Source organism: Ctenocephalides felis, unplaced genomic scaffold (assembly GCF_003426905.1).
Source record: "Ctenocephalides felis isolate EL2017-DRISC unplaced genomic scaffold, ASM342690v1 CF-g0.4_SCAFFOLD_01886, whole genome shotgun sequence".
Taxonomy (NCBI): Eukaryota; Metazoa; Arthropoda; class Insecta; order Siphonaptera; family Pulicidae; genus Ctenocephalides; species Ctenocephalides felis.
Window position 1 is genome coordinate 128394665 of NW_020538040.1, and position 70731 is coordinate 128465395.

The 70731-nt window shown below is 29.5% G+C and overlaps 1 protein-coding gene across 2 annotated transcripts; it reads right to left on the reverse strand.

Annotated features, from left to right (window-relative positions):
• Window positions 1-41749: 41749 nt before the first annotated feature.
• On the reverse strand, window positions 41750-54029 carry LOC113377444 (putative uncharacterized protein DDB_G0291812). 2 transcript variants are annotated; one of them, XM_026617767.1, is made up of 7 exons: window positions 53881-54029; window positions 53039-53791; window positions 52416-52522; window positions 52046-52207; window positions 48478-48664; window positions 44288-44518; window positions 41750-44140 (listed from the first exon to the last, which is right to left on the reverse strand). In XM_026617767.1, the coding sequence occupies exons 2-7, from the start codon at window positions 53771-53773 to the stop codon at window positions 41750-41752; spliced, it is 3813 nt and encodes a 1270-aa protein (XP_026473552.1). In that variant the 5' UTR covers window positions 53774-53791; window positions 53881-54029. The 2 variants fall into 2 exon arrangements, with proteins under 2 accessions (XP_026473552.1, XP_026473551.1); XM_026617766.1 differs by having other exon boundaries at window positions 53039-54007.
• Window positions 54030-70731: the final 16702 nt, after the last annotated feature.

The following is a 70731-nucleotide window of genomic DNA, read 5'->3' on the forward strand; positions in this document are numbered from 1 at the left end:
ACACATATTATATGTATGTTTGAAAAATATCAATTCTAAATTAAGTAATTAAGTAAAAAAATTATCTTTTAAAAATCTATATCTAAATCTGCAGGCAAAATGCCACTTACTCCTGGTCGTAAATTATATCATGTAAAAATTTTGATATAATTTGGTATGTCACTACAAAATTATATATGATTAATTTACCAATAGTACTCACAAATTCATATTTCTCCGATTGTTTCGGTGGAGATGATTTGTGCAAATGGGAATTTGGCCTATTGGATTAATTATTTGGCACCAACGTGTATATCGTTTAAAATAAAATAATATCGTTATCGTAAGCTAGTTTGTCGTTTCCAAATAGTATTTATAATAACAATGTCAACTTCTGAAAGCATTATTTTCTCTTCTTTTTCCTTGGCCAGAAAAAGCTTTTTTTCTTCTCATTTAGCCACATACAACATTATTTTATATCCTCTTCTATTCATTATTTTACATTATTTTAATTTTGCGAATTCTTCTTTCTTGTAAATCCAGCTTCTTCTTTATTCCACCTACTTCTAATTCTTCTTCCATATTTAAATACTATATTTTTAATGTATTTAATTACAAATACATTATCATATACAAAATCGTCATTACAATTCAATAATTTTTACAATATGCCAGAAATATCCTTAAAACATAAAAATATTTTAAAATATTCGGATTAATTAATCGGTAATGACTAAGAACATAAAAGATAAAAATTCTTGGTACAAACGTACAAATATTTTTAAGCCTTCACTTATACCGTTTTATTTACGACGGTAAAGAAAAAGAAAGTACATGATTACAAACAATTTATTCTGATATCAAATCAACCTACGCCGTTTTATGCACGAGATGGAGTTCTAAATTTGAATGAAAATAGTTTGCAAAATTAGTTGGAAATTTCCTATTGCAGTCTCCTGCTCAAAGGCGCACTGCACATTGGCAACCTGTGCCCACTTTGCCTCTGCCATGCCATTGTAATGGCAACATGTGATGTCATCATACTGAAGTCTAAATATGACATTGATAAATAATTTTTGTTACAAAATCTCATCAAGATTAAGAAAGAAGTCTAATTTAAACGTAAATAATCGGATTTCTTTAGCACAATGGAGCGGAGAAGTATACCGTTCCGTACCAATATCCACATCCACAGCATATCCACATAGTCAATATTTACACATTTACAATGTAATCTCAATAAATCGGCCTCAATACAAACGACGATCATACATTTCATACGTGTGCCCCGATCTATACATACAGTTTTAAGTGCATTCGAAGGCTTCCTATGCAGCGAACGATGCAGCGGTACTTCGCTCAATTGTCTAATATACAGAAATTGATACACACACATGATAATATATATATATATATATATATATATATGTGTGTGTGTGTGTGTGTATTTTTGTATGAAGTTCGTATCACCATATATGTTTGCGATACACCACTACTGAACGGATTTTGATAAAGAAAAATTAACCAACTAATATGGGCTCGCCCGTAAGTAAGGGGGAATTGATTTAGAGGTCCCGGGTTCGAAACCCACTTCGAGCAGCCTGTCGTCAGGCAATATCCCAATTAGAACGACGACCAAGGGGTTGCTTTCTAATAGCGTTCAGTATAAAAATAAATCGTAGATAGAGTAAGGACAATCAACGGATTGTCTACCATCAACAAAATCGTCTTAAGCAATATGTTTCCAAGTGAAAATAGCCCTTGCCCGGCATTGCTGCACCAATAAAATGTCAGCCCTGTTAGATTAATTCTAATAACAAAATCATCAAATATGGATGGATGAACCATTGGGTTACCATCTAAAATAAATACAAAGTAAGGAGAAGTTTCAGCCCAACTGCTCATAGGACGTAAGGTTCTGATCGCTGTTCAAAAAAAAATATATAAAAAAAAAATCGTCTTAGTAATAAGCAGTGTTCAGTACAGCTTATAAAACATATAATAGTTATGATTGCAACAACTACGTGTATAAAAAAATCTATAATATGAATCCAGCGGTGACGTAATTAGTTCGGACGTGGGCTAGCACAAACTCTTGTCCTGGGTTCGCTAGATTGATTCTCGCCACAATCCGACATCATGCAGCTTTGATGTCAAATTTTATTATAGACCTCAAATATAATCTCAAGTAAAAATCGCCTTTCGTGAGTATAATATAATACTATGAAAAGTCAACAAACTTCGAGCATAGTTAATAAGTCATAACTGAATTGGACAACTATTGGGTTGCCGTCCATTCGAAAAGCCATATATTGACGTCAAAACAATGACTGGACGTCCGAGTATGACAGATTGTAATTAAAATTATAACAAAAAAATCTATAATATGGTGCGATCTACAAAAATGAATAGGTATTATCTTAATTATTGATCTCAATATTTATTATTTCAAATAAAATGTTTATTATACATGTTCGCCTTGGATTACGAGAATATAAAAGTCGTGACATTTCGACATTTACAATCAAAATATTTTGAATACATTTAAAACATATATACAATAGTTTAATTTTAACAGATTCATTTACTAAATTGGTGACCTCAAACGTAAACTAGGAAGACGATATTAACACTAGAATGACGGAGCGAGTCAATTTGGCTCATTTGCACTCTTACTGTCATATACATAACAATGTTAAGTTATTTTTTTACTCCTTTACTTCCAATAACTCATATGTATAATAAAACTATTATACCTATTTTGCTGGATACGAATCAAATTGACCCACCGTTTTAGACTGACGAAACTAATTCTCGAGAGTTATAGTTTGTTCACTCAATGCAATATAAAATTATTTGTTTTAAACTATATCTTTCATTTTGACTTATGACACCGAAGAAACCTGGCAAAAACATAACAGTCGATAAACAATTGTTCTCAAGTAAAGCCAGGTGTCCATTTACTCAGCATGTTGCCAAATAAACCAAGTAAATTTGAAATCAATTTTTGGCTAGCCGTAGATATAAAAAACAACCGTTTAGAAGCACCTTCTAAATTATAAGAACCATTCGGGCAAGAATGAAGCCACCGGATCAAATATTCCCTGGAGCGTAAACTGGCTGAGCCATATTTAGATTGTAGACCATAAAAGTAAAGTCAATAAAAAAAATATTATTGAGCTCAAATTATCGCAATGTAGAAATTTGCAAAAAAACAAAAAACGTGTCCCGGAAACTATATCTATTTATAATAATACTAAGTATAGAGTCGATACACTGGATCAGATGGCGCGAAAATATAGTACCAAAGCAGGTTCCCGAATTCCAAATAGTACCAAAGGCTGTTCACGTGTTCTACAACATTTTAAATTTGGTAGCAATCAATGCTTGGGTCATATATAAAGATGTAACCATTTGGCAACTGGCGAAAGAATTAGGCGGCATCTACGAAAATGAAGACGAAAGTACTTCGACAATATACTGAAAGCCATTCATTCCCATTCGTCATTCTGGTGTTAAAGAACAAAGAAAATGCAGATATTTTGCACATGTAATCACATTCGTAAACTATCAACATCGAAACTTAAAAGGCGCTGATCAAATCATGGCTATAACTATTGATGCAATGCAATGCAATGGTTGGAACGGTTGGAACGATAACATAAGAGTCGAGACATCTCGACATTTGTAATCGAACATATTTTGAATACATTATATATATATATATATATATATATATATAATTTTTTTTTAAGTTAAATAATTAAAATTTATTAATTTAATGCGGTATAACTTACAAATAATGCAACGATTTCAAAATAAAATACTCAGACAAGCAATATCCGCGCCAAGGTATGTACCGACATGGCTAATTCACCAAGGCACGGATACACCGACAATCAGTGAAGAAATTAAAAAGAGTGCCCATAATTTCAAGACTAAAATTGACCACCATCCAAACGAACTGATTGCAAGTCTTTACAACACCACACATAATATAAGATTAAAAAGAATACAATTAATAGATCTAACATATTAATCAGTAATAAGTTGTTCTACCATATTATTTAAAATAGGTGTGTGTATGCTTGTGTATATGTATGTAGTAATGTACTTTGTTTATAATTGTATGTATATTTGAGTTTCTTTTTTTTCTTCATTATACCAAAATTATAATATATAAAAAAGGTGAACCACTGGGTTCTTCTTTTAAAATTTAATATGTTATTTGTCAAACTAATTACTCAATGTCTTTCTATTTAGACAGATTGTAGTTTATAAGAAAAGAAAAATTTAATGCTGTATCAGTTGCGATAGATATATGATTTTCGATCATATTCTCAACTCTGTTAGCTATAACAATTTTCCGTTAATCAATTTCGTAAATAAAATTTGTATACATTTTTATACTTTATATACATTTTATAATTATACTTTGAGAAATGAACTAATTGAGAAATGTATCTTCTCCATATTTAATAATAATACGGACACACGCTTCTTTTTTTTAACAATAAGATATGCCAAAATGCTCAGAAATCTTCCAAACATTAAATGGATATATAAAAATTTTCATTCTCGATTTTTTGCAATTACTATAACACCCTGCGCGAAGTTAAAAATAGTCAGACATTTGACATACTAAGAGTCAGAATCTACAGAACTTTATCCATATCGGTCCCAGAGATGGTATGAATATCAATTTATCATCGGTAAATTATATTATTAGTGATTCAAAATGTATTTCATATTCATATTTGACATTCACAAATTAGAAAAAAAAATACTGTGAAATCAATCCGTATCAAAAATCAGATACTTCTGGAAATTCGTAAAGGCAATATTGAAGAATATTGCAAATGCCCATTGGAATCTGACCAATAGAACTATTCCTAAATATCTCATCATAAAACATGTCAAAATGTTACCAAGAAAAAAAGAACATAATACCACGGAAGAATAGAAAACCATTACCAGGTTGCCAAATAGGGTAACACATTTATAAGTAAAAAAATCACATTGTTATTTATAATAAATTTTGTAAGCTGATTGATGCAAAACTTAAACATTTTGATCGATAATATTGATCAGATTAAAATTTCAATCCGATGGACTATAATAAAATCCACAGCAAAGCGGGGCCGGGTATGCTAGAATATATATATATATATAATATATGTATATATTCTAGCATACCCGGCATTCTAGCATATATATGTGTGTGTGTCAGTTAAATTATGTCTTGTCTCTCTTTTCAGGTGGTACAAAGATCAAAAGTTTTCTGATCATCAATAAAACAGATAGATAATAGTATATTACCTTCATTTTAGTTGAACAGCAGATTGTTTGAAAAATACTTGTACTTGACTATTGCACTATATAATATTCGATCACATCAAAAGTCACTGCACAAATGACCAAAGGAATATAAATTTTCAACATATAAATATATAAATAGAATTAAAAATTTGCCTATCTTGAACATATAATTATCAGTAATTATATATTGATGAGTTTACTTGAAATTATGTGCATATATTCACGGTAATATTTTGTTATTTTTTTATTTTTACGTATTTAGTTCTCGACTTATTTTGCAAAACTGCAGTAAACAATATTGTTTATTGAACATGTTGACTGCCACAAACATTATTTTAAATAACCCGATCGAAAATTACTTGTAATAAAATTGCCAACACTTTGACATTTGGTGTCTTGTGCAGTAAATTGGCATTATCGTGCTGCCAAATTGAAAATCGATCATACATCTATATGTAATTGTATTATTACAATTGATTGTTAATTTCAAACCAAGAATTTTTCAACTAAGATTTTGCTCTACAGCACCTTACAAAATTGGGTTTACTCGTCTGAGAGTTTGTTGAAAATATTATAAGCTTATGAGAAGTATTTTATAGTTTAACTATAATCATTAAATAAATAAGGTTTAGAATATTTTGCATGTTTGAATTCCGGCAGCTAAGTTTTGCAAACTACTTCTCAGATGGCTATAATATTTTGAGGTTTCGTTTCCCCTATCAACTCCGTAGATTTTCTAGATAAAGAAAAACTTAAATGAGAAAATCGCTGACTCAAAAATCACTTCAGAGCTATGTTTTTTGGCAAAGTTTATTGTAATGATCCCTAGTATCTAAATTTGTTGGGAATCGTTGGAGACTTGTATATCTTCAAAAAAACTTGCAAAGTAAAAAATGGTTAATGAACAAGGGACTGAAGAGAAATAAATAAAAGCAGTGCTCTCACACCACAGTACATGCGTTCTGGTATAACACCAATAATAAAAGTTATAATATATTACATTGTAACAATATTGCAATAGAGGCTTACATCTAAAATCTGAAACCTTTTATATTTAATAAATTAATATTACCACAAAAATATTTTTAGTACAAAATCTTTTTCAAATCAATGACGCTGTTGTAGCAATCAGGCATAATATTTGATTCCAAATTAAACAGGTTGTAATTATTTTCTGTAAAAGATAGTATCATTAGGAGAAAAATCCAAGAAATGTTAAGATGTTCCATTCATCAAAAAGGGTAAAAAATCTAGTAAAGGATAGAAAGAAAATAGTTCTAATTACTCGTAATTTAAAAACATATTCGGGGAAAGGTAAAAAAGCACAAAATGTATTGCCATATAAATAATAAATCGTAAAACTCTTTTTTGTTTACTTTTAATGTATAATAAAATATAATGTATAATTTGACTAAAGACAACTCCGTGGAACTACTGCTATATTTTTACCAATTCGGCATATCTTATTTATATCTGCTAATTTTCTAATGTATATACTAAAAATTAATAATGCAAAGTTTGCCGCAGAAGTTTATGATTCAATTATCTAGACCACTTTTACATATATCATATATACTTATACTTTTTATTATTTTATTTATAAGTGATTCTCATACATTACTAATGCAATAATTTCATCTAGAGTCTAGATTCTAGACTGTGTAGTGGTACAATGGTTTAATTGCACACGTACTTTTTCGCCAAATTGGACATCGATACTGCTATTATGAGCTAATTATATATTATTTTCGTAAAAAGTGGCACCAGCCACCTTACTATGGAGCTAGTTATGCAATTTCAACTGCGAAATGTTCGAGTTCGGCGTCTTTTCGCTTACGATGCGCCCTCGCACACTGACCACAGGCAATTTACGTCACCGCGAAATACATTTTCATATCTTTCGACGTATAAACAAAATTATCGAGACATAATTTATTAATTTATTCCTCAAGTTTCCATGCCGGGTGTCGGTAATTGCAAGTTCGTTCTAAATCCATTTACGTATTCAATTTATATATATATATATATATATATATATATATATATATATAGTTTTATCTATAATATAAAATATTGATAATTATATAAACAATTTGAAGTAATAAATGATATACGATTTAAATACATTCAGAAAGATTTATCAAAACCCGAATTTGTGTAAGAGGAGTATATTTACATACATCATCACAGAAGAATTTTATATATGATATATATATATATATATATATATATATAAATAAATATATATATAAATAAATATATATATATATATATATACTATCTGACCCGACAATCGTTGTTTTGTTAATTGTAAGTGAAGGAGTTTCTAAACAATTAAGTGTGTAAGGTTGTGTTGTTCGAATGAGGTAATATAGAAACAAAAAAACCCCAGAGTCTACTTGTTCAATATTCAATATTATATCATTTATATCAATAAAATTTGTTTGTCTATATTTTGTTAACACAATACTGTTAATACTGATATCTTACTTCATAAATTTTGCTTAATACTGAAATTTTACATCATTATTTTTTTCTATAAAACTAGATCATACTTGAATTATTACTTAGTATGATTTTAAATAATTTCATTGTTTTTTTATTTTATTAAATTTTCTGTATTTGTCTTTGCTAAATTATAATTTCCCTTTATAGATTAATAGCAAATTCCATATGAAGTCAAATATATCGTGCAATGAAATTCGTTTTTGTTGGAAAGATCCGATTATTAAATTAAACCAACAATATTTGTTTTATAAATTTTACTAATCGGATTATATACATATGAGCCAATTATTTTGAAACCGTATATTTACACATTCCTCTATTAAGCCTTTCTATATGATGTTATAATATATTTATGTTTGTATGTTATTTACGTGACTAATTTTTTTTTCAAATGTCGGATGAATTAAGATAAATAACTTGAAGAAAATAGATTTGTTATAGATTTTCATACATTAGTTGGTAAAAGAAATTAATAGCTGGTTATATCTCTTTTTCTCTCTACTTTCAAATATTATTGTTAAAAAAAATCCTAACTTTTTTATATATTGATGGTGGATCTTTTTACACGCGGTCCTTTAAGCCCCGTTTTACCGTATATTAAATTAATGTTTAAAGCAATACTATTTAAAATTTATTTAAGAAAGATCTATAATTAGTAGATTATATTTTATAAATTAAAGTCGATACAAAATGATTTTGACAGTACAAAACATTTAATTTTATCCTTCGATATAAAAATAATTTTTAGCTAACAAAGGCCAGATTAAACAATAATAATAATCGCTTTAGAAAAAATCATATATCAAAAATCATATAAAAAAATCATGCTTCACATGATCATTTACTATTTCTTTCCATTAATACAATTTGTATAATTCGATCCTCCGCTTTGATGAAGATAAACTTCAATAATATCTTCATTCTTTAATTGTAGCGATTGTGGTGTGTCATCTTTATCAACAAGTTTTCCATCGAACATGAACCTGAATTATATATTGAAATTAATCCACTATTAGTAATAAGTAGTAATATTCTATGTAATTTTGACTGCAATCAGAAGTTAATGAGTTTCATGAGCTATTGTGCTGAATTCTCAAACGGCGTGGATTTTTAAATAGCCACCATAGACCTTATAAATGCATATGGACTGCTAGTCCTCAATTGTTTACCCTGTTAAAAAGTGTGAAAAAATAGAAGGCGATAATGACGTCACCGGGTGAACGAGCGTTGCCGAGAACCGTCGAATACTCTCGATGGCTTAAATTTCATAACTGTTACGGGACGCGTGGAGAGTATTCGAGCCACAGACCTAACACTGCATTAATTGCTAGTCGAGCGCAAAATAAGTGTCAAAAGATAAAAGGCGATAATGACGTCACCTAACGAACGAGCGTTGCAGACAATCGTGGAACACTTCCGATTGATTAAATGTCATACGTCACGTGCTTAACTAAAAGTAAATATTCTCTGCTCGATTTGCATAAATAATAGTGGATATTACATATTATATTATATATTATATATTATATATTATAAGATAATATGACATTTAATCAATCGGAAGTGTCCACGATTGTCGGCAACGCTTGTTCACGTAGTGGCGTCACATACCAATGTTAGGCCATGTTACGCTCCAACTTCTATATATAATGCTACTGAATCATACTGAATACTATCAAAATGCCATGTATTTGCTGTGCATTCAGGCGTTTTACAACTAAACTGCAACGTCACTTGTATGTTATGTAGCTGGGTCAGAAAGACCCTAAGATGTTTTTTTGACATTTGTGCGGTTTTTAGGTTAGGTTTTCTATCTGACAACCTGAAAAAAAACGCCTGGCTAAACAGCAACCGCATGGCTTTTGTCAATATTTACTATGGAAAGTTTTTCATAACATAGCCTTGCCATAACATTGGTCTGTTGCGCAGCAGAATTGGTCCATAAGTTTGTATTTATTTCTAGTACCTAATTGAACTCTCAGGTTTTCCAACATGATCTTTGAATATCTTCATGACTTTCCCCATTTGAACAATTTTCTTAATGCGAAATCGAATTGATTCACAACTATCCTGTTTCAAACAGACCATAATATAATCATCGTTAGATACATTTGGAATTTCGGTTTGGGCTTTAATTTCATCCGCCATAATAAAAAAATATAAAATTAATATCATAAACGAGAAATAAATGAATATAAACATTGTTTTCGAAAAATTTGTAACTGGCATTAAATTTAGCTCATTACATAAAATCTGTCAAATTCATTTGTTTTTCATCTTTATACATTTTTGGTAATGTTTTATATAATGAAGATTTTTTTAATAAATAAAAATATGTATGTGAATCAAATCAAAATGAAAGGGAAACTTGTTTGCACCTTTCTGGAACGGATTTTAGGTTATTGGCAAAAATATGGTCAAAAAATGACTATTATACATGAAAAGGATAAAAAACCTTTTAATATATATATACAAGTTTTTTCTATAATATAAAATATTGATATATACATATATATATATATATATATATATATAAACAATTTGTAGTAATAAATACTGTTATGCAAAAACAGTAGTATCATAATAAACCAAGTTTTGTATTGATAAATAATTTATTTGCTTTAATTTCATAAGTATCAAGCAATTACCTACATGCCATAAGATTACCTAGAAGAAACAGTTAAATATAGCATAAATATTTAGCTATTATATATTTATTTTCTCAAATTTCGTATTAATCGTATATATCAGTGATGCCCAAACTTAATTGACCAATCGCCCCCTTACCAAAAAAATATAACCCAGCGCCCCCGGATTTTTTTTTTAATTTTAATAGTAATTAAATAAAAGATTAATAATTTAATAAAAATTAATGTATATCATTTATAAAGATTTCAATAATTTGAAAATGTTTTTTCCTAATCGTTTAATGATTGATTTAATAATAATAATAAAATAATGATTTTTATAAACATTTTATGCAAGAGTTTAATTATTTTGTATAGATAATGATTACATGATAATTATTATAAATATGTCGTTATTTTTAAATTATAAAGTTGTATATTGGTAAATTAAAAAGGTGAAAATATTTATTTAGAAATAGAATCTTATATATAAAAATGAATCGCAAAATGTGTTGGTAAGCGCATAACGGCCAATTCTTTCAAATTGGCCAATTCTTTTTTTAAGGGGGTTGTTCTTTTTTTATATTTTTTTGTTTCGGTTTTGAGATTTTTTGATATTATGAAAGCTAAAAACCTTAGAATTATTTAAAAAAAAAATCATCTCAATATCTATTTTTTTGAGGAAGTTATAGATATATATATCTCTCTACGTATGATCCTCTTAAAGCGTTTTTTTATCATTCCGCGAGCTATTGTATGTCAGCTGCCTCTTTTTTATTATAATACCTCATGCACATGACCTTTTTAATGTGTCAGCATCTTTGAACACCATGGTGTATTTCGTACATTAAATTAAATGGTGTATTTAGTACATTATATTAAAAACTTTAAATACGTTTTTCTCAAATTGACTTTTTTCGATTTCAATTTCGAATTTTGACAATTTCAATTCCAATTTCAAAACAAAGGCCTTTTTGGACACTTTTTTTTTAAATGGCTGCCATTTTTTTCCTTCTTGCTTTTTTTGCTTTCATTCTGGTAGGGGGACTGGATTCAAACTTCTTCTTCAAGGTAGTTTTGTTTTTCTTTGTTTCAGGCGATGCGCAACGGATTTATCTGTGGCACCGCAAAAGAGATCGATTTTGCAATGCTCACTTTGGCGCCCCCTGGTTAAAAAATGACGGCAAAACAAAAAAAAATAAAAAATGTCTTAATATTCTATGATTTTGTAATTTTTGTTTAAAAAAAATCGCATGTCTTTATGATGAATACATTTCGAGAAAAACAAAAACAAATACCTTGCATGTTTTGTAACAAAAAAAAGAACAACCCCCTTTAAAATGTTCGTTGATGTCCATGGATGTTTCTTACGCCGAGAATAATTCGAATAATTGCCGGGAAAAACCTAAAAACAGCCCTTTTCTTTTTCTTATACAAACGTTTTCTTACTAAAACATAGAATCAATTTGAGCGCTATTGCTATTATATAAAGCTAATATTAAATTACAAGCATTCCCTGTATACTCCTTCCAAACGATTATGCGGATTTTGATAAAGCTTTCTGAAGTTTGTTAAGGAAACCTTCTAGGATGTATGTGATTATAAAGTACTGGGATGTATGTGCAATATTGTTGTAGAAATAAATGGGAAAAATTGTAATAAACGACATGTCATTGTGTGCATTGAAAACAAATGAAAGCTATCATCTGCCAAAAATTTCAATTTACTTATGAACCTAGACAATATTAGAATATGTATAATAAATTTATGATTATGAATAAGAAAAATAAAATGTCTACATTATTATTGCCAAAAAGCAGCTGAGATGTGCCAGAAATTGAAATAATATAAAATACAGTATATGTAGGGCAGATTGAATGATACACATATGAATAGGATATGAAAAATTAATTCACTTAAAATATGAAATTTAGTATTAATCAGGACCGGTCCTACCTTTAATCCGATGCATGCGAAAAATACAAGAGCACGCCTTAGGGGGCGCCAACACAAGATTCGGATATTAAATTTTCAATATAGTTTTTTTTTTCAATATTTAATTTTTCTGCATCATTTATTAATCTTTGCACAATATTTTTAAAATTCGTAAAAAATTCACTTTATAACATCAAATGGAAAGTAAAGATGAATACATACATTTCAGCCATCACGATATCGATTAGGAGAAGATGCAATTTTGGATATCTTATAATAAAAAATTAAATTAATTTAATCCAAAATGAAGTACCAGTGTTATGGTTATTTTATAAAGAATTCAATTTACAATATAGTGTGGGATTTAATACTCATCATTTTATTTAAAGCAGTTCTACATTTAACATCGCTCATATTATAAATGTATGTATATGCATTTTGGCGTAAAAAGTATTTTGAAAAACAGTAATTTTTTTTAGGTAAACCGTGATATATTTAAAATAACGAATGAATAACTTAATAAATTAAATTAAATAATTGATGTTGATTGGTAATGTATCAATAAAATTTCGTTGAAACATTTGTGCCATTATATAAGAAACCGGTCGTATGTTAACTTTAAATTTACCATTCTGTAATTAATGATCTTTAATAAATTTATTATAATAATTAAAGTTTCATCACAAATCAATTGTAATACTAGATTATTCAGAATTTGACCTCCTGAACGAAACGCGATTATTCATTAACGATTGATAATTTTCAATCAATTATATAAATTTATTTAAACATATTTCATAAATTTCAACCTGAATATTTGCCATTTAAATCAAGTATCGAAATAACCGAATATATCTAATAATAACTAAATACAATTCTTTTAATTTTTAAAACGTTTTTTATTCTTTTCATGTATAATAGTCATTTTTTGACCATATTTTTGCCAATAACCTAAAATCCGTTCCAGAAAGGTGCAAACAAGTTTCCCTTTCATTTTGATTTGATTCACATACATATTTTTATTTATTAAAAAAAATCTTCATTATATAAAACATTACCAAAAATGTATAAAGATGAAAAACAAATGAATTTGACAGATTTTATGTAATGAGCTAAATTTAATGCCAGTTACAAATTTTTCGAAAACAATGTTTATATTCATTTATTTCTCGTTTATGATATTAATTTTTATATTTTTTTATTATGGCGGATGAAATTAAAGCCCAAACCGAAATTCCAAATGTATCTAACGATGATTATATTATGGTCTGTTTGAAACAGGATAGTTGTGAATCAATTCGATTTCGCATTAAGAAAATTGTTCAAATGGGGAAAGTCATGAAGATATTCAAAGATCATGTTGGAAAACCTGAGAGTTCAATTAGGTACTAGAAATAAATACAAACTTATGGACCAATTCTGCTGCGCAACAGACCAATGTTATGGCAAGGCTATGTTATGAAAAACTTTCCATAGTAAATATTGACAAAAGCCATGCGGTTGTTGTTTAGCCAGGCGTTTTTTTTTCAGGTTGTCAGATAGAAAACCTAACCTAAAAACCGCACAAATGTCAAAAAAACATCTTAGATAACAGGGTCTTTCTGACCCAGCTACATAACATACAAGTGACGTTGCAGTTTAGTTGTAAAACGCCTGAATGCACAGCAAATGCATGGCATTTTGATAGTATTCAGTATGATTCAGTAGCATTATGTAGGGAAGTTGGAGCGTAACATGGCCTAACATTGATATGTTGTGCGGCAGAATCGGTTCATTAATCAATAATATAAAATTGAAACCGTGTGGGTTACTATCATAGAACTTATATTATATATGGATCTAAAACCTAATCCTCATATCTTCGCCATGGTAAAAATTGCCCCCTAAAAGAAAAAGATAGTGACGCCACTACGTGAACAAGCGTTGCCGACAATCGTGGACACTTCCGATTGATTAAATGTCATATTATATTATAATATATAATATATAATATAATATGTAATATCCACTATTATTTATGCAAATCGAGCAGAGAATATTTACTTTTAGTTAAGCACGTGACGTATGAAATTTAATCAATCGGAAGTGTTCCACGATTGTCTGCAACGCTCGTTCATTAGGTGACGTCATTATCGCCTTTTATCTTTTGACACTTATTTTGCGCTCGACTAGCAATTAATGCAGTGTTAGTTCTGTGGCTCGAATACTCTCCACGCGTCCCGTAACAGTTATGAAATTTAAGCCATCGAGAGTATTCGACGGTTCTCGGCAACGCTCGTTCACCCGGTGACGTCATTATCGCCTTCTATTTTTTCACACTTTTTGACATGGTAAACAATTGAGACCTAGCAGTCCGTATGCATTTATAAGGTCTAATGGCTATTTAAAAATCCACGCCGTTTAAGAATTCAGCACAATAGCTCATGAAACTCATTAACTTCTGATTGCAGTTAAAATTACATAGAATATTACTACTTATTACTAATAGTGGATTAATTTCAATATATAATTTAGGTTCATGTTCGATGGAAAACTTGTTAATAAAGATGACACACCACAATCGCTACAATTAAAGAATGAAGATATTATTGAAGTTTATCTTCATCAAAGCGGAGGATCGAATTATACAAATTGTATTAATGGAAAGAAATAGTAAATGATCATGTGAAACATGGTTTTTTTATATGATTTTTGATATATGATTTTTTCTAAAGCAATTATTATTATTGTTTAATCTGGCCTTTGTTAGCTAAAAATTATTTTTATATCGAGGAATAAAATTAAAAGTTTTGTACTGTCAAAATCATTTTGTATCGACTTTAATTTATAAAATATATTCTACTAATTATAAGTCTTTCTTAATCAATTAATTTAATATACGGTAGAACGGGGCTTAAAGGACCGCGTGTAAAAAGGTCCACCACTAATATATAAAAAAGTTTGATCTTTCGACTTATTATCTGACTACGTTCAGTAAAACTGTCAGCTACTTCATCATTGTAGAAATGTGCTTTTTCGCTTTCTTTCAAAAATTTGTTATTTAGACCTTTTTACCCTATAGGCAAAGGAACTTGGAACGGCCAGGTGGCAAACAAGTTTAATGTTTTATTTTAATTTTAAAGGTACTTTACAAAATATTTTTTTAAAGATTACCGTTTAAAAATGTCTCTTTGATCGATACCAATTTTAGGTTCTGAATTTAAATAACATAAATAAAAAATAATATAAACTAGAGAATGTTTTATAAATACCAATGAGTATATAATTATACAAATGAGATTGTTCATAGCACCGTGTTTGAGAAAAATATGTCAAAAAGTGCATTTTCATATTAACATTTCAAAAAAGTTGATATTTTTAGTTTCTAGTAACACTCGCGGCCCGTTTACTAACATTTTTGTATAGAAATAAAACTACAAACAAAACTACCTTCTATAATTTAATCATAATTAAATAATATTCACGTAAAACATCCTATTAAACTTAATTGAACATCATCTGTCAAAAACTTTTGACATTTGACGTATTTTTTAGTTTCTAGTAACACTCGCGGCCCGTTTACTAACATTTTTGTATAGAAATAAAACTACAAACAAAACTACCTTCTATAATTTAATCATAATTAAATAATATTCACGTAAAACATCCTATTAAACTTAATTGAACATCATCTGTCAAAAACTTTTGACATTTGACGTATTAGCCACCATCCATTGTTTTATTTAAATTACGCTTCTACAAAAATTTTCAAATTAAAAATGTAAAGTTTCTACGCGATTTTGAAAAAATATCTCACCTTTCCGACAATCTACGAATTTTTCAAGACTAAAACTGGCCAAATCGGTTAAGCTGTTTTCGATTTTAGCGGAACATTTTATCGAGAGCTCCATTTTTATATATAAGAATATATATATATATATATATATATACATATATATATATATATATAGTATAGATATAGATATATTTATATATATCTTATATATAAAACTCTTCTGTAATGGGGTACGAAAGGTTAATCCTCCTAAACGATTATTTGTGAAACGATTTATGAACGGTTGTGAAATGTCAGTGATTGCGCCTCAAACATTCCCTATATTAAAATTCAATTTGACAAATTATTATTTTTTAACTAAACGTTAAAAAAAATTAAAAGCGTTGCTTGCTAACATCTCCAGGAATATACTTTTTAACGTAAATAATGAAATGAACAAAATTATATAATTTAAAATCTTAATAAATCGCTGTTTCATAGTATTCCAGGAACAATATTATGCTAGATATGAAAATGAGGTTTTATAGTCTCAAAATAAGCTTTAAAATGAGTACTTCTGCGTGTAAAATGAGTGAGCTATCATGCAAATAAAAGACTTAAAACATACAATGTTGTTTTTTTTCATTTAAATCAAATAGTTTATGAGTGAGATTTCCACCAAAATTAAAAATAATCGTATTTCATCTAGAATTAACTTGGTTTAAAAGATTTTGATGGATTCTAGAAAATACCAGAACTTTAGTACAAACGGTTTTCATGATCTCATGAAAAAAATCCATTAAAAAAAACAACCAATTTCTCATTATTATATCTCTGAAAGAATAAAGGATACGTATAAAAATTTTTCTGACTAATTATTGCTTTTTATTATTTTTCTGTTACTTACATATTGATGGAGTTATGATTGTTTAAAGAAGGCGTGGCTGTCCAACCAGAGTGTCCTTCGAGCTCTTTAACTTTTTGCCGTTTCAAAATAAGAGAGGTTACGGTCAAATTTATGATAGAGAAAGTTGTAGGCTATTTAATTACCTTTAAAATCGTACATTACAAGTATTTTTTTCATAATGTCATTATAATTCCAAATTAACTACTTTTTAATTTTCAAATTCTTGTCGGGGATTCGAACTCAGAACCTCCAGCGTGTGAGTCGGGCACGCTATTCTGTGAGCTAATCCCGTCGCGTTCAATGAACACATATCCTAGAAACTCAGTTAACGAATTCTATTTGTATTAATTGTACTTGTTTCAAAACCTCGAAAAATAAAATTAATTATAATAAGTGTACAATGTTGTTACTGTATTTACTATGTAAAAAATTGTAAAATAGGCGCAAATTATAGTGACAAGGTTAAAATTGTTAGAATTTATTTTCCAAGAATGTGTATATGAATATTTATGTTAATAAATATCTTTGTAAAGTGCGCAAAATATATCATCAAAGAAATAGAAAACATATTTATATAATTTCCCAATTTAAACGTAACTAATTTTCAGACATTGATTAAAAAATATTTTTATTTTACGTCATCTACTAATTATCTTTGTTCTGTAATAAAAAATTTAAATATTTTTTACACTATTCTGTATCCGAAGAGTTCATAAAAATAGTGATGACGAAATGAATCACAATTTTTTTATCAACGCCAAGAAAACCTTCCCATAAAAATAAACATATTTTTTTTAAAACTAAATTTTCTATTGAGGTTAACTTATAAACACACACCACCAAAAATGGGTATAAGCCTAGTTCCAAGATTTTATTCAAATCGGTATGAAAATTCAGAATTAAAACCCTAATTTTTGCATCTACAGTAAGAGCCAGACGTCAATGACTACATGACATTATAATTTAAAAAAAAACGAATCAGAGTTCAAGAAATTATTCCTATAAAGAAAAACCATCGAATACGAACTAAATGCGTTGAAAAATATGAAACAGTAAATAACTTCAATTACCTCGTACAACTCAATATTAAGAACAACTAGTGGGGTGTATGGCATCGTGCCTTAAGACAAATTGCAGACAAACTTCCCGTACCGTAACGAAATGTTCGAGGAATATTGAATGTTTTTAAATAGATTATTATAAATATTATAACATTGTCTACTATTTATAAGAATTATATAAACTGAATTGCAAAGTTGAAATTATTTGTTTAAAGTATATTAGAATTATAGTCAAAATTAAAAATAAAATCTGAATTATTTTCGATCTACAAAAAAAAATTTTTTTCTTTGAAAAAAAAAATTTAAAAAAAAAATTTTTGATTTTTTTTTTCAAAATCAATTATTTTGTTAAAACAAGCAGAAAGTTTTTCGAATCATTTAAATCGGACACTTAGTTCCCTCAAAAACTACCATTTTTTGCACATTTAGCTCTGTATCTTTGAAATGGCCGGGCCTGCCTTTGCTAAAAACTAATAACCACTTCTCGCAATCATTATACTAATTGAATGATTTTTAGATCATTCAAACAGGCGAAAATTGTACGAGAAGAGAAACAAGATTTATTGTATGAGAAAAATATTGATACCAACATTAATATCAATATATTATTAATAAGAATAATAGCAGAGCATGGATGATGATGGATCTGTTATCAAGCGGCATGAAAAATTATTGTCAGATAATAGAGATTTGTGGGGTGTCTAGGAACATTTAAGGTTATATATATTCTTTAATTCAGCATTATAAAAAAATAAAGTAAAGAAAATTGATCAAAAAGTTAAAAAAAAAGTTGGACAATCCTAAATAAAAATCTCATACGGCCAATAAACCAATTAATAACTACGTCAATATTGCTTTTTGTCTTAAGGCCAATTATATGAACTTCCCGACATGTGTAATCGACATATGACATACCGTTGTAGGGAGAAGTCTCCTAGTGGCGGACACCTAAGGTTATTTATAAATAAATCAAAAAATATTTTACGAATTGTTTATTAAATTATGATTTATGTTAGATAACAAGGTTAGAAATCAAACTGAATTAACAAAACCGCAATCTTTGCTATAACGTAATTAATACTATCAATTAAACTTTGGTGTCAAAAAATTTGATTTTAAACAGTGGCACATAGTACCGGACATTTCAAAATAACCTGCATCACATATGTAGCCATCTCCACACTCTGGAATGTCTGCACATGTGTCTTTGGCAAATATTCTTAGATATTGCAAAAAAGTCACTATTCATCCACCCTTTTGGCGTTTTGGCTGGGCACACCGATGCTCTCACCATAAGCTCTTCGTTCTTTGACTAGGAAATACGAAAAATGAGGGTATGTAGTGACCGTTAGCACTCATACAGAACAAAATTAAATAATTGGAATAAATTAAGTAAATTCTCACAAGAAATATCAATATGTTTACTGTCCGGCACTAAGGGACGACTTAGTGTCCGGTGCTAAGGGACAGACATTTTCGTTCATTTGGTTAAAAGATCTAATAATATTCTACCATTTTACGGATAACAATCAAGTACAACTTTTATCTTTGCATACCACTCAAATGTAAATGCATAAATATGCTAGAATTACTTCCATTGATATTTAGGTGACGCCGTGATTTTGCGCCTAAAACAGAAAAGGGATGCTCTCGCCGTGGCCTTGTGCGTCACAGGCGAGACTCGGCGCGTGATCCTGTACCCGTGTGCCCCATGCACCTTTCACTTGTATTTTAAAATAAAAATATTTATACTCGCTTAAATAATACGTGTTAAATAGAGCGTCCGGTGCTTGGTGCCGTCCGGCGTTACGGGACTTTCCCCTATGTATATTGTAAATTATTATATATCTATATTAATCGAAAGTCAAAAGCCTCTAATATTTTAGTATGTTCTTCAGGCCCATGGTCCATGATGAAAATCTTTGCAGTTTTGCTGCTAATTACAAAAAACAGCTTGGACGATCGTCGCGCAGTACACGAAAACGCGAGTCCCTAACGATTTACATCAAATTGCTTTGAAATTTTTGAAATGGCTGTGATGGCGAATTTGGGGAAACGTCGACGAAATGCGAAGAATCGTCACACAAGCATACACATACACACATATGCTTCTTCTAAGTTTAGTCTCGAACGATTAAGACTTAATTACTCAAATGATTAATGACCTAATCACCGAAAGAAACTTCGAGAAAAATTATAAAATTATAAAATCAGATATTTTTTATGAAAGCAAAAGCATAAACTTTTTTTGTGACGTTAAAAATTCCCTTATATTTAGAAGTGACCGGTTGTGCCAGGACACTGTAGTGACAGTTAAACTAAACAGATTTTGAGACAGTAGGGTTCAAGCGAAAAAGATCAAGTATGTTTTTTTGAACAAGTTTATATTATTGCATCGAGTCAGCGCCCTACATTAACACTAGTCGTAATGGTGACTTATTAATTACAATAAGGAAAGTGATCGTTCATAGTTCAGATTAATTCTTTTGTTTAAAAAAATATGTTTTGTTATATATTGTTATATTACATTCATAAGACTTGTGATTGTTTAAATAATTATGTTGTGTTATGTTACATATTTCTGACAATAAAAGCCGTTAAAACCATTTTGGTGTTTACATTTTTAACCTATGTTTAAGCCGTCACAACCGTCCTTTAAACGATTGTGATACGCGCCATTTCTCTTGAATGATTAGATTTTATGACTAATGTTTCATCATATTTAAGGGCAGTATTTCAGTGTTTTCACGTAGACAAATTTTCAACCTACCATTTAATTTACTTGTCTCCCAGCTAATTAGTAAATCAATAAAATTATTGCTGATCAAAAAAGTAGCCCGACCGTACCCAGTCTCCTCTGTACATAAAAGTTCATAAATCTGAAGAAATATAATAAGTATTTAACAAATTATATCGTACAAATTATGTTTTGAAAAAACAAATTGTGACAATAGAATTTTTAAATTTTGAAAAGGCCCATTATACCAAAATAATAAATTTTTATACAACATTAAAAAAAACAAATTTTTAGCAACTAATCGCGAAGAAACGGCTCGGTCAATTTTTTACGAAAGTAAAGCATGATTTACAATTGATATCTTTCCAATCTTTTTTTAAGTTTTTAAAATCGGTTCTAAATTTTTGGTGAATACGTGGACGAATAATTTTACACTATTCTGTTAACTATGAAGAAACAACTCGCACTATCTTTTATTTATTTATTTTTATTTATTCATGACCAAGCCGTAATCAATAATAATAGTGCTCTTGTAAGCCGTAATTAATAATAGTATTTCAGGCTCTTGTCTTGTCAAGTTTTATCGTCGCAATAAAATAATTAACGCAATTTTAGTTATCAAGTTTCGCCAAATTGCTTTGCCATTTTTGAAATCTGTGCAGCCACATTTGAGAAAACGTTGAAGAAGGGTCAAAAACAGGCTTACAAACACATACATAATTTTTAAATCATGATGTCCATTTACTCACAAATACCTGAAACTTTGAGAAAACAAAATTAGCAAATCGGATTTTCCGACAAAAATACAAATTGTGTCTTCGGGAAGTTAATAGATTTTAATAATATAATAAAAATATGTATAATATAATATTTGTTCCAGAGAAACGCAGTGACAAAACAAACGTTTTATTGCATTAAAAAAATCTATGGAAACATTTAGAGTTAAAAATTCCAACATATGTACATATTTATTCAAATGATGAATATTTCATAATCATAAATAATCATGAATAATTAGTTAATTGTTGATTACAAAATTAGATTTTAAATTTTAAAATAAATTTCATTAGCATTTTGAATTAGCCGATAAAATTATGTTTATTATCACGAATAGAAATAATTTTATGAAAATAACCTTGAAAATTAAATATCGATCTAATTAATGGATCGAGGCAGGATTACTAGTCCTGAGTTATTTGAATGACAATTTATTCTTCGGATATTGTCGGCCCCCCACAAATTGCTTCGCGTTATTAACTTTCCGAATAATAAATTTATTTCTTGCCAAAAAATCCGACTTGCTAATTTTATGTTTTTTTCTAAATTATTCTGAATCGTTTTAGAACAAAATAAATAATAAAAGTGATGAATGGCATCTTGCTTTAAGACAAATTGCTGGAACTTCCCGTACCGTAATGAAATATTCTAAGAATAATAAATGTTTTCTAATAGATTCTTATAAATACTGTAACTTATAGATGTTTACAGAAAAGTAAATAAACAAAACTTAATCAAAGGATTTTGAAATGAAGGACATTGTCTAATATTTATAAGAATTATATAAATTGAATTACAAAGTTAAAATTATTTATTTGAAGTATATTAGTGAGCTTTAGTCTTTAGCTTTAAAATAACATCAAATTCGATTTATTTTAAAAATTAAAAAAAAAAAATTAAATTTTAAATTTTTAATTTTTTGGAATTTACATTCCCAAAAGGTTTCGTCGACACAAGCAGAATCATTTTTGAATTATTCAAATCAGATTCTTAGGTTTCTCAAAAACTGCTATTTTTGCACATTTAGCTCCGTATATGCGAAACGGTTGGACCTGTTTCTGCCAAAAACTAATCACCACTTCCTCCCGTCATTACGAATTGAATATTTTTTGGATCATTCAAATCGAATGCTCCGTTCTCTCAAAAACTCGATTTCTATTTTCTGCACTCATTTCTCCGTGTTTCAGAAACGGCTGGACCTGCGTTTGCCAAAACCTAATTAGTGCGACTCCCTATCAATAGGAATCGAATGTTTTTTGAACCATTCAAATCGGTTGATCCGTGCGCCCGAAAACGTGGACGAATAAATTCAGACATACAAAACACACACACATACACCTCCTTTTTTCTGAGGTATTCCAAAATGTTCAGAAACCTTCAAAACGTGAAGAAATAGAGAAATTTTCAATTTCGATTTTTGGCCGATTACAATAATTACTTACCCTACGGGAAGTTAATAAATGAGAGTGTATGTATGAGAGCCAAAAATGAGCTTCGTTTCCCATAAAAACGACTGGGCTGTAAAAAAAAATTAAAAAGCCATAAGGACGATCGGGCAAGCTGTTTCTTTGTAAATAGCAGAAAATTGAAAAACTTTTCGTCCATATTCTAGCGTACCATTCTGAATCGATTTTAAAAATTCAAAAACTGTTTGCAGAGGTTTCTGAACATTTTGGCGTAAATTATTTTAGAAAAAAATGGATGTATGTGTGCAGTAAAAAGTGAGGATGAGAATTTTTTTTTAAATTTAAAAAAAAACTATTTTTTTAATTATTTTTTATTAGTATTGAAAATGATTTGGTTTCAATATAAAAAAACAAAGTTTAAAATTTCAGAAATATTTTTTTTTTTTTTTATTATTTTATTGGCTTTATAAACTGGTACATTAGCCATATACTAAATTACATAATATCTACACTATCTCTTACATATATATCATTGTTTTATGTATATTGCATTCATAATTTTATATTATTTGATTTGATGTAAATATAAAGAGCTCCATATAATCTTGTATTGTTCAGAAATATTAAAGCTTACTTATATACTTAAAATAAATAATTTTAATTTTGCAATTCAGTCGATATAATATTTAGAAAAATGAAATAAGGTTCTCAAATAAATGATCAAATGTGAGATGAGATCCTTCATTCTAAATCGGCTTGATTAGGTTTTGTTTATTTACTTTTCCCGTAAACATAATAAACGTCGTCGTCTAATTTATAAACTCTTATATTATATATATATATATATATTGTAGTGGTATTCACCCTTTACAATAGTTATAAATAATATTGTAAATCGATGTAATAGTCAATATGAATAACGCATTTTGTATGACTCAACCTTGCGACATTGTACGCAACAAAGTATAGAGATAAGCAACATTGTAAGCATGCACGTGTACCGATCTGTAACCGCAACTACGCCTAAAGTAAACAAGTGAGTCATTTCTAACGGTAAAACAAGCGAACCTTCTAGAAGGATGATTACGTCACCATCAGAGATTATAAAAAGTCGGAAGACAGGAGAATATGTGTTCATTCTCAGTTCAGTTGCCAAATAGTTCACATCACTCTTATCTTAAAATATCAATTGTGTATTAAGTGTAACCAAGTAATGAATTAAATAAATATTAATAAATGTCTTCAGATGTTTAATTAAATATTCCACAGTGAAGCTTAGCAGCAGAAGAACCTAAATTTTAATTGTTGACATCGTTGGTGTGAGGCAACATAATTGTTGGCAACGGATCCACAACATAAATTGTTGTTAGCCCAGGGGTGCACAACAATATATATATATATATATATATATATATATATATATACAAATAATGAATGCTACAGTATCTAAAATAATATGTTTGTAAGCATTTAAAACACTTGTTATTAATCATTAATCAATTTTTGTTGATTATTAATTGTTTTCCTTACTCTAATGTGAAGGCACAATTGAGCCGCTCAGTGCACACATCGACTAACTCCACTTTTTTAAAAAACTGAGATATTAGTGGGAAAGAACTTGGTATAATCATAACTTTTTATGATTATAATAATTTTCCAAAAGAATAAAAATTGCCACTGTGAAACGAAAATTATTTTTGACCACTGAATCCATAAGTCATTTATTTCAGAAGACATTTTGATTAACTCCATTCTGTAGTGTATATGTTCTGGTTGGGTTGGATTTCGGGTTTCAAATTCATGAATTACGAATAAGAACACAGAACTGCAGGGTGTTGTGGGTCTCGAAAAAAATTCATCTAGTTTTATAAAAGACATCGAAGACGTTACAAACTTTGAAAAAATAACATACTAAAATTCGTGTACCCGGCAAAACAAGAATATTAAAACTGCCTGAAATTTATTGAAACTTGTTCAAAGTACGGAAATAAGAGCTAACTTAATGAAAAATAAATTTCTGGTCGGTGAAAATAGTTATTAATCTATTAACTCAAGATTTTGTTATTATTGAGTCACGTGCGAAAAAAAATCGAGACATAATTTTACCAGATAGTTGATACAATATAATAAAAACATTTAAAAAAAAAGCGCCATTGTAGCTAAGCCGAATGCTTTACTAAGATTTTTTATCTATTTTTTATTTATTTGGAACAATAAATCAATAACAGAAAAGTAACCATCACAGGGTGTCCAGAAAATTGGCCTAAAATGCGCTGAATTTAGAATAGAAAGGTCCAAACCCAACGATATACAATTTAAGTGTGACTGCAATGAAGATCCGATTTTTAAAAAAAAGTTTAAAGTTTAAAAAAAGTTGAAAACTTGTTTAACTCCACAAGTCATATCAAAACTTTAACTTTAATGATAATTATTTTCTCACTATCAATAGTTATAAATCTTATATACCGTTACATGTAAGCTATATATGTATTTATACGTTCTAAAATATATTTTTCAATTTATATTATAACAGGAATTTTTAAAAGCAATATACATTACTTTATCGCTTTTCTACACTTTCTGACTTTCGGAGTTAGTCGATGTGTGCACTGAACGGCTCAATTATTAATTCGTTTCCTTACTCTAATGTGAAGGCACAATGCCATGCACCACTAGTTCTAATGTTAGTCTCAAACGATTAGAATGACTTGAAACGTCGAGAAAACACAAAATTAGCAGGTCGGATTTTCTGACAAAATCAAACTTTTCCTTCGGAATATTAAAAAAATTCATAGTAATATAATGTCTTAGGTACCTTGGAAACCTAGTTATAATTGTTTGATTTTATAGTTATGTTCAATTAGTTAAATTTATTATTCTGACAAAACAAAAAAATGCTCAATATGTTATTTATGAATCAGATTGAAAAATTTACGCCCGCCATTTATGCTTCAACATTTTCCTGAATGTAAATATCAATCCACAATAATAACAATAATTAATGAAAATTATGTGTGAGACAAATGGCAAATGAAATCAAAATTTAGTAATTTACGATTTATTAATAGAATTACGAAATTGACTAAAAGAGATCTTGCAGGAGCTTGTTCTAATCTTATATTTGTATTAAATATTAATACTATGTTTATACCAATCATAACGAGTTTTTTTTTTCAAAATCACCATTTAATCAAGGTTATTTATAAATAAATCAAAAAATATTTTACGAAATGTTTATTAAATTATGACTTATGTTAGATAACAAAGTTAGAAATCAAACTAAATTAAAGAAAAATGTAATCTTTGCTAAACCATAATTAATACTATCAATCAAATTTTGGTAACAAAAAATGTGATTTTACGAAGTGGCACCTAGTACCGGACATTTCAAAATAACCAGCATTGAACACATATGTAGCCATCTCCACACTCTAGAATGTCTGCACATTTGTGTTTGACGAATATTCTTAGATATTGCAAAAAAACATCACAAAAACGTCGAGAAAATCTTAGATATTGCAAAAAAAATCACTAATTATCCGCCTTTTTAGCTGGGCCACACCGATGCTTTCAGGTGGACCATTCATAATAATTTTCTACCATTTTACGGATAACAATCAAGTACTACTTTTATTTTTGAATGCCACTAACAGATAAATGCATAAATACACTAGAGTTACTTCCATTGATATTTAGGTGACGCCGTGATTTTGCGCCTAAAACAGCAAAGGGTTGCTCTCGCCGTGGCCGTGTGCGTCACAGGTGAGTCTTGGGGCGGGATCCTGCACCTGTGTGCACCCCGCGCCTCTTTCACTTGTATTTTGAAATAAAAAGTTTTATACTCGCTTAAATAATACGGGTTAAATAGAGTGTCCGGCTATAAGTGCCATCCGGCGTTACGGGACTTCCCCCTAATGTACAATGTTCTATATTAATTAATGTCTAAAGTCTCTAAAGAAATAAATGAGTGTACTTAAAAAATTAAAATTGTTGAACAAATTTGTTTTTAAAATTTCGATAAAATTAAATGAAACTGGCACAACTGTACACATCCTAAGCATAAAACAATAGGTATAAACACCAAAATGGTTTATAACGACTTTTACTGTCATCAATAATAATAATAAATGTCATAACACAACATAAACATACAAGGCTTATTAATAAAATATAATAATATATTATATAACAAAACATAATTTTTTAAACAAAGTTAACAATTTTTTTTCTTGTATTGAATTTTTCTTCCCCTTTCTCTTTCGTATTTTGTCTTACAATTAAGTTAGAGTTTTCTTTAATTGTTTAATCATCTCCCGAAAAGGACAAGACCGACAACCACATGTCACAACCGTGCCCAATGCACACTTTTGATCTACGCAAAAACTAATAGCTGGTAATTAACTACTAATTCAAAAATAACCAAAGTGATCAATATGTACACAGTTATTAAAAAAATCAAACAAAGCAACTTTTTGACACTTTAAAAGCAACGCGGTCTACAGATCATGTCAATGTAAGGCACAGACTGAAAGCAATAATGGGAACTTATTCGATCAATCATTCTTCATCTTTCTCGCTTTGGATTCTATGTCATAATCTGTATAGTTTTGCTTTTATGTTGATTGTCACTAAGGTATCCTGGCACAATCGTACCCAGTTTCCCCTACTTAAGAACTAAATTAGTCAAAGACAAATTGAAGCAAATTCTGTCACTCAAGAGGAATTTAATTTTTTTTATTAACTTGTAGGTATAGTACTTGTACTATAACAGTAGTTATAGTAATGGGGCCAAAAATCAAAAATGAAAATTTTTGCATTTCTCGACGTTTTGAAGGTTTCCGAACATTTTGGCATACCTCAGAAAAAACTGATGTGTGTGTGTGTTTTGTGATCAACCGATTTGAATGGTTCAAAAAACATTCGATTCCTATTGATAGGGAGATGTGCTGATTAGTTTTTGGCAAAGGCAGGTCCAGCAGTTACGGAGATAAAGAGCAAAGAGTGCAGAAAATAGAAATCGAGTTTTTGAGAGAACGGAGCATCCGATTTGAATGATCTAAAAAACATTCAATTAGTAATGATTGGGAGAAGTGGTTATTAGTTTTTGGCAAAGGCAGGCCCAGCCATTTCGAAGATACAGAGCTAAATGTGCAAAAAATGGCAGTTTTTGAGGGAACTAAGCATTCGATTTAAATGATTCAAAGAACTTTCTGCTTGTTATAACAATTTTAACAAAATAATTGGTTTTGGAAAAAAAATTTTGTTTCGAATTTTTTTTTGTCGAAAATAATTTAGATTTTATTTTTAATTCTGATTAAAGTCTAATATACTTTAAACAAATAATTTTAACTTTGCAATTCAGTTTATATAATTCTTATAAATATTAGACAATGTTACAATATTTATAATAATCTATTTGAAAGCGTGTGTATGGCATCGTGCCTTAAGGCAAATTGCTGGAACTTCCCGTACCGTAACGAAATGTTTTAAGAATATTAAGTATTTTCAAATAGATTATTATAAATAAATACTGTAACATTGTGTAATATTTATGAGAATTATATAAACTGAATTGCAGGAATTATTTGTTTAAAGTATATTAGAACTTAAGTCAAAATTACAATTAAAATCAAAATTATTTTTTATATACAAAAAAAAAATTGAAAAAAAAATTGAAACAATTTTTTTTCCAAAATCAATTATTTTGTTAAAACAAGCAGAAAGCTCTTTGAATCATTCAAATCGGACGCTTAGTTATCTCAAAAACTGCAATTTTTTGCACATTTAGCTCTGTATCTCCGAAACCGCTGAACCTGCCCTTGCCACTTCTTCTCCTAACGATTGCGAATTGAATGCTTTTCGGATCATTCAAATCGGATGCTCAAATCTCTCAAAAACTCGATTTCTATTTTCTGCACTCTTTGCTCCGTATCTCCGAAACGGCTGAACCTGCCTAGGCCACAAACTAATCAGCACATCTCCCTATCAATAGAAATCGAATGTTTTTTGAACCATTCAAATCGGTTGATTCGTGCGCCCAAAAACGTGGACAAAAATTGTATCCATACATACATACACACACATTCCTTTTTTTCTTAGGTGTGCCAAAATGTTCAGAAATCTTCAACTTCACTTCAATAAGTGATTCTACTATTCTGTTCATATAAGGTTGTGGTAGTTCTAAGGTTCCTCCATATTATCTTCGGGCAGCTTCTACTTCGTGTTCTGAAAATGTATTTTAAATAAGTGTGCACGTCAATTATTCCAAACTATAAGATTTTTTCATTAAACCACTTCTCCTATAATATTTTTCACCAATCAGCATGATTCCCAATCGATATCTTTTGAACTGTTTTTATGTTTTCTCGACGTTTCAAGCCATTCTGAATCAAATGAGACCATATTTGGAAGAAGTATGTGTGTGTGTGTAAACAGATTTTTTGCCGTAAATCGATGTTTTCTCCAAAACGGCTGAACCGATTTACAAAATTTAAAAGCCATTTGATTCATCTCGAAGAGGTCTAACGTTTCTCAGTTTTATGCGACGATTGGCCAAGCCGTTTTTCTGTAAATCGCAGAAAAGTGAAAATTTTTCGTCAACGTTTAAGCCCGCAATTTTGAATCGATTTTGAAAATTCAAAAACTGTTCGAAAGATATTGGTTGGGAATCGACCTGATTAGTTTTTGGTAGAGATCGACCGAGCCGTTTTCTTGTAATAAAGCGTTAAAACAAAATTTTTTCGACGACGACGGTAGATACTTTAGTCTGATAGATCATACTAAAATATTACGGTCCTACGACAAGTCGTTTAATTTTGAAAATTCGTCAAAGTTTGCAAAAATTAGTATCGTTTTTTTGGCGTTTGTCAGAATTAGAACTTTCATCGACGTTTGCTCAAAAACGTCTGAACCGATTTCGAAAATTTAGAAGCCAATCGATGTATTTTGATGTGGATTATCTTTTCTCAGTTTTGTGCAGCGATCGGCCGAGCCGTTTATTTGTAATTTGGAAAAAAGTGTTAAACTTCTCGTCCACATTTGAACTCATACTACCGAACCGATTTTAAAAAATCAAAAACTGTTCGAAAGATATTAGTTGGGAATGATAGTCTGTTTTAGGTGAAAATCTACCAATCCGTTTTCTTGTAACTAACTGTTGAAAAAAAAGTTAAGTCAATTTATATGGAACTTTCTTGGCAATATATATCATGGTATCAAGTTTGAGAAAATAGTTTTTTTGACGTTCGTGAAAATTAAAATTAGAGGATTTACTTGCTATAATGATAGAGTATTCGGTCTTAATGAACATACTGAACCATTAAAGTTTCACGGAAACTGGTTCGATTATAAAAATCATCAATTTTTGAAAAATTTGCTTCTAGAAAATATTCCGAGTTAACGTGATCGTTCGTTTTCAATTATGTGTAATAAGTCCACTCGGAATACTTTTAATCACTCATAAATTAATTCATTTTTCATTGATTAAGTCGAGACATATCAAGATATATATATTACACAACTTGCCTCAAGGCTAAATACCAATACCAACTTAGTTTAGAAAACGTCGACAAAATGTCAAATTTTTTGCTCACACACACACATTTTTGATGTGAACTCGAAACAAAACAGACAAAATCAGCAAATCGGATATTCTGGAAGAAACAAATTTCTCCTTCGGTGAGTTAATAATGATATGATATTCAAAATAAAGCTTTATATAAAATCATTAAGCTATTGAAATATACAATATTTTTATGTTGATTGAAGTATTAATCAATTCGAATAAATAGAGAGAATTATAAGATATTTCAGATTATTAAGCAACTAACTGTGGTCTAGCAAACTTTAACAACGTTATATTAATTATTTTCAAATCAAAGCTCAAAATAAGCAAAAATTTATGAAAAAGGTAAATAGTTAATATATTTAGATTACACCCGCACACACACGTACATTACATGTTATATGTTTATTTATTTACATACAGTTAATGATCTAATTTCAAATGAGTCCATTACAAAAATGCTTGCGAAGTAAAACTAAATAAAATAAGATCAAAACAATGTCGTAACTATAACACTATAAAACACATGACACTTTCTGCTGTACCCTTAGTGTTGCCTAAAAACGTATTTCATCTAAAGAAATTGAAATTTGAGTTAAATGTTAAAATGTCGTGGCTAAAATATTGTACTATATTTTTATTGATCGCGCGCGTTCGATCGCAAGAAGCGATTATAGAAATAAATACGAAACAAGCCGCTTACCATGTCAGCGAAAACTATGTCAGTTTTTCTGTCGACGCCGAGGATATTTTTGGAAATAATTTCAGGTAAAAAGAGTATTGAGATAACATTACTAACCCAAATCAATGCCATTTTTAGTTGTAATACGTATTTCTGTTTTGATGATAAATTTTATTCGCACCATTTATCATTTTTGATACCAAAACTTAATTTAGACATAATTTAGTACATTAATAACCCAGAACCACTGGGTTTTACTTTTAAAATTCCTTGTTATTTATCAATCTAATTACTCAATGTCTTTCTATATAGACATACGAGTATTGTAATTTATAAGAAAATTAAAAAAAATATCATTTTTAGTTTGCGAATGGGTTCTAGTATTAGTACTTGAGGCTAATGTAACTTTACAAGTTTTAGAGAATTAGTTTTTGGCTAAACTTCCAGTTCAACCTTATTTTTAACTTCCCGTAGGGTAGTTATAGTAATGGGCCGAAAATCTAAAATGAACATTTTTGCGTATCTTCACATTTTGAAGGTTTCTGAACATTTTGGCATACCTCAGAAAAAATTGATGTGTGTGTGTTTTGTATGTCCGCATTTTTTCGTCCACGTTTTCGGGCGCACGGATCAACCGATTTGAATGGTTCAAAAAAACATTCGATTTCTATTGATAGCGAGAAGAAGTGATTAGTTTTTGACAAAGGCAGGTCCAGCCATTTCGAAGATACAGAGCTAAATGTGCAAAAAATGGCAGTTTTTGAGAGAACTAAGCGTCCGATTTACGGATTCAAAAAACTTTCTGTTTGTTTTTACAAAATAATTGCTTTTGTTTCAATTTTTTTTTTCAAAAAAAAATTATTTTTATATCGAAAATTGTTCAGATTTTATTTTCAATTCTGACTAAAGTTGTAATATACTTAAAACAATTATTTCGACTTTGTAATTCAGTTTATATAATTCTTATAAATATTAGACCATGTTAGAATATTACATTACATCAGATTCTATTTGAAAACATTTAATATTCCTCGAACATTTCGTTACGGTATGAGAAGTTCCAGCAATTTGCCTTAAGGCACGATGCCATACACCATTAGTTATTATTATAGATAATATATGTTGATGACGTCTATTTGTGCTTGAATAATAATCACACTGTTAACACGCTATTCTATTTTAACACTTTTAACAAGCATTTGCAGTTTACTTGTATGCGATTTCTATTAGTTAGAAGAGAAAGAATCATCAGAAATAACAATATTATCCTTACTGATTGCTATCAAAAACCAACTTGATCAGTGCGATATTTTAATTCCTTTTCCCTCTCAGCCCATTAAAATTTCGGTTATTCTATTAACACTAATCATGCCACACTTTTCGTATCCGACCTCATTTTGTGTATATAAAATATGAAAGTTAGACTGAACATAAATCTGAAAATACTATATATTATATTTAAACATATTTTCTATCATTAACGTAATAAATACAAATTTTTAACTCATTGCAATCGCATTTGTTACATCGTCCAATGTACATATACCGCACGCATATTTCTTGCATTTAGACTATTTTGGTGGTTTTATGTTTTCTACAGTATTCAATTTGACACCTCCTATGGAAATTCGTATCAAACTTTTTCGTATTTGTTCTTTTCTTTGGTTGTTCACGGGTTTCTCAAAAATCGGCGCCTAGTTCTATTGCTTCAGCAAAAAGCAATTCAGTACAAATTTGAGATGTTTAGCTTTGATTGTACAAATTCAAAACATTTATACTAGCTAAAACAAGGATATTGAAAAAAGAAATTAAAGAGACGACCCACAATACTTAGATTCTGCAGCAATTTTATGCTTATTATTGCTTTATATAGTAAGACAACCATTATATATATATATATATATATATATATATATATATATACATATATACTAAAATTACTAAACTAGTGGGGCACATGGCATCGTGCCTTAAGGCAAATTGCTGGAACTTTCTGTACCTTTTTCCGTACTTTTTTGATAATCTAGATTTTTTTCGAAGTTTAAAATTTTTTGGAATCTAAAAAAAAACTTTTTTAAATATTTTGTATTCGATTTTTCTTTAATTCCTTCTTTTCTTTTGAAATTTTTGAAAATATTCGATTTTTCTTTAATTCTTTCTTTTAATTTTTCGAAATTTAGTTTTTTTTAAAAAAAGGATGAAAATTCGAAAATTTGAATTTTTTAAAACTTTGAATTTTTTTTGAAAATTTTGATTTTTCAAATTTCAAATCGGTTATTTTATACTGTCGAAAATATCGAGTATATTTGTTTGAACCATATACATGAATTTTAAAATAAAAAATCTTGGTACGGAACCCAAAAAAGTTTACGCAAAATGGGTGCACATTGTTAAAATCTTTATAAAATATCTGATAATTTGATGTACAATAAACATTTTTGACCGCCAAATGACAATTTTTCAACTTATTTTAATTGAGAGTCCATAACCGCTATACCCGCCTTCCCCAAAATTTTACCAGTTCATTTCGTCAATACAAGTAAAATGTATTTTGAATTATTAAAATCGGACGTTCTGTTCTCTTCAAAACTGAGTTACCGTTTTTGGCACTTTTTGCCCCGTGTCTTCAGAACGGCTGGACCTGCCTTTGCCAAAAACTAATCAGCACGTCTCTTTATCAATACGAATCGAATGTTTTTTGAATTATTCAAATCGGTTGATCGGTGTTCCCGAAATCGTCGACGAAAATTTGTATCCGCACACACACACATACATCTATTTTTTCTAAGGTATGCCAAAATATTCAGAAACCTATGAAACGTAAAGATATATAAAAAATTTCATTTTCGATTTTTTGCAATTACTAAACTTGCCCTACGGGAAGTTAATTATAGCAAATTAGTCTATTTTTAAACGTTGGTTTTGCTAACTCTATCAAAGGGGCATAAAACTAAGAATATCATTGAAGATGTTTCTACTCATTAGTTTGATAAAAAAAATAGGCCCGCAAATATTATTTTATAACTCATATATGCCATGTAATTTTTTCGAGATAAATTCCAATCATATCCTAACATATTCTTTGAATTCTGGTACTCACTCACTTTCTATTGCGCATTATATGGTTAATAATATGCGTTTTTATATGGTTTATAATACGATCATCAATTATATTTTATAATTACACAGATCGTGGCATATGTTTTCCATTGTAGTTTTTTCCGCTGGACACGAATCTAAAGTCAAAATTGGGTGTCACAAGGCAATTTATTAAAAAAAAAACGACAAAATCTCCTATCTAGTCATTCTTCTGCATAATATTCAAAATCTTATAAATTCTGTCGTTTCCTGATACTTTTTACCATAAATGACTATTGAATTTCAAAAAAATAATTTATTGAGTTTTTTGTTTGATTAAGCAGCAATTTGCAAACATATTTCCTCCCCATTTTTCCTGGGTAATCTGCAACCTTGTTTGCAATTTGAATATCTGAAAATGTGTTGGCTGTATAAAAAAACTTTCCTTCTACAAAAAAAACTTAAAAAATCATTTAAGAGAATAGATTATAAGCATCATGCAAAAGAATTACTAGATCGGAGATTTAGTCGTTTTTCATTATTTTTCTCAATTTTTTGCCATTGGACCCCCAATTTTGACTTTAGATTAGTGTTCAGAGGTAAAATCTACACTGGAAAACATATGTCGCACACCCAAAACAGACAAATGTTTTTATTTTGTAGACCTGTGTTATCAATGAAAATGTAATAGATGCTATATTTACAAAAAACCTGTCTTGTCCTTTGCGACATTTTTTGACTAAATAACTACTTTCCAAACCTATTTTTGTTTTCGAATACTGAAAACTTCAAATTGCCCTATCTGAATTTTGAAACTTTTTCGGCTATTTTGATTGAACTACTTCACACAATGGTTTTTGCAGAAACAAATCAGAATAAAAACTTACAAATGACCCGGCGTGGTAGATAACGGTTAAACTCAAAATAAAAATACAAAAAATGCAAAAAAAACTATTTCAACAATAAATTGATTAATACAAGAAGTTCATACAGTCAGATTCGCAGAAACAATAAAATTATAGATGCTTTTTCAATTCAAAGTTCGAAACGGGTCATTTGATCCGCATATAGTATGATTTAGATAAGACGTTTTGTAAAAGAACTTTTCTAATTCGTTCTATTCTTGATAAAAATACTTACCCTTAACATTTAGTTAGCAAGGTCTTTAAAAATAGATTAGATTATTTACAAAATGATATTAATAATTTTTCTTCGCCTGTTAATAATTCTCTTTTTCAATTCTAATGTTTATTCTCTCAACAAACATAAAGGTATTATTTGTTTGCCGTTTTTAAGCATTTTTTCTTATTGTTTAATATAAAGTTATTTTCCTCATAAGGTTGCCTTTTAGTCTTCAATTTGATAATTGATTATTAATTTATCTTTTTCGGTTTTAAAATGTAAAGCTCCTACTGATAGAAGTATTTATTTGGTTTATAGGCTTTACTGCAACGACTGCAATAAAATGCTGTATTGGATTTATGCGTGTGTGTAGTTATGTGTGTGGATATAATATTTCGTCGACTATTTAGAAACACGAACTGATTCAAATGATTCATGATTCAAAAAGCACGTATTGATTAGTTTTTGGCTAAGGCAGATCCAACCGTGTCGAAGATACGAGGCAAAAAGTGTCAAAAATTCAAGAATACATTTTGCTTGTAATGAAGAAGATTCTGCAATTTGCCTTAAAGCACGATGCCACGCACCACTAGTTCTTCTTTCTCTTTCTACCCCTCCCAACTTTTGACGACAGTTTAGTTTGGATTGCTAACCGATAAAGCATAGAAGAATATATCTTCTGTTATAATTTTTTATATAAATTATTAGTTATGTGTTGTTTACTTATTAAAGTTTTTTATTTTAAACTATCATTATTGTTTCGAGTTAGTTTTTGTCCTGGTTTGGTATGTATAGTTCTTCTCATTAATATGCACCATTAATAAACTGTATTCATTGTAATAATGTATTTTAGATTTTCTGAATGATGACACACATGAGGTGTCAAAACGTACAACAAGTAAAGAATTGCCAATTTGACGATTTAGTTGCAAATTATTTCAAGTATGTTTGAACGTCGAAAGAACAAATAAATATATATAAATTTAAAAACCGTTCAAATATCAGTTGTGAATAGCTCTCATTAGATTTGTGTAAACATAGGCCAAACCGTTTGAAACGGCCCGTTTCTTAGCAATTAACTGTTGATTTTTTTTCTGACAATTTCCTGAAAAAGAAAAAAACTAAGTTAAGTTTAAATTTTTGTTAACAAGTCTTGCGTAAGTTCCGAGTTCTCAATATCGACGCATAAACACATAAAACACACACATAATAACCACGAACTACAAACAAATAAATAAATAGTTATACACTTTTTGATATTTTACACTAATATTTTGTGTATTTTGTCATTTAGAAACGATCAGCTGGATTTGGCCAAAATGATGTCACCGGCATATGTCAGGATATTGGGATTATCCAACATAAATATCCAACAGGAAGATTTACAGCAATGGAACGAATGGTTCAAGTAAGTGAAAAAGTAATTGTTCAAGTAAGTGAAACATTCATTTTACAAACAAATTATAGAGAGAAGATTGTCTACCTATTTACTGTTAAAGATATTGTTTAACATTAATTTTAGTTATTTTTAAACAGTAACATATATTATTGATATAAAATACAGATCAGCAAATATCACACCAGTGATCACCATCGACTACGAGCCTAACAATTGGCATCCAAGAGATACTGTGGAATTTTTAGGAATGTCACGCGAAGTCGGAATGGACAATTGCATTTGGCAGTTTGGACAAAGTAAAATCATTTTTATAATAAAATCACTTTTCAATATAAATAATTAACACATTCAACTTGAGTAAGAAGAAAATTTATATTCTGTGAAAGCTGGAATACATTTACAAAACATAGAAAAGACGCTATATTATTTTATAAAATCGGATGTTAAGTTGTGCAAGAGCAATATGTTATCGAGATTATAAACATTTAAGAGTATCTTATTGCATGGATAATTGTAACAAATATTACTTTGTAATCGTTGACTCGATTTTACAGAAATGTCAACTTGAAACGATAATGCCCAATAAATAATTGTAATTCATATCATTTTACAGAACTAAATTCCAGCATTATACCGAAGTATTCAGAAGACATTTTAACATTTGACAACATCGTGGATGTGTTGACAGACAGTGGAAAATGGGGTTCCTGGAAAGTTGCTGCTGCTGACATGGAACTGGATTGGGACACCAAACCTCATAAATTAAGAGCATACTATGCCAAAATCTCACCCAAGGCCAATATAATGACAATTAAATCGTGAGGAATTCTATGATACATTATTTTCGTTTAATCTAAATTAAGCCTCGTAGATAAAGTTATTACAATTGTGAATGATATTACTAATAGATAAGATATAAGATTCGATTAGATAATAGTAATTTTTTATAGAAGTCCAAACACAATTGATGATTCTGAAGAAGATGAAATTGAAAATGACGATGAAGAAGCGTTGAGATGGTCTTACAGTCAACGAACGGATATGTGGCTTTCACGACCACCTATTTCATCTATGAAGGTAACAAAATTTGAAAAATTATCACTTTGTTTTGCCTAATTTGCTATAATTTAAAAAATGCAATGTTCTTAAATCGGTTAATTTATGTTTAATAAAGAAGCTGAAAATTATACGAGACAAAATAACTTGTGTCGAATCTATACATGCGAAGCAACGTTATGCAAAAAGAATTTATTATTATTTTTCCTCAATGTATGATTGTTATAAAGTGCATTTTCAAATTGAACCTAAATATTGTTAAAAAAAACTTATTAGGATGCGAGTTGTTGCAAAAAATGTTTAGAAGATGGTCTACGTTATGCCAAGAGTTTGGGAGATGCAGGAAACCATGGATATAAAGTTTTACTACAAGATATCAAGTTAGCCAACATGGAACCTAACATGGTAATTAATATTTAAAATAATTATAATTAATAAATAAAAAGTGCCAAGAATAAAGTTTGAAATTAAATTAATACTACAAATTATATGATTTGATCATATATTAATTCAACTTGTCATTAATTTGGCAATCAACTCCTTTATTTTGTTTCTTTTCAGTCAATATTGACTCAAAGAACACACGTCTAAAATTTATGACGTTCTGTCCTACCTTTTTATAATTAATATCATTACAGATATTTTTCACATCCTTGCTCCACAAACAACTAATGGGTTCTACAGTATTGGACACTGTGACAATGAAGAACAATGACGAGCTGGTTCAGTTTTACACCCACTGCACAACTAACTTTACTGACGAATCAACCGGTTCTATAACCATATTTGGTGTTAATTTGGAAGACGAGGAAATTAATACTGCTGTCAAAATTACACATCGACCAAAGGACGGAAATATAATGGAATTTATTCTTACCGTAAAAGATAAGTAAGTAGCAGAAATTGAGATTTTAATAACAAAATATATCTACCCCATGATATACCTAGAGTGAGAAGTTTTATTAAACATTTTTCTTTTATTTTTTAGCAAAATTTTGATCAACGGAGTATCAGCCAGCACGAATAGCGAACCGTTCCCTAATTTAAAAAATATCAAAGCTAAAAAATCTATCATTCTCACGTTGCCCGCAAGATCAATTGGATTTTGGGTTGTTCCAACTCACAGTAAATTATGTGCCAATAGCCATCAACATAAGCATTCTTCTCCGAACAAAATTTTCAGAATGCGCCGGACATCAGCAACTAATTTAATGGAAGAGCTGATTCTAGATTCTTTGAAACACAGCAATTATCACTTTTTCAAAGACTTGAAAGGGAGAGTTGGAAATAGATATATAAACAAGGTACAAACTAAACAGGAAGTTGATGAAAATCATAAGAATAATCAAATAGTTTGTCTGCAAAAAATAGAAGGTGAAAGTATCAAGAAAAAATTACCGTTGGCCAAATTGCGTGCGAATAACCTGGACAATGTTGAAAAATCTGAACAAAGAGAAATGCCAGAAGAAGATGATGCGAGAGTAAAAAGAGATGTGGAAAAGACTAAAAAGCTGCTTCCAAAACGAGTCCAAGATACCAGGGGCGCAAAAAAGATCATCACAAGCGTTTACACTAGTGGACTTCAAAAAAAAAATTCAGCTGAACTAAGCATTTTTCAACATAGAGACAATTTTGCTCTGCCCAATGGAGATGTATATGCTGACATAGGAAATGACAATGATTACGATTACATCGAGTCTGATGCTGATGAACCATACTCCAAAAAAGATCAATATGGAAAATACAGCCAACAGCCAAAACAGATGGAAAAGGATGAAGATTATGGGTTCAATACAGAACAAGGCTTATATATGGCTTTTAATCCAAAACTCAAACAAAATTTCCAAGTCCCTGCTATAAACAAAAACGAATTCCTAGAACTTGGCGCAGTTTTTAAGCCACAACCTCAGTCATCTATTGTTGCACAGGAAAATCCTTACCAATACAGGTTTTCTAGATCTGTAAAAGATACAGATTCTAAAGTTGACATTTTTGAGACTTTAGTAGATAATAAAGAAGTCAAGAAAGATGATTTATCAAAACGAAAACAGAAATTATATAAAACTAGTATGAGCAAAAAAAAATTGTTGAAAAAATCCAGCAATCAATATGCAGAGAAAAAAATAACAAGCAGATAAACTATAGAAGTCAATTACTAGATAATGATGTTGATACAAAAACAAAAAAAACTAATGAGATTAGATCTGAAAGAAGCTTGAAAAACAAGAGAAAAAGTCAAAACTCCTTTGAAAGCGAAAATCAAAAGATTAAGAGGCAGATTGAAACTTCTTCACTTGATTCACAAATTGACAAGCATGTCAAGAGTTTCCAGGATCTTAATGACCACCTTACTTCCAAGCTTAGTGAACGTTATAACAATGAACTAATTACTGAACAATTTAAGAACATTAATGATAACTTTAATAATTTACAAAATCATCTCAAAGAAGCCAAAGAAAAATTACTGTCTCAACATCTTTTGACAAAACCTTCAGCACCATCTTTGCTGGAGCAAAGTGTCACAAATTTACAAAAACCAAAGGGTGACTCAAATTTATTAAATAATAACGATTCTTTACAACAACTATTTTCAAAAAATCCAATAAATATTGATGATTCTCCTCTGAATAAAGAATGGCCCTTACTAGATCACAAATCTATTACTGACAAAATTGATCAAGATTTAAAAGCTTTGCAAGAACGACTAAGTAAAGTACTGCATAATAAAGAATTGCTTAAAACAAAATCACTAAATTCAGGGGAACAAAATAACAAGCAGGACACCAAGAACAAAGATGACAAATCAGAAGTATACCAACCATCAATTTCTATTAGAAAACTACTAAAGAATAAACGAAATCCTCTGTATCTAAAGCACCTGGAAAATTTAGAAGAAGATATTTCTAGTAACATTCCGGCAAATGCCGAAAGAGCTTCCAACAAAGAAAAACGTGCTATACCGGAGGAATCGTCCAACGAAAACATGATATTCTCTAATAGCATACACCAAGATGATGACACTGAAGACTTTACCCAACATTATGAAGAAGTTATCAACCAAATAGTCATACTCGATGAAACTCATGATCCAGAAAACTCTAAAAAAGCAAATGAAGAAAAAATAATCATAGAAAATTTTGACAATGGAGATATTTCTAAAGATGAGATCATTTTTGTCAGTGATGATAATTCAACAAACACAGCATTAAGTAACGGACAAGCAATGACATCTCTAAATATAATTGATGATATGGCTCACAAGTTAACTGATTTTGTAACATATATTCAAAGCCAAATCAAACACTGGTTGTCTTGAACAAAACTGAAGTAGTTTTAGTAGCACATTAGTTATTTATTCATTTATTGTATTTATTTAAATAAATTATTTTGTGTTTCAAAAACATCTGGTTTGATTTCACCGTCTTATCACATCATTATCATTATCAGGAATGTCACTAACTTAAAATTTTACAGGAACAGTATTACAGAAAGAAATGATTAAACGATCAAGAAATTATTACACACTGATATCAAAAAACAAGAATCATTAAGTGCTGCGCAATGTACAAAAGCATGAAATAATACTTTTAATAAACCATGGTTATTTTATTCTGAAAAATCGACTAAACAAAAAATTTGAGGATTATTTTTAAATCGATAACAGCAATAAAAAAACAAATCATAAATATAATATATAAATTACCATATATTATTGCAAATGTTTGTACATATATATAACAATAAAATATATGAAAAATTACTTCAAACGAATAAGCAATTTGAAAAAAAAAAACAAACACTAAAAAATATAAACACTTCAACAATAAATAATTTGGTATCAACTTTCATCTTTTGAATTCATGACTTTCATACTATCCACAATTGACCGTAATTGATCGTTAGACATGTTTAACTTCTCCATAAAAACAGCAGCATTTGCTACAGATTTCCTGAAAGCCATGTATTGCACATCTGATGAAGTTTCAACAGTCTTGATGACAAGAGCGCCCAGCTCTACAGAGTCATCATGCAGTTCCGGAAAATCGAACAAAATTTCATCAATATTACTTATCACATTAGTATTAGAAAGTTTTTCTGATTGTGTTTCCTTACTCAATCCCTCTTGAGTATCTTCACTGCTGGTACTCACTTGTTGAGGTGAAGAAGTGCCAATTACAACAGACTGCACTTCTGTGTTTTTTTCTAGATTTTTGTTATTTTCAGATGACAAATTTTCAGGTAAACTACTATCAATTATTGCATTACATTCTTCATCTTCTGAAGATAAAACAATAGTGTTATTTTGTGATTCTGGCACAGTGATTCTATCATATGCAACTACTGGCCATTCTATTTCTTTTATCGACATCCTAGCAAGAGATTCACTTTCCCGTGATGACGCTGATTCTAATGCATTTCTTTTTGCACTGTCAATATTAAATCTCCTAAAACTACTTCCAGGGGAATTTGAGTTAGCATTATTTTTTTGAATCTCAGAAGTTGTAGATGTGAGCAGATCTTGTGCAGGCAAATTTTCATTCATACCTGAAGATGAAGAGCTAACATTTTTCGGCTCTGAAGAATTTATAACTTTCTTCTTGGGAACAAATGATAATATTGACAAATTCGAAATCACATTACCATTTGTATGAGTGTTTTTCTTAGGTTTATCAGATGTTCTTCTAAAAATTTTCTTCGGAATATCAAATGCTTTTTTGAAATAGGAATACGTATATTTAGTAGGACTTTTGTTCTTTTCACCTACAATCTCTGGTGCATCCAAATTCCGATTTGAAGTTTTATGTTTAGGAATATCAACAAGGCGGCTGATACTGGTTTTTTCATCAGGTATGGACTTGCCTTTGTTTTTGTTTATCTCAGTCTCTTTTCCAGAACAATCCAAAGCATTCTCATGCAATGATATTCTATCTGAATGGGGTCTAATTGCTAAATTTTTCTCACTCAAATTTTTATCACAAGATGCAAATGTTAGTGAGTTATCATGCAGTTCCATTGATTCAGATACCTCGGGCACAGATAAAACCACAAAATTATTAACTGGTGTATCAACTAGTTTAATGGAATTATCTAAATTGTATTTTTCAGTACCGGCTGAAGATAATTTAGCACAATCCATATTATAATTATTAGTAAGATCGGTGATATTTAATTGTGAAGTGTTTACTGGCATATCTGAAAAAGGTAGAGTAATGATTCCATTGCCAGTGTTCAAAATGTTTACATCTGAAATTTCATTGACGAAAGAGATTGAATTTTGTTTATCATTTCTATTTGATAAATCGGAATTTAGTGGAATATTTTCAATTGTAGCACCACATTGAATGAACGGTAATTGCTGAACATCATTCAAAGAATTTATTGCATTATTTGCCATGTCATTTTTATTAGAGTCATTTGTAGATAAAATAATTAAATTATTAGTTGACAAACTTTCCCTAACATTGGTATCATCATCTAAATTGCTTATGTTCAATATACTGTCATTGACTGTCAAATTTAAATTGTCTAATTCGGTTATGTCAGATATGTCTGTTCCATCACTATTATTTTTCTTTGTACTATTACTGGCAGTATTGTTTTCTTTAATATACTCATCTATTTCTGTGAGATTATGTTGCCGATCTTCAACACTCTTGATTATTGTAAATGCATTACAATCTTTTTCAATGTCATTATCACAAATTTTTAACTTTTTATTAGACACCTTGATGTTTAGATCTTCAAGAACTCTCTTATTAAGCGGCTTTGGTGTTGAAGTTAGATTAGTATTGTCATGCTCAGTGAACATATTATTGAATTGCAAGGAATCAGTATTGACTTGTTGCACATATGTTGATTCATTCACAATTCCATTTGTGGTATTAATTTTTATTTTATTAATTTCCCTTAAGTGTTCATCATCCACAGGATTTAATAAAATTTCTTTACTCTGAGAAGATTGAACATTATCTTCATTGCTGTCATCACTGTCACTAACAACATCAGAACTCACAATTTCAAGAAGTTTAGCGTGTCTTTTCCTTCGCGGTCTTGGTTTTTTTTCAACAACTTTTTTTATCACCTCGGCTTTTGGTGGTTTATCTTTCTTTTTGACATGGTTTATTTCCACACGTTTAAGTTCTTCTTCTAAACTTAACAGATCAAATTGATGTGGATTGCATAAAACCTTATTCAGTAACGTCAAATTTATTTTCTCTTCTTTTTTGAACTAAAACAAACAATTATTACATTTAATTGTAAAAATGTAGCAAAAATTAATGCATAAGTACTGATATTTTATTAATAAACATTTTATGCATAAAACTTTAAAACTACGTGCCGGCTTCATTTAAATTATTAATAAAATATAATTCACCTTTAATTTCAAATCCCTTCTTGATCTGCCTTCAAATAACGATGACATCATACTAAAGTCTGTGCCGACAGTGCTTAATGCTTTATAAAATCGCAATGTTTCATTCACCGACCAATCTTTGGGCCGCCTGCGTTTCTTATAAATTCCATAATTGGTGTTTCCATCATCATAAACTAAATGAGAATTAGCTATTTCTGCTCTACCCTTTTGAGTTCCTGTTGTTTCAATTACCTAAAATATGTTTATTTTCTAATGTTTTAGATGGAAAACATTTTGTTGACACATAAATAACACAAGCATAATTCTGCAGCTTGTAATGCAAAAAACTAAAAACATGGTGTAATCAAGTTTTCACTTTATACACTGAGGATGTAAATAAATATATTTATTCATTAAAACAACAATCACACTACAATAATGAAAACTAACTACACGATTTTTCTTCAACTTTGACTCAAACTATTTTATAAACACATTTGCAAATAAATGATCGCACACTTTTAGGTTTGACTTAGGAATACTTTTTACAATAATATATAAGAAGCTTTCTAAGCTTTAATAGATTTTGGATTACCCTGAAAACGTTGCAACAGTTTGAGCTTAAGATGTGTGTTGTTCTATGAAATATGTCTAACTAATTTACGCAATATTACAAATGACAAAAATAAATAATAAATAAATTAATAAACGTTAAAATTTCAATGTATATACATAAAAAAAAATTGTTTTGAGATACTAGCGATTCATAAGAATTCTCGTGCAATAATCATGACTCCTCCGAAACGGTTTGATGAATGGCATAATTAGCCAAAATCTATTTTTCATAACCCTAAGAAGTAAGGATTGGCCAATTGAAAAACACATAAAGCCCAAAATCCTTTTACCACAAAATTAATATTTTATGAGTTTATAAAAAAGCTTAAATTTTACTTGAATCTCGCTAATGCTCACTTATATACTTCAAATGAATAATTTTAACTTTGCATTCAGTGTATATAATTCTTATAAATATTAGACAATGTCCTTCATTTTAAATTCAATTGATTAAATCTTGTTTATTTGCTTTTCTATAAACATATGTTACAGTGTTTATAATAATCTAATATAAAACATTGAATATTTCATTACGGTACAAAAGTTCCAACAATTTGCCTTAAGGCCATACACCACTAGTTTTATTTTCTTTAATGCGGAATTTAAAAAATACATACAACTCTACATATTCACCGTCCAGAAATCTCTACATTTCATGATTGTCATTTTGGTAGCTCAATCATTTTTTATATAGCTCGATAACTGATGAATTTATTATCTTTGTTTATTATCTTTATTTGTATTTATCTTTATTAATTATCTTCATTTGTCTTTTGTGTGCACGTCTTTCACTGAACATTTTAGCAGTTATTCACCAACGTATCAGCAATTTTGGTCACTCAGTTTTTAGACAGTCGTTTGAGTAAGTATGTATATGTGTTTTTGTGAAAACATTTGAAAATGGGGAATCGAAAAAAAAGCATTGCTGAAGCAAACAATTTATTAGTGCTTGACGAGCTAAAGGCGCAAATTGTGGGAATCGGCAACAAATGCATGAAAAGAAAATTCTGTTTCACCTAGCAACGCGCCGTTCTTTTGCTCTGGCAAAAATCCAGAAGTTACGGTTTGAACTGCTTAACGTCCGCTTTAAAACTGCTTACTCACCAGATATGGCCCCAGTCGATTTCTTCTTGTTCCCTCATTCAAAAACAGCGCTCGGAGGACAAAGATTTTTGTCAAACGAGAAGGTAATGATCTTTATGAACATTTTTTGGACAAAAATTTGCCAACTACTATTTGGATGGGTTACAGAGATGGCAGCATCACAGGGATAAGTGTGCAGAGTTACAATGAGTTAATGCAGAAAAATAAAAAAAATAAGAACAAAATAATCTCGAGTCATTGTTAGGTCGGAAACTTTTCAAGCCACCCTCGAATTGAAATTTCATATCATTCCGGTGAATATTTTCGAAGTTACATGCAAATTTGAAAATGAAAACACGGCTGAGACCGATAAAAGTAATTAGTGCCTCGGCAAAAAAATTTAAAAATCTACAGGAAAATTCAGTTATATGTGATTCATCTGTTGAGTGTGTTATTTTGAATTTTATAACAGTGTTTTTAAAGCAATTTCTGAATATGTGAAATGTAAAATGTGAAAATTTTTCCGACCACTTCGAAAACTGTGAAAATCGCTGCATACATAGCCACCAGCATATTTAATTAAAGAATGGCATCAATATTGTATTATATGAAGGCAATATGATAGAAGAATGGCTGGCAAACGGCACCAGCTCCAGTTATTAGAAGTTTCCAAATCGGTGGAGGGTCTCCTATAAGACCCTGGAATAGATGACTCTACGTAAGTTGAAAATGTTTGTTTTTATCCCATGTGTTTTTTTTTATGTTTGATTGATTGATTTTTGAAGGACCAATTTGTTGTAAAACACAATTATAATCTTATCTGTTTATTTTTTAATTAATTATAAATTGTACTTGTATTTACAATATTTTTAATTTTTTAAATACCATATTTTAAATATCATATTGATTGATTTTATTTTATGATGATTTTGGATTGATTCTATTTTGTTTGTATCAATACATAGCATGCTTTAATTTGGCACAAACACCATGTAATTGGCTTTCCAAACTTTAAACGAGTTATTCTCAAAGCGGTGTTCTCAAAGTCGATGACCAACATAACTCCAAAATGGCAATCTCAAATTTAAACAGAAACTTCTTAAATATATTTTTTAGTAATTAATTTTTTTTAGTAATAGATTCTTGCGATCCGATAAATACTTTATTTTGCTTATTCTTTCAATTAATTACTAGGTTTATCATTACTTTAATGAAAAATGAAATCTCTTTGGTTTTTAATTTCATATGATTTACTTCAGAGATAGAGTGGTCACCGCAAAACGTGTTTTTCGAGAGGTGCTTCCCGATATCTACTGTAACTAAATATTTTTACTTGCAATTATTTTTTAAAATACAGTTAAAAGATGCCTTTATATGTGTATAAATTATGGTATCAATAGATTTATCAGTTTTCTCAGAAAAAATTCTTGACAAATCCCTTTTTTCCGGCCTTGAAACTGTATATAACCCCTTAAAAATATAGATGAAAAAATGTATTGAAAATTTTGCTGAGTCAAAAAATCACTTCCGAGCATTAGTTGCATCAGCAAATAAACTTGAAGTGATTTTTCTAAATATGTTTATTATTTAAAACTATGGTCAATTATTAACATAACATATATTAACTTCAATGATAATAATAATAAATATAACAAGGAATGGAACTTCTTAATTACGATGTTTCTGCATAAAGTTGTATTGTGGAGTATCTTTCAAACCAATCATAGTGTATATAAACCATACTTTGCATAACATTACTAGCAAATCCTCTTATAAATTATGCAATAAATGTTTTAACATACAGTAATACCCCGTTTAACGCCGTATCGTTTGGCGTTGTTTCGTTTATTCGGGATAAATGAGGAACGTTGAACAAATAATTCAAGGAGCAGTGCAAATTTTCTAATAGTAAGCTCAAAAAATGAACTGAACAAGAAAAAAACAAAAATGATGACAGTAGTAATTCAGCAGAAAAGTAAAAAGGAGTTTGTCTACCATAACTTAAATAATTGATCAATTCATTGAAAATGATCTGAATTTTGACAGGAGCTCTAAAGTAAGGCGTGGTGTTAGAGATGCTCTATCTGTTTATAAAAAACTTTTAAGAGAGCAAGGCAAAAGAAAAAGTGGAACAACATTAGTGTTTTGCAAACACTAAAAACGCAGAATGCTAACTAAATATGACAGACTTAGAATGTTATTTGTTTTTTTCAAGAATATTGGTTTTGTTATTTATATTTTGTTTTTATTTTTGCAAGAAATAATAATGTGGTATTAATTTGGGCTTTAGGAAACAAATGTTTGGTTTTATTTCTAGTAAAAATAACATACTTTTTAAATTTATTACCGAACCAATTTCCAAGCTGTCTTCCCCTAACTCCAATATTTCCTGTAAAGCTTCGTTTAGCGCTGTTTCGCATTGCGCTCTACTTTGATAGAACGTATCCCCCGCGTTAAACGGGGTATTCCTGTACTTAAAAAATATGAACATGCAGATGGATATTATGAAATACCAAGCTTTGTTCGTCCAATATGATCTCTCCGCTGGGCCCAATTTTAATTTGTGGAACTGGCATTGAAGTTTCTTCTGTTCCAGCATCAGTAGCTTCATTTGATTGTTCATCCTGTGCTCGTTCAACCTCTTCAACACCTTTAGGATCATCTATAGTCCTTTCTTCTTCAACAATGTTATCATCTCTCCTGAAGAAAAATGTAATGTAGAACTTTTTGAAATAAAATATGCTAAACAAGATTTCATAAAAATTAGGCTTGCATCAAATATTCGGTTGCCATTGGATATTCGGCACCTTTTCTGTCGAATAACGAGTAGTTTTCGTCCAAATAGTAAATAATTAAAATGAAAGGCGCAGTCACCGCGCAGCAAAAGTTTTGTTTGTGCTTCATGCGATAAAGAGCTTGCGATGAAACTAAGTTCAGATAACATGTGATAAATTAATTTTTGATTACTTTTATAGTAAATTGAAAATTAACGACTTTTGAAATTATAAATGAACGTGTTAAAAATACTTTTGTTCTGGTTCAAAATTGCGGCAAAATATTTATCAGTGCTGGTGTAAAGGGTTCATTCAAAACACCTTTTCTCTGAAGCTGGGATGAACTATGAGAAAAAAAAGTGAACTACTTCCAAAAAATGCAGACAAATTAGTTTTTAATCTTCCTCTTTTACTACATTTTGAATATGGTTATCTAATTTCATAATATATAAGATAATTATGTAACAATAATTACTGAAATGAGCTCCTCAGTGCACACACTAACTCCACTTTTTGAAAACTTAGATTTTAGTGTGAAAGTATGTAGACCTATTTGGTATAATAGTAACTTTTTGTGTTTATAATAACTTTCCAAAATAATAAAAATGAGCACCATTAAACGACATTTTTTGAAGTAAATAAACATTTTAAAGTTACATCATAGTACACATCTTGATTTAATGGAAAATGCCTGAATCAGAAGAATATTTTACCCTGTTCCTTAAAAATAATAAAACAAATTAAACATTTGTGCTGTGTACTAGACGTAAGTTTATTGATTAGAAATTATTTCTATATTATTCGTGGAGTCTATAAATCTTTGAAGTTATTAAAATGGAAAATATTGTTTAGGCAAGACAGATATTACAGCTGTTCAAAAAATGAGATTATATCGCCAGCGAAAAAGTAAAAAAAATACAAGCAGTCAATGAATGTATGTTAATTTTAATTAAATGAAGTTCTTCAAACATAATTACATAATGAGTGAAGTTGCGAAAACAATATTTGTTTATGCGTTGTTTAAAATAATCCACTGTGTGAACGAATATTATAGAATTTATTAATCAGCGATTACTTCATTTCTCTTCAATGAGTTTTACTTCAATCGCGTGTGAATCTTACGCGCACTCTTTTTTTTCTCACTGAATAATAATAAGTTATTTATTTCGGAAGTCATTTTTATTAACTCCGTTTTGTAATGTATTTGTTCCGGTTGGGCTGCATTTCGGGTTTCGTATTCATGACGGATGACGAAAATTTAGTAAAAATATAAACCATATGTATGTTTGACTAGAAAGTGTAGTATCTCGTGGGTCTGGAGAAAATTCATCTTGATTTTAAATGAATTCAAGGCTTAGGCTACAAACTGAAAAATAAAATCGGAGTGAATTTACATTAAAATTTTGATAAGAGGACAACTATTTGCCAATGACTCATATTTTGCCATTATTGGGACATGTGCCAAAAAAATCAGAATTTTATATCAGATGACTGGTACGATGTAATGACAAGATTGTTTTTCAACAAAATCTTTAGAACTATCCATCATTAACAGAAAAGTTACCGTAAATTGGCTTAAAATTCTGAACAAAGCTATAATGGTCTAAACTGCATTTCATACAATTCAAATGTGGCTATAATGGCGATAGAGCCTTTAATATAAGAAAATTTGTAGTAAGTAGATAGCTGTTTAAAAAATATCAGAGAATAAAACTTGATTACATCCTGAAGGAAGAACTGTGCCAAGGAAAGAACAAAAATACATGATGCAATTGCTAAAATGTCTTTTTCCTGTTGAACATAATTACTATAACAACTTAACAACAAATTGAAATGACAAAGCTTCGCATACAAATGATGAAGAGGACATAAGATTGTTGATGAAGATGAATTAATCACATAAGTCATAACATAATTGTCAATATTATTTTTTATAGAGTAAGTGTAGAACAAATTTATAAGAATCTTTTTCTGTAAAAAAACAAATTGAAATACTGAATTTAATTTTATCACTTATGGCGGAGTTTCATTTTCTTGAAAATCCCGTAGTTTATTTTTCCGAAAAAAAAAACGGCAATGACTTTTCCGTATATCTAGTATAAAAACAATAGTTTTTAACTTCCCGTAGGGTAAGTTATAGTAATCGCAAAAAATTCGAAAATACATTTTTTTATTTATCTTTACGTTTCAGAGGTTTCTGAAAATGTTGGCACACCTTAGAAAAAATTGATGTATGTGTGTGTGTGCGGATAAAAATTTTCGTTGACGATTTCGAGAACACGGTTCAACCGATTTCAATTATTCAAAAATTGACAATTTGACGTGCTGATTAGCTTTTGGCGAAAGCAGGTCTAGCCGTTCCGAAGATACGGGGCAAAAAGTGACAAAAACGGTAACTCAGATTTTAAGAGAACGGAGCGTCCGATGTTAATAATTCAAAAAACATTTTACTTGTATTGACAAGGTGAAGAACTGATTAAATTTTTGGGAAGGTCTAGCGGTTTCTCAGATCCAGTAAATAAAAGTAAAAAAAATGCCACTTTGAGGTCATAAATTATCATTAGACATATGCACATATGCCGACGCGGCTCTTAAGCGCTTCGATATGCGTCTCTATGCAGCTAAAGCAGTGCGTTTGCTTTGAAAAGTTCAAAATTTCCGAAATATTCAAACTAAAAAAAACTTTTTCCATTCCATTCCATTTTTTATCAAAAAATTAAAATTTCTCAAAGATCTAATTTTTTCAAAGTTTAAAACATATTTAATCTTTTTTTGAAAATTTAATTTTTGGTACGGAAAGTTCCAGCAATTTGCCTAAAGGCACAATGCCATACACCACTAGCTTCTTATTTTATCAATTATTTTCATACACTAAAATATATTATTCGAAATGATCTGTGCTGAATATTACGAATAAAAAAGTAACCAAATATTCGTTGCAAGCCTAGTCATAAAACTTGAATAAACATATTGTACTTCCATTATATATGTGATTTGTATTGTGGATAGTGATTACATTAAAACAGATGAGTTCAGGTGTTAAAAACCCATATACCCATATACTATTTGATATAAGTTCATGAAACTCGCTCAACATTGCCAATCAATCTCAAAAATATATTTTTTGTTGTTTTTGTTTAAACATAAATGAGTGTATATACTCATAAAAATAAAACTGTTTCAAGTTAAAATGTAAGAGTATACAATAAATATAATTTTCAAACTTTCCAAGATAAGTTTTATTCTCAAACATTTTCCAAGATGATGAGAAGTTTTATTCTCAAAAATATTGATTTCTACTACTCACTTTATAGGATTTGCTGAAGGATTATAATATATCATATCAAACACCGTTAACTGAGATCTTTCTGGTGTGTTGGAACCATACTTTCCAATAAAAGATTTTCTTGCTTCAGCAAGTTTTTTACTGACCTCTGTTCGACGTACTGTTCTCTTTGGTATCACAACACTGAAATTCAAATGTGAAAAATATGAATTCCAAAATGAAATTAGTAAATAATAAGAGTTATATCATACATATCTTTCATCAAAACTGAAAGGTTTACTTGTTTCATTACACAAACTACTACATAATGTTTCATATTCTTAATTGGTGCAATAAGAAATCTTAGGTACAAATAATATATTTGTAATATTCTAATAATTAAATTTCTTGCCTTCGGGTAATTTTTGTGAGTGGCGGTGAAGCATCAAGACTTTGCGAAGAAATATTTCTACTAGATGGAGTATTCCGTGATTCATCTTCTGACTCACTAGCATTTCCCTGATAAAAAAAACTTCATTATGCCTTCAACTGTTCACAATTAGGTATTGAATTTACATGCTTGTTCATTACAATCAATAAACAATAATCAAATATGCTTTAAGAAAATATGTCTCAAAAGTATTATTATACAACATTAATAAAAAATTAAATAGGTTACACAATTCAAGGGTGGTAGTATTAACCGCTTAATGCACACCTCTGGACGTATACGGGCAACATTTACCAGCATACTTGTGAGCTCTGTGAACGTCACGGTCACTGAAATTGTATATGTCTCAAAATACTACATCTCTGTATGGCATGACCCATAGGTAATGGTTAATAGAAGAATGTAATTTTCAAGATATTTTAAGATATCGACAACATTAGATGGTAATTTATTGCCATTTTAAAAATTTGTGCTTGCTTATGAGACCTAGCCTAAGAAAAAATGTGCATTAAGGAGTTACTTAACAGAAAAGCGATAAAAATATAACAAAAAAAAAGCTCAAAACATAATAAATATTTACTCACATGTATCCCACTTCTTCTATGATTCAATCTAGGGGTGGGTTTGATTCTCTGTCTGTTTTTAGTTGGTGAAGCAGGAGGATTAAGTGAAACCTCCAAAACATCATTGTTATCACACTCAGACAAACTAGTTTTGTTGCAATTTACTAAAGGATCTATTCCTGGTACAGTATGAACTTTATTTAAAGTATCTTTATTTGTTGGTGTGATATCATTAATTATCGTGTTAGGTGTGCTCGAAGCATCCGGGGACAAAAGAACAATTGTCTGTGGAACAGGCTTTTGAGTAGGCGTTTGAAGTAATCTCCTATTAATAACTGGTTTAGTGATTCTGCGAGATTGCAGTCTTTGACTTTCTTTAGCAACACTTGGATTAATGTTTGTAGAATTCTCATTTTCCTTTGTTGTATCACTGTCATTTGTGGAAACCGAATAAGAGTTTTTATCATTGCGCAATTTTGTTTCAGAAGTTTTAATTTCACCCTCTTGTAACTGTGTTGGCGCTTCTTTCGAAGATGATATTAACTCATGTTTTTTCAGATCGTTGATTTCAATATTATTATTTATACAAGGCGCTGGATGAATTAAACTATCTGAATCAGCTGTTATTTCTTGAGGGTTATTTTCATTATTTGTTTCCGTCGTGACATCATTTGCGAGTGATTGACTTTCTGTGTTAACCTTTCGACGAACCGGTAAATTTGCTACAGCTTTTATTCGAGCACGTCTCAGTGACATTCTAAATCAGATTCTATACTAAAAAAATAACATCAAAATATTTTTTCACTTACAACAATATTGTTCGGGTAATATTCGTGTAAAAAATAGACATATTTAATATATACATTCGTGAACTTCATACAAAAATAATCATTCATAATATTCTGCATCGAAGACGAATAAAATGTTGTAGACACATGCCATAACACGTGCAGCAAAGCAAAGTATCCGTCGAACGTAACCCAAAAATAAATGAAAACTGATATAAAGCGTGACACACGTTCGCACACTAGAACGACGCGTCCACAGACTCAATAATATTGACAATATAGACCGAAATCACTCGGCGATTTCAACTAAGATTCAAACTGCGCCGGTGGTGCCAGCTAACGGCAAACAACTCCTGTTATCAATGTGATTTAATAAAAATATAATGGTTTCTCTTAAAAATAAGCATTCTGACAAACGATGCTTCTACAGCCAATACCATATGGGAAAGCAGAGTAGGGCCCATGCGGAGTTATCTCCGAACAAATGCGCTTTACCGTGTTTTGACATTCAGTATTGTGAAGCTTTGTTTATAGATGGCTCATATGCTCAATTTCAACTACATAACGTTCGTGCCTTTCATCGCTGCACGAATGTGCAAATAACCTAAGTTTGTACACGCGAGTTGTTGCTAAATAATTGTGTTTTAGTGAATATTTAATAGATAAATTTAATATAGTCACGTGCCAAGTTATTTCAACTGTGAATATCAAATTGCACGTCTTTCTTGCAAGTGATGGCCAGGTATGCTTATTTATCTCTGACCAGGTATATATGATAATGTATTATATTTATTTAATGAAAATGTATAATAATATGATGATGAAAATATCCTAGATTTTAGCATTTCAAGTGCAAAGTGCTAATAAAGTGGCAACTCCCTTATATTTTGAAGCACATTTTGCAAATATTATATGTAAAGTCAAAAACTTTTCAATTTATTCAAGAAAGCGTCCTAAAGTTTATGTTCTCCTGAGCCTAAAATATTTTTTTTTTTTTTTTTTTTTAATTTTTATTTTCAATAGCATTCAATTCATTTTCAATACATGACTATTCTATGAGCTATTTGGCTTATGTCATTCACTCACACACATACACACACACATATAAATTTATCGGATCAATATTACAATCATATTTAGAGAATCACTTCAATAAATGATTCAATTATTCTGTTCATATTATCTAAGGTTCCTCCATATTATCTTCGGGCAGCTTCTTCTTCAGTCTTCTTGAAGCCTAAAATATACCGCCATGTTTGTACTATATAAATGTATTATAATAATTATTATTTTAGAACTTGATGTATCAATGTCAATTCGTAAAAATGATATAGAGGCAGTTAAAGATTGTCGAAGGACAGTAATTTTACCTCAGGTACTTAAATACAAATTGCTTAGATATTTATTTTGAATAAGGTAGTTGTATCTTTAAATCAAGTATCTGTCTTTTTGTAATAATTTATATAATAATGTGCTTCTTGTTTAAGCTTGTTCGAGTTTTATAGAAGTGGGAGGATTAGACAAATCTTCTTTATGGGAATCATGAAAGAGTTCTCTCCTCACAGTCATGACTAGAAGAACATCCTGATGTAGAATAAGGCGATAATTCTGATAGAGGGTAAAAAAACAATCTAATACAAAGCCACAACAGCGTGCAAATCCAGCGAAAAGAAAGTAATTTTAATTCTAAATACCATTTTCAAAGGAAATAAGAAAATTCACAGCGGAGGACAAAATTCTTGCTTTGAATCTGTATTAAAAGTCTTCAAAGGCATAAAGGGCATAAAACTTTATTCTGTTTATTGAAAACACATAGTTTTATAGTTTATCTTTTATAACAGTTTTAGTGATAATGTTTTCATCATAATCATAACATGCGTGAATGTAATGTTTAAAAAAAACTCATACACAGAAACTATTCAAGGATTTCATCAAATGCAATTCTATTAATTCTATTTATTCTATTAATTGATTACATAGTAAAAATACTATTAAATGCAGAGATAATAAAGAAAAATGTCTTGTAAATGAATTTTAATCCTAGGAATTTAGTTTTCTCTCAATTTTAGTATCAATATGTCTTTCTAAATTCTTGCATTACTTAAGTAAAACAATTGTCAATTCCTTCGAAATTTGTCATTCCATTTTCAATACTGCGCTCTTCTCTTCTTACTTTTTAAGCGTTTAATTAAGTTTAAGTTTATTAATTAACCTTTTAACTTGCACGCTCGAGTTAATTCGAGTTTTTTCCAAAAAATTGTGCGTTTAGTTATTTTTGTTTAATTTGTAGCACTTTAAAGATATGTAATATATTTTAATTAATATTAGTCAGTTATTTCTGTTTAGTTTATAATTTTTCAAAAATATGTCTGATATATTTAAAAATATATTTTGTGTTTTGTTCTTATTTCCAATATTAAAATTCATTCAAATTTTGATTCAGGCTGTATTGATTACATGAACACATGTAGAAGTAATACCAGGAATTTATTTTCAAAATGTACATGTGCTGCTATCTATAATCAAAGTTTTACATTTTAATCAAGGAAACGTCAAATCGCCAGACATAGCGATCTATTTATGCTTATTTATCTATGGCTAGTGGAGTTACTATTTATTTTTTTATGCTTATTTAACTATGGTCACTAGCCTAGACAATATTATAATATGATGATTCATATAGAGTCTATATCTATATATATATATATATATATATATATATATATATATATATATATATATATATATATATATATATATATATATGGTCTATATTATAGACCATAGATAAGTAAACATAAATGCAGAGATATATATAAACATAGATATAGACTATTCCGATTTTTAGATTCAGAAGTGAAGTTAAATGGTCCTACACCCAGACGTGAAGGCGCTGCTTTTGGCATTCAAATTAATGGCTCAAAATTTGAATTGGAAATTCATGAATTTTAATAATCGGGTATTTGAAACTAAATTTGGTATTACACTCGTATTATGTTTAGTGTTTTGTAATACAATAACAACAAAAATTTACTAGATATTATTATATTATAATAAATATACAATTAAATCGAAATATAAATCTACAAACACACTGCCAGTTTAAATATATATCACAATTAATCTTCTGGAACAATTTCTACACTTTCTTAACTTATTAATATAAATATTTAATGAAATTTAGTGAATAAGGTAAATGTACCATATTACGGGATGTTGAGAAACGTTTGACTTTAAAGATGATTTGTAAAAAAAGTAGGAGAGTGAACGAGCTGAAACTGTTGTATTCCATAAATAAGACTTATAAGATCATCATAGACTAAAATTTTGCGGCATAGAAATTCATTTATAGAAATAATCGGCATTTTGCTGAACCACTAATTTGTCCCTAATTCCGTGATAAAATTCGGCTCGTGAACATAATGCCGGTAGCCGTTGTACACTATTTCGTGATAGCACTTGAAGCATACATTTTTGATCATATTGCTTTGATAAATAATCGGCATTTTGCTGAACCACTAATTTGTCCCTAATTCCGTGATAAAATTCGGCTCGTGAACATAATGCCGGTAGCCGTTGTACACTATTTCGTGATAGCACTTGAAGCATACATTTTTGATCATATTGATCATATACTTGAAATGGTTATAAAAAATATGGTTAATTAAAAAATAATACGTTGATATAATTTTAAACATTTATTTAATTTAGATTTATAAAAATCATAAAAATATAAGAAGTTGAAACACTTCCAAAACAAAAGTAAAATAAAAGTAGGTATTATTATAGTAATAGTATAATAATCATTATCAATACTGAAAGTTTTGCTAAATGAATAAATTCTATAAAAAATATAAAACAATAACGAAATAATTTTTAACGGCAATTAGACAAGAATATTAACTTCAAATAAATATAAAATTTAAACTCAAAATAAAAAATTTAAACTTGAAATAGAAGTTACAATTTTGCCAACAAATGCAAATAATCTTTAAAGTCGTTTAAATTAACAATGCCAACTAGCCTAAATCAGGTTTGATTGAAAATTTGTCTTAAAAAGAGTGTGTTTTAGAAGCTTTAAAAAACAGTTAATATACTATTGCGAATTTCTTTTAAAGCCTTTTTTAGGGTTTTGGGTGAATATTTAAATGGAGCCATGTTCTTTGAAAAACTGAAAGAACGATTCAAAATCACACGATATTGAATATAATTTTAATAGTGTTTAATAAACTGTATTAAACTATTAGAAAGCTACTGCATTCATCGGTAACGTATTTTCGAGTAATTGCAATTCATAGAATTCATATTAATTTAATAACTTATGATGTTTGTTCGTTTTATTAATATGTATGTTATATAATGGTTATATTTCAAAAGATCACTGCCTTAATCGAATCAAAACTACCGTGTTTAAAGGAATGTCCCTAGATCTCTGCATACATACATAATATACATACCAGCGTCTTAGTGATTCCGCGCCCTATATGTGTGCTATACGGGGTTTATCTGTACTTTTATTCCATTTATATAACAGAAACTAGCTGTAAGTGGAATTCTGTCTTAAGGCAATTAGAGCATCGTGCCTTAAGGCAAATTGCTGGAACTTCCCGTACCAAAAATTATTATTTTTTTAAAAACGATTAACGTTTATGAAAAAATTTTACTTCAAAAAATTAGATTTTTGAGAAAATATAAATTTGACAAAAAATTACTTTCTTTGAAATAATTTTTTTTTTTGAAAACAAAATTTTTTTGAAAAAAAAAATGTTTTCTTTATTTTGACATATTTTGGAAATTCTGAACTTTTTTCAAAGCAATCGTACTGCTTGAACTGCATAGAGACGAAATGTCAAAGCGCGTAAGTGTCGCGCCGCCGTCTAACGGATAAGCATTGGTACGGAACCCAAAGAAATGTAAAAAAAAATTATACTTATTGTTAAAATCTCTATAAAATATCTGATAATTGGACGTGCATATGTTCAATGATCATTTTTGACCACCAAATGGCATTTTTTTTACTTTTTTCATTAGATCTCCGAAACCGCTAGACCTGCATTCATGAAAATTTGATCAATTCTTCATCTTGTCAATACAAGTAAAATGTTTTTTGAATTATTCAAATTTGTAAAATGTTCCTGAAATCGCCGACAAAAATTTGTATCCGCACGCACACACACACACACACACACATACATCCATTTTTTCTAAGGTATGCCAAAATATTCAGAAATCTTTGAAACGTAAAGATATATACAAATTTTCATTTTCGATTTTTTTGCGATTACTATAACTTGCCCTACGGGAAGTTAATAATTGATTAATACATAAAAAGGTAGAAACAAATGATTTTCTCATTGCTACGATATTCTAGGTATATTAGAATAATGCAAATAAGTGAAAAAAAAAAACGTGTACTTTCTTACGAAAGAGTGATCATTTCAAACCCAATTATTAAGGTTAAAAATTAAAACACATATACAACATATACCGTAATTACGTTACAGTATTTTGTAGTCATTACCAAACTTGTTAACACCGCCGAATTATAAGCACTGTTGAAAATAAAAAAAAATTGAAGTCTATTTTTCGTAATTGCGGGATACTCACGGAATTACGTTTACTGGCTCAGTTGTGTGAACCTAATTACGGGAGTCATGAAATTGACTGTTTCTTATTTTTCATATTTTTTTATTTTCAACTCATTTACAAATCTTTATATTAGCCAAATTGCCAAATTTTGCATTGCATTTGTATAATGTTTTGTTAATTATATTTTTTTAAATAAAACATGTTATTAAAAAAAATAGTTAATTATATGGTATAGAATTTTCTTCTCACTATCCAAATTTAGCCGCCCCCGAAAATTTGCCGCCCTGGGCAGTAGCCCCGACTGCCCCTACTGTAAATCCACCACTGCGTACAAATTATTTTTTGTTAGCGTTGCCGACACCGAGTTAAATATCACTGACATATGTGTGTCGAAAAGAAATGTATTTACTTGAACACTATTCATGGATTTCCTGGTTTGTTAACACTAATCATACCAAAGATGTGTCAAATGACCCGTTTTGAACTTTGAATTGAAACTTCTCGTACTAATCAATATATTGTTCAACTAGTTGGTATTGGTATTTTGCCTTGAGGCAAGTTACATGAACTTCCCGATATGTATAAATAATCGACTTAATCAATAAAAAATAAATTAATTTATGAGTGATTAAAAGTATTCCAAGTGGACACGTTCACTCGGAGTATTTTCTAAAAGCAAATTTTCAAAAATCAATAATTTTTTAATTGAACCAGTTTCCGTAGGACTTTAATGGTTTAGTGTGTTCATTAAGACCAAGTACTCTATCGTTATACCAAGTGAATCGTCTAATTTTAATTTTAACAAATGTCAAAAGAACTACTCATTTTCTCAAACTTTGATCAATTTTTAAAATTAAACTACTTGTCGTAAGGCCGTAATATTTTAGCAAGTTCCATAAGGCCATGATATATATCGCCAAAAAAAGTTCCATAAAGATGGGCTTAATTTTTCTTTCAACAGTTAATTACAAGAAAACGGGTTGGTAGATTTTCATCTAAAACTAATCAGTATCATTCCCAACAAATATCTTTCGAACAGTTTTTGATTTTTTAAAATCGATTCGGTAGTTTGAGCTTAAATGTGGACAAAAATTTTAACACTTTTGTTCAAATTACAAAGAAACGGTTTGGCAGATCGTCTCACAAATGGATACATCAAATGGCTTTTAAATTTCTGAAATCGGTTCAGGCGTTTTTAAAAAAACGTCGATCAAAGTTTTAATTTTGACAAATGCCATAAAAACGATACTAATTTTTGCAAACTTTGAGGAATTTTTAAATTTAAACGATTTGTCGTAGGATCGTAATATTTTAGTACGATCTACAAGACTATGATATAAAAAAAATCATAAAAATTGTCGATTTTTTTTTTTAAACTTTATTACAAGAAAACGGCTTGGCTGATCTTTACCAAAAACTAATCAGCACGATTCGCAACCAACATCTATCGAACAGTTTTTGAATTTTCAAAATCGATTTAGAATTGCGGGCTAAAACGTGGACGAAAAATTTTTCACTTTTCTGCGATTTAAAAAGAAACTGCCGGACAGATCATTGTACAAAACGCTAGTCCTTATCGAGATACATCTAATGGCTTTTAAATTTTTGAAATCGGTCCAGCCGTTTTGGAGAAAACGTCGATTTACGGCAAAAAATCTGTTCACACACACACATACACATACTTTTTCCAAATTTGGTCTCATTCGATTCAGAATGGCTTGAAACGTCTAGAAAACATAAAATTAGCGAGTCGGATTTTTTTATGAAAACATAAACTTCTTCTTCGGGAAGTTAAATAGTTTTTTTTTTCTTTTTCAGCAAACCGTCGTGAAATGTAGTTCAATCAAAATAGTCGAGAATTTTTTACAAAAAATATCAAAATTTTAGACAGAATAAAGCTTTCAGTAAAATTTTATTTGTACAGTAACTTTTTACTTAAAAAAACAAGTCAGTACATGCTTTTTGAAGATATAATTAACTTCCCGTAGGGAAAGTTATTGTAATGGGCCGAAAATCGGAATTGAAAATTTTTACATTTCTCGACGTTTTGAAGGTTTCTGAACATTTTGGCATACCTCAGAAAAAATGGATGTGTGTGTGTGTGTATGTATGTATGGATACAAATTTCCAGTCACGTTTTCGGGCGCACGGATCAACCGATTTGAATGGTTCAAAAAACATTCGATTCCTATTTATAGGGAAAAGAGCTGATTAGTTTTTGGCAAAGGCAGGTCCAGCCGTTTCGGAGATACGGAGCAAAGAATGCAGAAAATAGAAATCGACTTTTTGAGAGAACGGAGTATCCGATTTAAATGATCTAAAAAACAATCAATTAGTAATGATTGGGAGAAGTGTTTATTAGTTTTTGGCAAAGGCAGGCCCAGCCAATTCAAAGATACGGAGCTAAATATGTAAAAAATGGCAGTTTTTGAGAGAACTAAGCGTCCGATTCAAATGATTCAAAAAACTTTCTGCTTGCCTTAACAAAATAATTGATTTTGGAAAAAAAATCGTTTTCAATTTTTTTTTTTTTTTTAATTTTTTGTATATCGAAAATAATTCAGATTTTATTTTTAATTCTGACTATAGTTCTAATATACTTTACAAATAATTTCAACTTTGCAATTCAGTTTATATAATTCTTATAAATATTAGACAATGTTACAATATTTATAATAATCTATTTGAAAACATTCAGTATTCCTCGAACATTTTGTTACGGTACGGGAAGTTCCAGCAATTTGCCTTAAGGCACGATGCCATAATTGCCTCAAGACAGAATTCCACTTACAGCTAGTTGATGATCGTATTATGAACCATATAAGATTATGCGCAGTAAAAAGTGACTGTTAAGATTTAAAGAAAGTTCTAGGATACCATTAGAGTTTATTTCAAGAAAAAATAAATGCATTTCTTGCAATCTTATATGTGAGCCTAATTAGCTATAAAATAACATATGCGGTCTTATTTTATAAAACTATAAGTAAAAACAAATTCAACGATATTCCTATAGTTCTATGTGATTTGAAAACAGGCTAACGATTTAATTTTGGTACGATTTTGTAACTTTTATAGAAAATGGTCAAAATTGTTTCTACCCTTGTGGTTATATTACTATTGATGACTACTGATTACTATTGATGAATTTAATCGAAAATGATTAAAGTGTGATGTAAGTTGTAATTATTTGGTCGAATAAAAAGAAACTACAACGAATTACGAAACTATAAAGTAATAATATGGAACGATTTCATCGCTGATTTTTACTATGGGTAATTGTTCTCTTACAATATAAAGCTATGATAAGCAATTATCGAAAATAAAATCATCTTACAATGTAGACTTAGCGGGTGGCGAGAAAATTTGCTACATATTCTAATTATAAGTGTTGCGGATGGCCTTTACAAGTTTTTTTTCAATATCGTTGTTTTAGCTCGAACAAATGTCTCAAAATTAAACAAGTAAAGCTAAATATCTCGAATTTGTTCTGAATTGCTTTTTCTGCAATAGCACTAGGCGTTTTAGATAAAACCGTAAACAATCAGAAAAATTGAAAAAAAATAAAAGAAAATTATTTCTTAAGTTTAATTGTCTTTATAAGAAGTTTTAAATTGAATACTGTAGAAACAATGAAACCAACAGTATTTGCTCTAAATAGTCTAAATGCAAAAATATGCGGGCGAAATATGTACATTGAATGCACTTAGATATAAAAATGCAATGAGTAATGACTTAAAAACCGTATTTATTACGTTTATGAAAGAAAATATGTTCATTAAATATAATGAATTGTATTTTCAGATTTATTTCCAATTTAACTTTCATATTTCATACACTCAAGCAAGTCAGGTCATTTGACCCGCCATTGTAAGAATAGGTTTACGAAAAGTGGCGGTACGATTAGTGTTAAATTGTGGTAGTAATTTTGATTTTATTACTTTTGATTTATTGTATCATAATGTTGGAGTTGAGGCCCAGTTAAGATACACCAGCTATGAATTACTATTGCTGTATTTGTCTAGAGTCTTCAGTGCACAGCATTTTATTCTGTTTTAGTTAAATTTTAATTACATGGGGTAAAGTGACTTCTAAATTTATTGCTGGCAATTTGCTTAATACGACAGCGGCCGTAGTGTACATTGTCGGTAATGACGTTCAATTATGACCTGTTATTCTAACAGAGAAAAGCAAACAAGGTGGAAATCGCTTTTGCACGGGTTATATTAAAGTTTGAACAACGCTTTGCGGTCATAAATCATAATTATAATGAAGCCGTCGAGTTTAATTTAGATATTTAGTTGGACATGTTAATGGTAATGACAGAAATGATAATACAGATATTTGATAATTGATATTAGCGTCAGTTACATTTTGAATTAATAATGAATAATGCCAAGAATAAGAATTTAAAAATATTAGAATTGATTAACAATTTATATTATCTTATGTTATTAGTAACTTATCGATCCTAAATATTGTATTAGATGTTCTATTTGGAACCTCTAATAAGTGATGTTATGATTTGTCACATGCCATAATATATCATAAAGTATTGTTATTAAAATAATGCATTTTTGCAGTGTAATAACAATAACTAGTGGGGTGTATGGCATCGTGCCTTAAGGCAAATTGCTGGAACTTCCAGTACCGTAACGAAATATTCGAGGAATATTGAATGTTTTCAAATAGATTATTATAAATATTGTAACATTGTCTAATATTTATAAGAATTATATAAATTGAATTGCAAAGTTGAAATTATTTGTTTAAAGTATATTAGAACTTTGGTCAGAATTAAAAATAAAATTTGAATTATTTTCGATATACAAAAAAAAATTTTTAGGAAAAAATTATTTTGTTAAAACTAGCAGAAAGTTCTTTGAATCATTCAAATCGGACTAAACAACTAACTACCTCCCAATCATTACCGATTGAATGTTTTTTAGATCATTCAAATCGGATGCTTCGTTCTTTCAAAAACCCGCTTTCTATTACCTGCACTCTTTGCTTTTTATCTCCGTAACTGCTGGACCTGCCTTTCCCAAAAACTAATCAGCACATCTCCCGATCGATAGGAATCGAATGTTTTTTGAACCATTCAAATCGGTTGATACGTGCGCCCAAAAACGTGGACGAAAAATTGTATCCATACATACATACACACACACACATCCATTTTTTCTAAAGTATGCCAAAATGTTCAGAAACCTTCAAAACGCCGGGAAATGTAAAAATTTGCAATTTCATTTTTTGGACGATTACAATAACTTACCCTACGGGAAGTTAAGAATAAATAAATATATTTCAGTAAATATAAATGTGTACATAATATTTATTATATTGTTGTACATTATTTTGTTCGGATTTTTACCCGTAGGTATATTATCCATCATACGATATTACGATCCTATTCGTATCCTCGTATATGGTAAAACTAGTGGGGCGCATGGCATCGTGCCTTCAAATTGCTGAAACTTCCCGTACCAACAGTTATTAACTTCCCGTAGGGCAAGTTATAGTAATCACAAAAAAATCGAAAATGAAAATTTTTATATATCTTTACGTTTCAAAGGTTTCTGAACCTTTTAGCATACCTTAGAAAAAATGAATGTATGTGTGTGTGTCCGAATACAAATTTTCGTCGACTTTCAAAAAACATTCGATTCATATTGATAAGAAGACGTGCTGATTAGTTTTTTGCGAAGGCAAGTCTAGCCATTTCTGATCAGAATTGATCAAATTTTTATAAAGGCAGGTCTAGCGGAGATCTAATAAAAACAGTTAAAAAAATGCCATTTGGCGGTCAAAAATGATCGTTAGACATATGCACATCAAATTATCAGATATTTTATAGAGATTTTAACAATAAGTATAAATTTTGTTTGCATTCCTATGGGTTCCGTACCAATGCTTATCCGTTAGACGGCGGCGCGGCGCTTACGCGCTTTGATTTTAAAGCCGTTAAAGCAATTGTACTGCTTTAACTGCATAGAGACGAAATATCGAAGCGCGTAAACGCCGCGTCGCCGTCTGACGGATAAACATTGGTACGGAACCCATAGCAATGTAAACGAAATTTATACTTATTGTTAAAACCTCTATAAAATATCTGATAATTTGTTGCATGTGTCTAATGATCATTTTTGACCGCCAAATGGCATTTTTTTTACTTTTTTTACTAGATCTCCAAAACCGCTTAATCTGCTTTCATAAAAATTTGATCAGTTCTTCACCTTGTTAATACAAGTAAAATGTTTTTTGAATTATTCAAATCGGACGCTCCTTTCTCTGAAAAACTTACCGTTTTTGGCACTTTTTGCCCCATGTCTTCGGAACGGCTGGACCTGCCTTTGCCAAAAACTAATCAGCACGTCTCCTTATCAATACAAATCGAATGCTTTTTAAATTATTCAAATCGCTTCATCTGTGTTCCCGAAATCGTCAACGAAAATTTGTATCCGCACACACACACATACATCCATTTTTTCTAAGGTATGCCAAAATGTTCAGAAGGTTTTAAAACGTAACTAGCTGTAAGTGGAATTCTGTCTTAAGGCAATTAAGGCTCATACCAAAAATTATTATTTTTTAAAAACGATTAACATTTTTGAAAAAAAAATTACTTTGAAAAAATAAGATTTTTGAGAAACTATAAATTGGACAAAAAATTACTTTTTTTTGAAAAAAAAATCAAAAAAAAAAATTTTTTTTGATATTTTTTTTTTTTTTTTAAAAAAAAACCTTTTCTTTATTTTGACATATTGTGGAAGATCTGAACTTTTTTTTTAAAGCGGTCGTACTGCTTTAACTGCATAGGGACAAAATATAAAGCGCGTAAGCGCCGCGTCGCTGTCTAACGCATAAGCATTGGTACGGAACTCATAGGAATGTTAACAAAATGTATACCTATTGTTAAAATCTCTATAAAATATCTGATAATTTGATGTGCATATGTCTAATGATCATTTTTGACCGCCAAATAGCTCATTTTTTTACTTTTTCCTCCATATCTCCAAAACCGCTAGACCGACCTTCATGAAAATTTCTTCGATTCTTCATCTTATCAATACAAGTGAAATGTTTTTTGAATTATACAAATCGGATGCTTCGTTCTCTTAAAAACTGAGTTACCGTTTTCAGCACTTTTTGCCCCGTATCTTCGGAACGGCTAGACCTGCTTTTGCCAAAAACTAATCAGCACGTCTCCTTATCAATACGAATCAAATGTTTTTTGAATTATTCAAATCGGTTGATTCGTGTTCCCGAAATCGTCGACGAAAATTTGTATCCGCACATACATACACACACGTACATACATACATACATACATACACACACATACATACACACACACACACACATACATCCATTTTTTCTAAGGTATGCCAAAATGTTCAGAAACCTCTGAAACGTAAAGATATATAAAAATTTTCATTTTTGATTTTTTTGCGATTACTATAACTTGCCCTACGGGAAGTTAACAATAGTTAATATTTAAAATATTTAAAATATAAAAGTTGTGACATAATTGTGTAACAAAAAAAAGACGAAAGAAAAATTTTCCTCCCAAAAAAATCACATAGCAATACATTTTTGCAGTGTCGAGAATAATTTTCATGTTCTATTACGGTTTCTGAGTAAAGCAATATGTTGTAAGCGCTTTGGATGCATCTTTACAAATTATCAATCTCAGCAGTGTACTGCCCTCCATGACATAATATCAAGCAAACAGATTTTGAACACTTTTTCCATCAATTGGGTGCAAGATTTGTTGTGGGACTTGTAGGTGGTGATTTTAACTGCAAACACACTTCTTGGGGATCACGTCTAATCACGAGCAAGGGTGATGAGCTCCTGAGAACCTTAAATAATAATAATTACTCATTTCAGTCCACGTATGTATCCAGTTCCAGCATGTATTTCTGATTGCTGAATAAAACAGAGTTAAAAAAAAAGTTTTGAGAGAACGGAGCAGCCGATTTGAATGATTCAACTAGTGGTACATGGCACCGTGCTTTATGGCAAATTGCTGGAAATTCGCTTAACGAAAACTAAATTAAACTAGCTGTAAGTGGAATTCTGTCTTGAGACAAAAAATAAAAAAAAAAAAAATTGGAACAAATTTTTTTTTCCAAAATCAATTATTTTGTTAAGACAAGCAGAAAGTTTTTTGAATCATTTAAATCGGACGCTTAGTTCTCTCAAAAACTGCTATTTTTTACATATTTAGCTCCGTATCTTTAAAATGACTGGGCCTGCCTTTGCCAAAAACTAATAAACACTTCTCCCAATCATTACTAATTGAATTTTTTTTAGATCATTCAAATCGGATACTCCGTTCTCTCAAAAATTCGATTTCTATTTTCTGCACTCTTTGCTCCGTATCTCCGAAACGGCTGGACCTGCCTTTGCCAAAAACTAATCAGCTCTTTTCTCTATCAATAGGAATCGAATGTTTTTTGAACCATTCAAATCGGTTGATCCGTACGCCCGAAAACGTGGGCGAAAATTTGTAGCCATACATACATACACACACACACACACATCCATTTTTTCTGAAGTATGCCAAAATGTTCAGAAACCTTCAAAACGTCGAGAAATGTAAAAATTTTCAATTTCGATTTTCGGCCCATTACAATAACTTACCCTACGAGAAGTTAAAAAATAAAAACGTAAAACTTTCAAAAAATTAAATTTTTGAGAAATTTTAAAATTTTTGAAAAAAAAAATGACTTAAAATTTTCAAAATTTCGAATTTCTTGAAATTAGCGAAAATTTTAATAACAACTTTTCCCAAAAAATTTCAAGAAACGGTTTTTTAACAAAATACGGAAATGTAAAAATATGCAAAAATTGACATTTTCTTTTTTTCTGATAACTATAATATAATTTACCTTACGCCAAGTTAAAAATAGATGTTTTTGCAAATCTAAGCCATTTGGAAAATTTTAATTGGATAAAAAAAGCATTGTTTTGTTAATTTTTTTACGTTTGGTTTAGAACAGATAGATAGTGGAAAGTAACTGAAATATTTTGACACAGTTTTGAATAAATCATTTTGGTACATATTAAAATTCTTTTTTTTGTAAAGTATAAGATTTTTATAAGTTGTATATAGCGAGGGGGTTCTTTAGTCAACTGCATAAATGATTCATTATTTCCAGCATTCTTGTTAAATCTATACAAAGATAAATATTGTAATGTATGAAGCAAAACTCAATCTACTTCGCATCAAATTCATACTATACGTACAGCGATATTTTGCTTCTAAATTCATTATTGATGTGCATATTAATTAACGCAATTAAGTTTTGTTTGTTGGCCCTTTTACATAATTTAATTATATTACACGAAAGAACCTGTGGCTTTAAGGAAATATAAATTATGGATTACCTTATATTTGAAAGTCAGTTATATTACGCAAACTTTCGAGAGCGTTGAGTGGTTAAAAAGTTTGCTGTCTAGAATTTGTAATTAATATTAATCGAATAAGCGCAAGCAATTTAATGTTTTATTGTTCGGAAAGTTGCTATGTAATCATGATGAGTAATGAATAAAATACGATTTGCGCAATTACATACATACATATATATATATATATAATATATATATTTTGTAGAGTTTCGAACAAGAATCCAAAAATAATACAAAATAAAAAACAAGAAAAGTTTTTAAAAAAAAAATTCTTTATTTAATTATTTGTATTGTCGACGTTTCGGAACTAGGTACGTTCCATCTCAGGACATCTGTCAAGAAACATGATCTTGATGAGATTTTTGCAAACAATATGTTTAGGAAAAGAAAATAGATTTTTTCTTAAATAATGAATAAATTGTAAAAAATATAATAATGTACAGAAATATGATAATATGTTCAAAATAAAAATGATAAAATAAATGAGTGGATTATCAAAACAGGATATTAAACATAATCCACTCATTTATTTTATCATTTTTATTTTGAACATATTATCATATTTCTGTACATTATTATATTTTTACAATTTAATTCATTATTTAAGAAAAATCTATTTCTTTTCCTAAACATATTGTTTGCAAAAATCTCATCAAGATCATGTTTCTTGACAGATGTCCTGAAGATGGAACGTACCTAGTTCCGAAACGTCGACAATAAACAAATAATTAAATAAAGAAATTGTTTTTTTTAAAAACTTTTCTTGTTTTTTTATTTTGTATATTTTTGGATTCTTGTTCGAAACTCTACAAAATATACACAAATCCAAGACTCTACCATTAAATATATATATATTATAGTTATATATATATATATAATTTATATACCAACCCGTTGCAACTTTGCCGTACATTCCACGTAACTGCGCATTAATATTCATAACCACAAAAACAAACCAGAAACTAGTGGTGTATAACATCGTGCTTTAAGGCAAATTCCTGGAACTAGCCGCACCAAAAATAAAAATGTTTAAAATAGCTTAAAATATTTTGAAAACTTTGAAAAAATAGATTTGAGATTAATTGAAAAAATGACTTTTTAAAATATTGGATTTTTTAATATTTTGATTTTTTTTTTGAAAATTTGGAACTCTTTCAAAGCAATCGCACTGCGTAAACGATAAACATTGGTACGGAACCTCTAAACAAGTAAACAAAGTTTGTACTTATTATTAAAATTTCTATAAAATATCTGAGAATTTTATGTGCATATGTTTAATAATCATTTTTGGTCGCCAAATGTTTTTTTTCTTTTTTTGTTAGATCTCCAAAACTGCAGCGCATGTTTTTCTAAAAAATTTAATCAGTTCTTCATTTCATCAATGCAAATGAAATTGATTATTCAAATTGGACGCTCGGTTGTCCCAAAAACTGAATTGACATTTTTTGCACTTTTTGCCCCGTATCTTAGAAACGCCCAGACGAAAACTAATCTTTGCCAAAAACTAATCAGCACGTTTCCCCATCAATACGAATCGGGATAAATACATAAGTATAAATTTGAACTTCTCCTTCAGAAAGTCTAAAATGTCATTATCATTATTGTTGCAAGGTTGTGCATTAGTATACATATTTATATATTTAATAAGTAGAATTATGATGTTATTGCAAAGATATACTGCGTAACAGAAAAAAATTAGGAGTTTTCAAGTAATCCGAGGATGCAGATTCCAAAAAAGTAACAGAACTTTGCTAACAGTAGTTTAAGATATACCAATGCGCTAGTTTTACCTCAAATTACAATACTATTTTTAAAAATACAATAACACCTCAATTTTTTTACCAATTTGCTATTAATTGCTAGACTACAATTTTCCATAGCTTCCACAGCTGCCATAACTTCCATGATAATCGCATGTACTAA

Excerpts from the sequence above, each read along its gene's own strand:
- LOC113377444 (XM_026617767.1), bottom strand. The coding sequence starts at position 53,773 with ATGTCACTGAGACGTGCTCGAATAAAAGCTGTAGCAAATTTACCGGTT. Across the intron at positions 52,523-53,038 it reads ATAGAAGAAGTGGGATACAT|GGAAATGCTAGTGAGTCAGA; the intron begins GTGAGTAAATAT and ends TTTTTTTATCAG. Across the intron at positions 44,519-48,477 it reads TATTGGACGAACAAAGCTTG|GTAATTGAAACAACAGGAAC; the intron begins GTATTTCATAAT and ends AACATATTTTAG.